Here is a 71,973-nt window from a genome sequence, read left to right as displayed (position 1 = left end):
TAAAGGGTGTGCACGTTTTTAGTCCTCTTGCAACAGTTAGCTGAGTAGCCCTTCAGAAATACTCTGACAGCTTATACTCTGGGGTGTTTTAAAGTTTATGCTCTTGCCTTCCTGTTCACTTCTGCGACGAGCCCAGGAGTTGGCTCGGTTGCCGGGGAACAGCTACTTTGGAGAGTGCACAGTGTTTGGCCCAGCAGGCCCTGAATTCCTTTTGGGGAATTGTCTCTGCTCTTTGTGCAGTTTGGTGGGACATCAGAGTCGGAAGGGTCCCCCGGGCGGGTGGAGAAGCCGGCGGCAGGAGCGCCGTCCCCAGGCTCCGCCCCCTCGCTACCAGTCCGAAGCGGAGCTCTGTGCTCCTGGGCTGGGGGCCTGGGGCCCCGTTTCCATAGAAGACTCACCCTCGGCCTGAGGGGACTCTTTGTGGTCCCAGTGCTGGAGCCTTTGGATAATATGTTGGCTCTTCCTTTCCTTTTGTTAATCCCACATCAGGCACAGAGAAGGCCCTTAATCCCACAATGCCAGGCTCAGGAAAGGTGCCCAGCACTTGTTTGTAGAAATGACCGTAGAGGGTGACTGAGAGAGCCTGAGAAAGGCTGAAGGGCTGTAAGATGCAGCATATAACTGTCTCCTGGAGACTTGTTCTCAAAGAAGGCCCCTGGAAAGATGGTTTTTTGGAGACTTTAGTCTGCCATCTTCTCGGTCTGCCGGCTTTCTGAATAAAGTTGTTATTCCTTGCCTCAAAAAAAAAAAAAAAAAGAAGAAGACCTCTGGAGAAATCCCGGTGGATGAGGTTGCAGCGACCCTTTCTCATGCTAGATGCTAGGCTCGTCCTGCCATCTAGTGGTAGGTAAAGGGAGATGGCAGGGACCAGACCCCCGGCAGAGGGCGAGATGAACCTGCCGTCCAGGAAGCCACGGGTGGGTGGCAGGTCAGGGGGAGACCCAGAGCATCTTGTGAGCACCTCAGAACTCAGGGTGCTATAAGAAGGAGGCGAAGGCAGGAGTTATTCTCAATAATAATTATAGCTACTGTTTATTGAGCACTTTCTATCTGCTAAAGACTGTCCAAAGTGCTTTTTACACTTTTACTCTTGTAGCCCTCCCAGCACACCTCGTGAGGATGAGGAAACTATAATCCAGAGAAGTCAAGACACTTGCCCAAATTCACACAACTAGTCAGTGGCACAGACAGGAATCAAATTCAGCATCCTCTGACTTCATAGCTAACATTTCTAGGAACATTTCTAGAATCAGAGAGAGATACCTCCTTCTGCATCCCTTCTGTTCCATCACCTCCACCCTCACCCCCACCCAACCCATTTCCTAGACCACAGAGGGTGATTGCATTCCCTGTGGCGCACAGTCCATTTCCACCTGCTGTGCTTCTTGTGGGTCCCCAAGTCTCTACTCTGAGCAACTCGGAAGGGAAGCTTTTCTCTCCCTAGGCCTGGAGATTGTAGGGAGAGAAAAGAGAGGGCAGTGGTGGAGTCCCTCGTCTTTTATTTTAAAATGTTAAAATGTTTTAGACCAACTTTAACAGCTCTTTTCCCCTTATTGGTTGTGTGAGTTGGAGATGCAAACTAGGCCCCTAAAATGCACTCTCATTTCAGATCGGCTGCTGTAAAGTTTGCTTCTAAACCCAGGAAGGGTTTCTTGTGCTTTCCAGGAACAATAGTGGGGCTGTCCCAGGGCTACCCCAGCCTTGTCCCAAAGGCTGAAAGAACCAACCTGCCACCCAGTGAACATACAAGGGGGCCAGGGGATGCGCAGGCCTACAGGCAGTCCCATTTAGGGGATGCTGAGGTTTATTTAGGAAACAGCAGCCATTCTTCCTGCCTGGCCCACCCAGAAGAGTAATAAACCACCTATTTTTAGTTTAGGGTTTTGTTTTTCTTTTCCCGTTTTAGAAATTTATCCAGACCCGTTTCCCAGGGTTGAGAGCTTGAGCCAGATAGAGTTGATTAGTCGGGGGATAAGGAGAGTGCCTTTTGGAAAGGAGTGTGGTCCTCAAATTGACAGTAATTTCCCCTCAAGGACCTTGTCTGCAATAACCTCAACATCATTCATTCAGCAAATACCACTTGATGCCTTAAGAGACAAAAAGGCTGATGTTTGGCATTGCTGAGCCTCCCCTCTGAGCCAGGTCCCAGGCCACTATGTCCTCTCACACAGGCTCTGCCACCCTGTCCTTGCTCAGCCACAGCCAGCCCCATCCGCTGCCTGCCCCAGAGTAGTAGGGATTCACCCCCTCTCCGGGAAGTGGACAGCCTCTTGCCCTTTCAGTATCAGTTGGTGGTTCTCACCACTCTCCAACCCATGCACCTGTTTATTTCCCTTTTCTTGAAACGGTATGATCAATAACTTTATTCACTCATTTAGTCAATCAACATTTATTTTTTTTATTTAACAAATTTAATCAGTTATACATATACATATGTTCCCATATCCCCTCCCTTTTGCATCTCCCTCCCGCCCTCCCTATAATCAACATTTATTGATCGCCTATCATATGCCAGGCACTGGGATAAAGAGGGGGGCAAGTCTCTCACAGCCAAGAGGAAAATAAGTAAACAAGGCAATTACAATATGGGGTAGAAAATGCTAAGCCAGAGATATACAAAGATACTATGGGAGCCCTTCCATCACCTTCTCTTTCCACTTCCCTACCTTTCCCCAGACGCTGCCTCAAGCTCCTGGCCTTTACCCACTGCAGAGCCTCTGGGCTTCCCTTGTAGCTAAGTAGCACATTAGCCCCTCTTGCCCTGGCATGACACAAAGCCGACCACAAACTGAAAAGGAGCCATGGCGGCCTTTGGAGAGTGGACCACTCCAATAAGAAAACACACAGAAGCAGAGGTGCTAAAAGGAAAGTTTGTGGAATGGATAAATGAGGGGTAAGTGAATGAAAAGATGAGCAATTGAATGGTGATTTAATGAATGAATCAGAAATGAGCTTCTAACTTTGAAGCAAAACTGAATTTCAGTTTCCAACACTCGTGCAGTTCATTGAACACCATGTTCCCCAGAAAACTCTACAAAGATTTTTATTTTAAGAAATTAAGATCACTTAAAACTTCACTGAGAATGTGACAATGCATTTGAAAAAGTCCTAGGAGTTGCCTAGGGGAGTTCCAGAGACAGGCCTCAGGATCACTTATGCAGGAGAAAGCTGAGTGCCCCCATCCCCACTGATTCATGTTAGGGAAGAAGCTCCAAGTTCCTCAGGCCAGAGCCTTCTGAGGCAATGGGCTGTTGGGGAGAGAGCTACAAAAGGTGACAGGCTGCAGGCTTCTCATTTAACCTAACAGGTGTACCATGCTTATCAGTAGCTGGAAAGCTATATGTGGGTCAAATTACTGTGTCAGATCAGCTCTGTAGTGTTCCCTGCCAGGGAAGCCTTTGGGGGTGTAAACCATTGTATTCTAACCTATCTGTTCAGTAAACATAGATGTTGTGCTATAAAGAGGACCAGGATCTGGGAGGAAGGACATTGTTTGTTCAGGGGCCTGTGTGAACAGCTTAAATGCCCTTCAAGGCTGACTGGTTCTTTGAGATGAACTGGCTGAAGCTTTTGACTTTGGGGTTCAGTCGGTGGGTGAGCTTGATATCACGATCTGGCTTCATTTGATAGAAATGACACATATTGGCCATTTCCTTCGCTGCAGGAAATTCTGGCTTCTCGTAAGCTTCCAGGGTGATCTTTTAAGAATAAGTAAAAAAAAAAAAAAGAAGAAGAAAACCTAGGAAATGTCATTGCCCTCATTTAAAACAGTTTGAGAAGAAATTATTCACTTTCATGATGGTACAGGTCCACAATTCTTTAGCCTAACTCCAAGACCCAAGAAACACGGAAGTTTTTTCATAAGCAATTTGGCAACATACTGACTTTTCTGAACTGATTTGGTGGCAAAACCTGATCTGAACTTATGGGAAGTTATTTATGGTCTTTAATGATCCCATTTAGTGGAAATAGTCATGTCTTTGTCTGCAGAGATAGTGATGTGTTTGATTATAGGGTCCTGCCCCAGCCCCTGATGTTGATGTTACATAATATACGTAGATATAACCTATCTAAAAGCTGAAAGATTCTGAAAGTGGAATTGTTTCTGACCCCAAGCACTTGGGATAAGGTATTGTGGATCCGTAGCCTCTTCATCTGACCAGCTTTCATGTACATTTTCTCCTGGGATTCCCTCAGCAGCCCTCTGAGATCTTCTACCCATCCAGCCCTGCATGCAGCATCAAAGCACCGGGCTCTCCATCCTTCCCTCCTGACCCACGTCCCTTCCATCACCACTCCCGGCCTAGACTGGAAATGAGCATCTCGACTTCAGCCATCCCAGCCTCGGCCAGGGCCGGACACAACAAACGCTGCCCATCACACACCCACCTTCTATCACCCTCCACAAAACCCACCCCTTGAGTCCCTTCTGACACTAAATAGATCAATAGATCAATAGTTCTGCTGCCTGAATCAATCAGCTAAGACCATTCCTTTTTTTTTTTTTTTTTTTGGCTGTACCATGTGGCATGCAGGATTTTAGTTCCCCAAAGGGATCGAACCCATGCCCCCTGCAGTGGAAGCGCAGAGCCCTAACCACTGGACAGCCAGGGAATTCCTGCTAAGACCTTTTCTAACTATTGGATCCAGTATAATCTGTCTTTAGCCCCCAGAGATAAACTCTAATCTCGCTATTCCACCTGGCCTTAGAAAAATGTGACAGAGGCAAACTCATATAAAACAATGATCGTCATATGCCATTTATAATAATGAAAAACCAAGACCAAACTGCAGGTCCAAAAACAGAGGAATGGTAAAATAAGTTATGGTACATCTACTCTAAAAATATTATGCAGTTACTAAAATTAATATTTTTGAAGAAGTTGAACAAAATAGAAAAGTGCTCATAATATAATGTCAAGTGAAAAAGCTGGTTACAAAATTGTACATATCATGTTGTTTTAATTTTATTACATACATACTGGAAAAAGACTGGAAGAAAATGTGTAAATCTTAACAGTTACTATCTCTGATAGATTAAACAATGTGATTTTTATATTCTTTTTTATAATTTTGTGTATTTTCTTCAATAAGCATTTGTAATTTTTGAAATCAGGAAAAAAACTTAAGTTTTAGTGAGTTTGGAAATAGAAGGCTATAAGCAAAGCATGGAAGATGACTTCTAAAATGTCTGTCTCCTTGAGTTACTCTCTCATCCTGTAACTTTGGTAACTAATATCCCTCAGTAAAATAAGGGATTCTTTTCTGCAGATTTTTGAAGGAAACAGATGTGTTCTGTTGTGTCTCACTTTCTGAGAGAACCGTGTTCCTTTTGGGGCTAGACAGGCAGTTTCAGCCAGATCAGAGCTTCTGGTGGGAGTTTGTTCTGGGGGAGAGGGGAGTAGTCACTGAAATAATTAGGCAAACAGCCTTCTGATCAGACTGGGGAAAAGTCAGACTGCCAAGGCTGGGGCGCCACCTTGTGGCCACATGCATCCTCCGCCAGAGTAGCATAGCCTGTAAGCATTTTCCTACTCCAGACCAGTGGGCAGCGGCTTCAAGTCAAACTAGTTACTAAGAACAGCATTAACCATTCTGTAGAACTTCCAGCCTCTAATCCCCTAAAACTTTAGGTGCCAGAGAAGTTTCTGCTGCATTGTGAAATAGCTTGATGTACCAAAATCAGTCAGAAACCAGGTATGTGACTGAGAGATGCTTGGACAGTCCTGAGCCTTCCCAAACAATGTCTACCGGGTCCTCTGAGAATGAACGCATACACACCATATGCCCACACTCTTCACCTTCCTCCCCTTCTTCTTTACAGAGTTCAGACTCCACAGACAAAAATGAATAGAAGACCCGAATTCAAAGGCACTGGGAGAAGGGTCAATCACTGAAAAGTAAATTTGCACCCGGGTATAAGAGACTTTGCAGACCTCATCAAGTCCATCTTTTGAGTGGGTGGTGCCTTCTTAGGAGCTCCCCAGATGTGTTTTTATGGCTGGATTAACACCTACAATAGTTTTCCCCCCAAAAGATCTCTCAGCCTCCTCACAGCTCCCGTCCCTGAGGTGAACTGAGAATATAGATACCCCCTCAAGACTCAGGGCCCAAGAGTTGCAGAAGAAAACAAAAACCAACCCTCTATCCCTAACCCTAGGAAACATTCTAGAGCAAGGGTCAACAACCTTTTTCTTGAAGAGCTAGATATAAATATTTTAGGCCTTCCGGCCATATGGTCTCTGTCACAACTACTCAGATCTACCACAGTATCCTGAAACCAGCCAGAGACATACATAAACAAAGGTATGGCTGTGTTCCAATAAATCTTAATTTACAAAAGCAGGCTGGAATCCTGTAAGGAAAAAGGGACTCTCTCTACTCTGGGGAGATGTTAGTGCTGGGTAGAGCCTTAGTAGTCATCCGAACCACCCTCCCCCTCCACAGATGGGACAACAGCAGCCGAGAGAGGCAAAGAGCCGTGTTAGTTAATGCCTGCTAGCTTGAGGGAAGGTATGGGTCTTCCTTTCAGCTGCGACGGTGTCTCTGCCTGGCAGACAGAAACACATACTTCCTTCTCAGAAACCCTGTTCTCTCTCCTTCCTCTTATCAACACCTGCTTGGAGAAATAGCTGGGAGTGCTCAGGATCATCCATTCCCCTCACTTCTCTACAAAAGGTCTCTTGTAGCCATTCCAGCCTGATCAGTTATTGCAGGCTTACTAAGTGCCAGACCCAGGGCCAGGTCCCTCCCATGTGGGTCTCATTGCATCCTCACAACAAGCCTATGGCAGGTGTAATAGCCTTTTTTTTTTTTTTTTTAAATTTTTGGCCACACCACGTGGCTTGTGGGCTCTTAGTTCCCTGACCAGGGATCGAACCTGTGCCCCCTGCAGTGGAAGCGAGGACCCCTAACCACTGGACTGCCAGGGAAGTCCCATAATAACCTTTTTAACATCTGAATAAAGGGAGGCTGGAGAGGTTAAGTAAATGCCAAGATTCCCCACATAGATAAGGGCAGAGCCAGGATTTGCTTACTTCCCCAGACTGCCTCTGGTTCATTCCTGTTGTTTCTAGAATTTAGCCAGGCCAGCTCTGTCGCTCCCTCCACCCATACACAGTCTTGCCCACCCTCAAGGACCACCTCAAGGCTACTTCTTCCATGAAGCCTTCTCCTACCCTCTCTGACCACCTATAGCGCAGAGAGTGTGGGTAACACAATTAAGCACACACAGTGTTCTGCTTTGGACTGATCCCTGTGACTTCATGTGCATTACCACTTTCACCCCAACTCTGTTGTAAACGCTTTAAAGATAGCACCAGGTACATAATAGGTCCTTGAGGTATACTTACTACGTGCCAAACACTAAGCTAACCCCCTTAAATATATCCTCTCTAATTTTCAGAAAACATCCCAAGGTAGATGCTTTCATCCCACTTTATGAATAAGGAAGTGGCAGCTCAGAGAGGCTAAGTGCCATGCCCCACGCAGACCAGCTCTGGCGGACTGGCCTGATTAGTGATGAGCTCCTGGGAGGAGAGGGTTGGTACAGCATATATGGAAACATTGTACCTCAGTCTTCAGAGTCTAAGTTCTTTCCACCCAAAAGGAATTTTACTTTAATAAACTGATTAACCTGAAGCCAAAGCGATAAAGTCATAAGGGTGGAATTCAGATACACCAACAGATGAAGACAGATTCGTGGAACAGGAATCCTCTTCAATTTTTTCCAACAGCCTAAGCTCAACCCTGCCCAAATCTGTCAAAAGTCTCCCAGAATTTGTAAGTTAGTGGGCTGTGACCATTTGCGATCACATTTATATCTCTTAAGAACTCACCTCTGCATCTCGGACTTCTTTCCCCAAACCCTTGGACAAAACATCAGTATATTGCTGTACTGCTAGTGCTTCTGCACTGAGACCCACGGCCTTGCCTACAAACTTCTCTGGCAAATTAAAAAATGCTGCAGATGACCTCTCCAACATCAGCAACAGAGATACCATCCATTGGTACATCCCCCATGGGCAGTGCTAGTTTTAAAAAGGAAAAAAAAAAGATAAAAATAGCTAATTACTTCACATTCTTGGTAGGTCCCACCACTTAAACAAGAGGTATGGGAACACTGAATAGCCACAATCTATGCACAGTTATAAGGTTTGCTGGAGAAAAATACCGTAATGCCTGGGTGTTGATTTAAGGAAAAAAAGAGAGCGACCATTTACTAAGCATATCCTGTGTGCAAAGTATGATTGCTATCTCTAACCCAGACATCTCTGCTCAACTCCAGGCTCATATGTCCAACTTCCTACTCAACATCCTTACTTGACTGTTTAATAGACATTTGAAACTCAAAGTGCTCCAAAGTGAGTTCCTGCACAACACGCTCCCCCTACGGACTTCCCCATCTCAGTTAATAGCAACTCTATCATTCCAGTTTCTCAAGTCAAAAATCTTGAAGTCAACCTTAAGGTGTCTCTCCTACCCCATATTCTTTCTTTCTTTCTTTCTTTCTTTCTTTTTTTAAGTCCTATTTATAGTATGTCCAGAATCTGACCACTTCTCGCCATCCTCACTGCTATCACCCTGGTCTAAGCCACCATCAACTCTGACTTGGATTATTGCAAATTTGGGCTCCTTGTTTCCACTCTTGCCCTTCCACAGTCTCTTTTCAACACAAAAGTCAGAGTGATTCTGTAAAAACTAAAGTTGGCTCACGTCATGTCTGCCCAGAACCCTCCAATGGCTCTCTGTGTCTCTCAGAAGAAAAACCAATGGCTTACAGGACCAGACCTTCTATTACCTCTGGCCTCACCTCCTACTACCCTCTCCCCAACCCCCCAACTTGCTCTGTTCCAGCCACACTGGCTGTTCTCTCTGCCTGAAAAGCTCTTCCCCTGAATATTCACAAAGCCCATTACTTACCTCCATCAGACATTGCTCAGATGTCACCTTCTCAAAGAAGCCCACCAATCACCTTATTTAAATTTCACACACAACTCCCTTACTGCTAGTACTCCACAAATACCTTACTCTGCCTTATTTTTTTTACTGCACTTATCACCTTCTAACATATTATATATTTTACTTATCTATTATGTTTATTATCTAACTCCTCCACCAGAATATGAGCTTAATGAGGGCTCAACTTTGTCCGTTTTGAGCTGTTTATTACTGATTCCCCAGTAAGTGACTGGAACATAGTAGGCCCTCAAATATTTATTGAATGAATGAATGAGAAAACATATTGGCTTGTTTAATCCTCAAAACAACCTTGAAATATAGGAATATCAGGTACTTGCCTGAGGTTACTCAGCCAGTAAGCAGCAGAAGGGGGTTCAAACCCTCATCCGTCACTCCAAAGCCTGTGCCCTTCCTGCAGTGTGATATAGCCTCTCATAGATTCCCAGACTCCTGAGGCTGGAACCCAATGTGGATGTAATCTAGCCCCAGCACTCTCATTTTTTGAACTGAAGAATCTAAGTCTATTGACTCACCCAGTGCCTCCCAGTTAGAAAACAGCAACCTAGGACAAGAATCAAGGTCTCTGAATTTCAGTCCAGTATAAAAGTGACTTCAGGCTTAGCAACCAGGGACTAAATATCATAGCTTGTCTTTTGCAGCAAAATTAACTTCCTGCCTGAATTTCTTGGTAGGCAAAATGTCTGCTCATTCCTCTGCTTAAATTATAATCGTAACTTTTATTTATAAAAAAGCAGTCTGAGTTTTTTGAGGCACTCAGAGTCAAGTCTATTCTGACTTTGAGGTTTGTTTTTACTTGAAGGTTGAGATTCTTGGGCTGAGTTTAAAAGCAGCTAAGGGACAGCGGTAAAGAATGTGGTTCTGGAATTCCCTTGCAGTTCAGTAGTTAGGACTCTGTGCTTCCACTGCAAGGGGGCACAGATTCCATCCCTGGTCGGGGAACTAAGATCCTGCATGCCTTGCAGCACAGCCAAGAAAATTAAAATAAAAAATAAAAAGATTATGGTTCTGGAGCCACACTGCCTGAGTTCAAGTTCTGTTTCTGCCTTATTAGTGACCTTGGCAAAGTTAATCTATCTGTGCCTCAGTTTCCCCATCTGTAAAACAGACACCAAACACCCAGTAAGTGCTTAGTAAATGTTAGCTATTCCTCTGGGGGGAGGCAGGTGGAGGGGATGAGGCTCCGGGATACCTGAGGCTGGGTTTTACAGATGTGAAGACCCCACATGGGACTGGGTACTACCAGAAATTTAAGGCATCACCTCTTCACCTAGGGCCAATCTAATCCATAGATTACAATGTCCTAGTTCAGGACCTGGGAAACGTCAGGTGAGCTGGCTTCTGAAACCTGGTAAGGGCATAGGAAGAAGGGCAGGTGAAGAGATATGTCACCTTTATACATTTATCTCGTCACTTGTTGAACTGTTACCCAAGTCGTCTGTGATGTGTGGCATGTGCTCCTTGTTCTAGCTCAGGTCTACTTTGCCACTAGTTATGACCCTGACAAGTCTTAATTATGTGCCAAGGAAGAAAGACTGACTTGCTGAAACTGATTCTCCCATATTCCTTCCACTCCACACAGCCACCCTTGGACTATGGGCAAAGAAAATGTCCCCAAAGGGCAGGGGAGTGCCAGCCAGGAGACTTGGCAGCATTGGAATTACCAGGAGTCCTTGTCAAAACTACAGTCTTCCAGGCCCCAGCCCAGACTTATGGAATCAGACTCTGCAGGCAGGGCTGGAAACCCATCCCCGGGAGTCAGGGTCCCCCTAGGGATTTCTGACCCTGGGACCCAGGTCAAGAGGAGAATGTTTTCCCTGTTGCCACAGAAGGGCAGAGAGATGAGCTAGTAGGAGAAATCATCTCGTCCAGCTTCCCCATTAGACATGAGGAAACTGAGGCTTGAGGCCACATGGTTCACTGCTTATATGAGGGGCATCAGCACGATAAGACTGCAAGTGTAATCCTCAGTGTTTCCAGCCCAAGATTCAGCTCTCTGGTAAGTCTAGGACAATGTGGGATCCCTCTCAGCACTTCACACAGAGCTGAGCACATGGTAGGCACTCAGATGGCATGCGTCCACTGAAGAGAGGAATGACGGGAGGACAGCAGGTGTCTGGTTAGCTTTCACAGCAACCTTCCACTTACCAGGGTGTAGTACTCTCCATCAGAGGCTTTCACTGGCTTCCATGGGCCAAGAGAGTTTTCAGAGTAAGCTGCCACAAGGACACTGGTCATGGGAACGCCAAATGAACCTAAAATGGTTCAACCCTGCTCTTAAGTTTTTGAATTGTACCATTTCTGAAAGAGTCTGATCCCATCCATTACATTTTTAAAATCTAATCTTCATATTTTTCTAGTTTATACATATGTATAATTTTCAAATAGTACTGTTTTGGGGGAAAAAGTAGATCTCATAATGACAAAGAAGTTCCCTGCACCTTCATGCTGATAACTACTCTCCAGAAATAACCATTTTCATCTCTTTCAGCTGCTTCTTTATTTCTAAATAATATGTTTATACTGTTAATCCTTGATTTTTCTCAGTTTAAGATATCGTCTACCAAATTTCTACTAAGACAGATGAGTCCTCATCTTCGGCTCTCTCTCTCAGTTTCTCTCTCTCTCTCTCTCTCTCTCTCTCTCTCTCTCACACACACACACACACACACACACACAGCCCACCATGACCATCACACACATACACAAACATGATTCCCTTTTTTTCATCCTCAGAATATCACAGTTTGGGACTACATCATTCATCAGTGCTTACACAGCTGAATCTGAGCCATGTGATATTCTATGGTTACATTTACTTTTTCTACAAGTGTTCATTTTCCCTGGAGTTAATCACTGTGGGCTTGTTTGCTTACTTCTTTTCCTAGGTACCCATTACTAATTCATCCCCAATTCTCTGCCAGAAGTGAACATATTCATTACATTTTTGTTCTTCCCATCCCACTCTCAGAGTAACCTTAATTTGTGGGGTGTTCTTGCTGCCATCCCTCATGTGCCATCTACAAACAAATGGTGAGAATCAGAGGCTCTGATGGCTGGCTCCACTACACGGTCACTGTCAGATCCTCAAGGTCACATTTGGACAGGTGTCACATAACACTGACTTTACAGTCACGTAACAATCCACCTCTAACAAGTACCTGAAGTACATATATTTCATAAATGCCAGAGAGATGTTCTGGGATGAGGCTTACATTTTTGCCCAGGCCGAAGGCCTACTGCCTTCCAAGGAGGGCAGAGTAGCCAGGGAGGAGAAAAAGAGAGGCCTCAAAGGTGGTTCCCACCTGACACACTTCTTTCTCTTTGCTGAAATGGTCCCAGAAGTTGGTCACCATGAAGGCTCCTTTCAAGGAGGCCTCCACTGATGTTTGTCATTCAGGTCGCCTTTTACCACCTCGGCCCCAAGGTCCCGGAGCACCTGTGCATTTGGTTGAGTCACATCCCTGGCCAGTGCCCTCACCTCATACTTTTTGCTCTCCAAAATGGCCCTGGCCACAGAGCCACCCTGCAGGATTGGGGAAGAAGAAATACAGGAAGGGTCAGGAAGAATGTTCACTAAAAGAGGTTGGTCAGGGAGTCCCCTTACTCAGAGTAAAGCTGCTGTTGTAACTACTTTGGGAGGCATCCGCATGGCCTTGCAAGAGTGGTTTTCAAGCTAGGTTTCTCACAGCCTCCTCAGTGGTAGCTTAGCAGAAGCCATGGCGGCGGGGGTGGGGGGGCAGAGAATGGGGGAGGCTGGAGGCAACAGGGATGCCAAGTGAGCAGGGCACCGGACTCCCCACCCCAGACTAAGCAATTCTACTTTTATCTGGTTATAGACTTCATTTTTAGGTTCTTCATACAATTTTACTTTCAAGACAGGTTCCTATTCTATATATATATATATTTTTTTTTAATAAATTTTATTTATTTACTTATTTATTAATGGCTGTGTTGGGTCTTCTTTTCTGTGTCAGGGCTTTTCTCTAGTTGCGGCTAGCGGGGGCCATTCTTCATCGCGGTGCGCGGGCCTTTCACTGTCGCGGCCTCTCTTGTTGTGGAGCACAGGCTCCAGACGCGCAGGCTCAGCAGTTGTGGCTCACGGGCCTAGTTGCTCCGCGGCATGTGGGATCTTCCCAAACCAGGGCTCGAACCCGTGTCCCCTGCATTGGCAGGCAGATTCTCAACCACTGCGCCACCAGGGAAGCCCCTATATATTTTTTAAAAGGTTGAAAACTTGCAGAAGTTTCTTTTTATGGAGTTCAAGGCCATTCATGATATGATCATTACTTGCCCAATTTATCCACTCTACAAGTATTTACTGATTGCCCTGTGATGTGTGCCAGGTACTGTGCAGGGTTACTGACATTTGGGATCCTCCATCAAATTGTTTAGATACCCGTCCTGAAATTTTTGTGTGTGTGTGCCTCGAAATCCACCTTCACCATCTCTGTCCTACCTAGTGCCCTGAGAGGCCAACCTGTATGGACTCTATCAGTGGACCCTCTTGCCCTCAGTTTGGGTCTGGCCAGAGGAAGGCACCAGAAGGGGACCCAAGGGTTAAAGGAGCAGTGACCCCTCCACGTATCTCTCTCTGTGTCAGAATTCCTTCTTCTTATGAGGACACCAGTCAAATTAGATTATGGCCTACTCTCATGGCCTTGCTTTAACTTAATCAACTCTTTTTTAAAAAATAAATTTATTTATTTATTTTTGGCTGCATTGGGTCTTCATTGCTGCACGCAGGTGTTCTCTAGCTGCAGTGAGCTGGAGCTACTCTTTGTTGTGGCCCGCAGGCTTCTCATTGCGGTGGCTTCTCTTGTTGCAGAGCATGGGCTGTAGGCACGTGGGCTTCAGTAGTTGTGGCACACAGACTCCATAGTTGTGGCTCACAGGCTCAGTAGTTGTGGTGCACGGGCTTAGCTGCTCCACGGCATGTGGGATCTTCCCAGACCAGGACTCAAACCCTTGTGCCCTGCACTGGCAGGCGGATTCTTAACCACTGCGCCACCAGGGAAGCCCCTGATTGACTCTTTAAAGGCCCTGTCTGTAAATACTGTCAATTCAGAGGTACTGGGGCTTAGGGCTTCAACATATGAATTTGGGAGGGGACACAATTCAACCCACAACACTGACTGTTGTAATTATTTCCTCATAACTGTACTGTAACCTAAATAACATTCTCCTTGAAGAGAGAAACTCTTCATCCCTGTTTACCAACCATGTTCTGAGACTAGTGCCTGGCACACTGCAAGTTTCCGATATCTATTTATTGAATGAATGAATGAATGAAGTAGAAAAAACGAAATCTCTCTGCTGTCCATTCTCAGCTCTGGGAGTGGATAGTCCTGCCTGGACCCGCCAGGAGATGGAGATGGAGAACCAAATGATATGGACCAGTATGAAAAAATAAGAGGAGTTGTACCAAAACCAGGACTGGCTCTCCTAACCACTCCCACATTAATATTTCATTAAGACCCAAACCAGGAGAGGAATTCATCCATCTTGGCCCTGTTCCTTTAAACTAGCAGGACACACCAATAAACCTATCAGCTTGAGAAAGCAACCCCCAAAGCATCCATTTTTGTTGTACTTAACTGTCCTAGACCCTCCTTGCTTTTTCTGGATTGTGCCCTCTTGGACCCAGTTCCCCTACAGGTGAGTCCATGTGGAGAGTAGCATTTGAATGGCAGGCACTGGAGATATTGTTCAAGAGTTTGACGTGTTTGCACGTCCCCTGTCAAATTTAATTAGGCATCTAGTATTTTTTGTTTTAAATTTTATTTTATTTATTTTTTATACAGCAGGTTCTTATTAGTTATCCATTGTATACATATTAGTGTAATACCATATTTAGAAAGTAGTAGCACTTCCTTTTATATCTCATCTTCTTTTTTTAATTTAATTTTATTTACTTTTTTATACAGCAGGTTCTTATTAGTCATCAATTTTATACACATCAGTGTATACATGTCAATCCCAATCGCCTAATTCATCACACCACCACCACCCCTGCCCCCGCCGCTTTCCCCCCTTGGTGTCCATACATTTGTTCTCTACATCTGTGTCTCAATTTCTGCCCTGCAAACCAGTTCATCTATACCATTTTTCTAGGTTCCACATATATGCGTTAATATACGATATTTGTTTTTCTCTTTCTGACTTACTTCACTCTATATGACAGTCTCTAGATCCATCCACATCTCAACAAATGACACAATTTTGTTCCTTTTAATGGATGAGTAATATTCCATTGTATATATGTACCACTTCTTCTTTATCCATTCGTCTGTCGATGGGCATTTATGTTGCTTCCATGACCTGGTTACTGTAAATAGCGTTGCAATGAACATTGGGGTGCATGTGTCTTTTTGAATTATGGTTTTCTCTGGGTAGATGCCCAGTAGTGGGATTGCTGGATCACATGGTAGTTCTATTTTTCGTTTTTTATGGAACCTCCATACTGTTCTCCATAGTGGCTGTATCAATTTACATTCCCACCAACAGGGCAAGAGGGTTCCCTTTTCTCCACACCCTCTCAAGCATTTGCTGTTTGTAGATTTTCTGATGATGCCCATTCTAACTGGTGTGAGGTAATACCTCATTGTAGTTTTTTTATTGTTGTTGTTGGTGGTGGTTTTTTGCGGTACACGGGCCTCTCACTGTTGTGGCCTCTCCCGTTGCAGAGCACAGGCTCCGGACGCACAGGCCCAGCGGCCATGGCTCATGGGCCCAGCCGCTCCGCGGCATGTGGGATCTTCCCGGACCGGGGCATGAACCTGTGTTCCCTGCATCGGCAGGCGGACTCTCAACCACTGCGCCACCAGGGAAGAACCTCATTGTAGTTTTGATTTGCATTTCTCTAATAATTAGTGATGTTGAGGAGCTTTTCATGTGCTTCTTGGCCATCTGTATGTCTTCTTTGGAGAAATGTCTATTTAGATCTTCTGCCCATTTTTGGATTGGGTTGTTTGTTTTTTTAATATTGAGCTGCAGGAGCTGTTTATATATTTTGGAGGTTAATCCTTTGTCCATTTATTCATTTGCAAATATTTTCTCCCATTCTGAGGGTTGTCTTTTCGTCTTGTTTGTAGTTTCCTTTGCTTTACAAAAGCTTTAAGTTTCATTAGGTCCCATTTGTTTATTTTTGTTTTTATTTCCATTACTCTAGGAGGTGGATCAAAAAAGATCTTGCTGTGATTTATGTCAAAGTGTGCTCTTCCTATGTTTTCCTCTAAGAGTTTTATAGTGTCCAGTATTACATTTAGGTCTCTAATCCATTAAAACTTTATTTTTGTGTATGGTGTTAGGAAGTGTTCTAATTTCATTCTTTTCCATGTAGCTGTCCAGTCTTCCCAGCACCACTTATTGAAGAGACTGCCTTTTCTCCATTGTATATCCTTGCCTCCTTTGTCATAGATTAGTTGACCATAGGTGCATGGGTTTATCTCTGGGCTTTCTATCCTGTTCCATTGATCTATATCTCTGTTTTTGTGCCAGTACCATATTGTCTTGATTACTGTAGCTTTGTAGTATAGTCTGAAGTCAGGGAATCTCATTCCTCCATCTCCATTTTTTTCCCTCAAGACTGTTTTGGCTATTAGGGTTCTTTTGTGTCTCCATACAAATTTTATGATTTTTTGTTCTAGTTCTGTAAAAAAGGCCACTGGTAATTTGATAGGGATGCATTGAATCTGTAGATTGCTTTGGGTAATATAGTCATTTTCACAATATTGAGTCTTCCAATCCAAGAACATGGTATATCTCTCCATCTGTTGGTATCATCTTTAATTTCTTTCATCAGTGTCTTATAGTTTTCTGCATACAGGTCTTTTGTCTCCCTAGGTAGGTTTATTCCTAGGTATTTTATTCTTTTTGTTGCAGTGGTAAATGGGAATGTTTCCTTAATTTCTCTTTCAGCTTTTTCATCATTAGTGTATAGGAATGCAAGAGATTTCTGTGCATTAATTTTGTATGCTGCAGCTTTACCAAATTCATTGATTAGTTCTAATAGTTTTCTGGTGGCATCTTTAGGATTCTCTACGTATAGTATCATGTCATCTGCAAACAGTGACAGCTTTACTTCTGCTTTTCCAATTTGTATTCCTTTTATTTCTTTTTCTTCTCTGATCGCCATGGTTAGGACTTCCAAAACTATGTTGAATAATAGTGATGAGAGTGGAAAACCTTGTCTTGTTCCTGCTCTTAGAGGAAATGCTTTCAGTTTTTCACCATTGAGAATGATGTTTGCTGTGCGTTTGTCATACATGGCCTTTAATATGTTGAGGTAGGTTCCCTCTATGCCCACTTTCTGGAGAGTTTTTATTATAAATGGGTGTCGAATTTTGTCAAAAGTTTTTTCTGCATCTATTGAGATGATCATATGGTTTTTATTCTTCAATGTGTTACTATGGTGTATCACATTGATTGATTTGCGTATATTGAAGAATCATTGCATCACTGGGATAAATCCCATTTGATCATTGTGTATGATCCTTTTAATATGTTGCTGGATTCTGTTTGCTAGTATTTTGTTGAGGATTTTTGCATCTATATTCATTAGTGATATTAGTCTCTAATTTTCTTTTTTGTAGTATCTTTGTCTGGTTTTGGTATCAGGGTGATGGTGGCCTCATAGAATGAGTTTGGGATTGTTCCTTCCTCTGCAATTTTTTGGAAGAGTTTGAGAAGGATAGGTGTTAGATCTTCTCTAAATGTTTGATAGAATTCACCTGTGAAGCCATCTGGTCCTGGACTTTTGATTGTTGGAAGATTTTTAACCACAGTTTCAATTTCATTACTTGTGATTGGTCTGTTCATATTTTCTATTTCTTCCTGGTTCAGTCTTGTAAGGTTATACCTTTCTAGGAATTTGTCCATTTCTTCCAGGTTGTCAATTTTATTGGCATAGAGTTGCTTTTAGTAGTCTCTTAGGATGCTTTGTATTTCTGTGGTGTCTGTTGTAACTTCTCCTTTTACATTTCTAATTTTATTGATTTGAGTCCTGTCCCTCTTTTTCTTGATGAATCTGGCTAATGGTTTATCAATTTTGTTAATCTTCTCAAAGAACCAGGTTTTAGTTTTATTGTTCTTTGTTATTGTTTTCTTTGTTTCTATTTCATTTATTTCTGTTCTGATTTTTATGATTTCTTTTCTTCTGCTAACTTTGGGTTTTGTTTCTTCTTCTTTCTCTCATTCCTTTAGATGTAAGGTTAGATTGTTTATTTGAAATTTCCCTTGTTTCTTGAGGTAGGCTTGTATTGCTATAAACTTCCATCCTAGAACTGCTTTTGCTGCCTCCCATAGGTTTTGGGTCGTCGTGTTTTCATTGTCATTTGTCTTTAGGTATTTTTTGATTTCCTCTTTGATTTCCTCAGTGATCTCTTGGTTATTTAGTAACGTATTGTTTAGGCTCCATGTGTTTGTGTTTTTTTCTCTGTAATTCATTTCTAATTTCATAGCGTGTGGTCAGAAAAGATGCTTGATATGATTTCAATTTTCTTAAATTTACTGAGGCTTGAATTGTGACCCAAGATGTGATCTATCCTGGGGAATGTTCCATGTGCACTTGAGAAGAAAGTGTAATCTGCTGTTTTTGGATGGAATGTCCTATAAATATCAATAAAATCTATCTGGTCTATTGTGTCATTTAAACTTTCTGTTTCCTTATTTATTTTCATTTTGGATGATCTGTCCATTGGTGTAACTGAGGTGTTAAAGTTCCCCACTATTATTGTGTTACTGTTGATTTCCTCTTTTATAGCTGTTAGCAGTTGCCTTATGTATAGAGGTGTTCCTATGTTGGGTGCATATATATTTATAATTGTTATATCTTCTTCTTGGATTGATCCCTTGATCATTATGTAGTGTCCTTCCTTGTCTCTTGTAACATTCTTTATTTTAAAGTCTATTTTATCTGATATGAGTATTGCTACTCCAGCTTTCTTTTGATTTCCACTTGCATGGAATATCTTTTTCCATCCCCTCACTTTCAGTCTGTATGTGTCCCTAGGTCTGAAGTGGGTCTGTTGTAGACAGCATATATATGGGTCTTGTTTTTGTATCCATTAAGCAAGCCTGAGTCTTTTGGTTGGAGCATTTAATCCATTCACGTTTAAGGTAATTATCGATATGTATGTTCCTATGACCATTTTCTTAATTGTTTTGTGTTTGTTTTTGTAGGTCCTTTTCTTCTCTTGTATTTCCCACCTAGAGAAGTTCCTTTAGCATTTGCTGTAGAGCTGGTTTGGTGGTGCTAAATTCTCTTAGCTTTTGCTTGTCTGTAAAGCTTTTGATTTCTCCATCGAATCTGAATGAGATCCTTGCTGGGTAGAGTCATCTTGGTTGTAGGTTCTTCCCTTTCATCACTTTAAGTATATCATGGCACTCCCTTCTGGCTTGTAGAGTTTCTGCTGAGAAATCAGCTCTTAACCTAATGGGAGTTCCCTTGTATGTTTCTTGTCATTTTTCCCTTGCTGCTTTCAATATTTTTTCTTTGTCTTTAATTTTTGTCAATTTGATAACTATGTGTCTTGGCGTGTTTCTCCTTGGATTTATCCTGCCTGGGATTTTCTGCACTTCCTGGACTTGGGTGGCTATTTCCTTTCCCATGTTAGGGAAGTTTTTGACTATAATCTCTTCAAATATTTTCTTGGGTCTTTTCTCTCTCTCATCCCCTTCTGGGACCCCTATAATGTGAATGTTGTTGCATTTAATGTTGTCCCAGAGGTCTCTTAGGCTGTCTTCATTTCTTTTCATTCTTTTTTCTTTATTCTGTTCTGTGGCAGTGAATTCCACCATTCTGTCTTCCAGGTCACTTATCTGTTCCTCTCCCTCAGTTATTCTGCTATTGATTCCTTATAGTGTATTTTTCATTTCAGTTATTGTATTGTTCATCTCTGTTTGTTTGTTCTTTAATTCTTCTAGGTGTTTGTTAAACATTTCTTGCATCTACTCGACCTTTGCCTCCGTTCTTTTTCTGAGGTCCTGGATCATCTTCACTACCATTATTCTGAATTCTTTTTCTGGAACGTTGCCTATCTCCACTTCATTTAGTTGTTTTTCTGGGATCTTATCTTGTTCCTTCATCTGGTACATAGCCCTCTGCCTTTTCATCTTGTCTCTCTGTGAATGTGGTTTTTGTTCCACAGGCTGCAGGATTGTAGTTCTTCTTGCTTCTACTGTCTGCCCTCTGGTGGATGAGGCTATCTAAGAGGCTTGAGCAAGTTTACTGATGGGAGGGACTGGTGGTGGGTAGAGCTGGGTGTTGCTCTGGTGGGCAGAGCTCAGTAAAACTTTAATCCGCTTGTCTTCTGATGGGTGGGGCTGGGTTCCCTCCCTGTTGGTTGTTTGGCCTGAGGCAACCCAACACTGGAGCCTACCGGGGCTCTTTGGTCAGGCTAATGGCTGACTCTGGGAGGGCTCACACCAAGGGGTACTTCCCAGAATCTCTGCTGCCAGTGTCCTTGTCCTTATGGTGAGACACAGCCACCCCCCACCTCTACAGGAGACCCTCCAACACTAGCAGGTAGGTCTGGTTCAGTCTCCTATGGGGTCACTTCTCCTTCCCCTGGGTCCTGATTTCACACACTACTTTGTGTGTGTCCTCCAAGAGTGGAGTCTCTGTTTCCCCCAGTACTGTCAGAGTCCTGCAATCAAATCCTGCTAGCCTTCAAAATCTGATTCTCTAGGAATTCCTCCTCCCATTGCCAGACCCCCAGGTTGGGAAGCCTGACGTGGGACTCAGAACCTTCACTCCAGTGGGTGGACTTCTGTGGTATAAGTGCTCTCCAGTTTGTGAGTCACCCACCCAGCAGTTATGGGATTTGATTTTATTGTGATTGCACCCCTCCTACCATCTCACTGTGGCTTCTCCTTTGTCTTTGGATGTGGGGTATCTTTTTTGGTGAATTCCAGTTTCTTCCTGTCGATGACTGTTCAGCAGTTAGTTGTGATTCCGGTGTTCTCACAAGAGCGAGTGAGAGCACATCCTTCTACTCCGCCATTTTCGTTCCTCAGTTAGGCATCTTGTATTTTTATCTGCTAAATCTGGCAACCCTTCCTCAAATGCCCAAACACACCCTGAGCTCCAAGGTTACTGAACTAAGGACAAGAACTGGGAAATAAAGCAATCAGTGCACTTCCTTAGCTAACTATGACTCAGCTTTCTTCAACTCTGACACATCTGACCTGATTCCTTTAGCAGCCACCCTCCTGCTCTTATACAGCCTCCTACTCTGGATGCTTAGCAGCAAGTCAGGATTAAGGAGACTAAAACAGAGCTCCTGACCTGCCTTGACCTGCTTCCCCCATGATCTTCCCCATTTCAGTGAATCACAACTTTATTCTTCTAAAAGGTTCAAAGTGAACCTTTTAACACCAGGTCTTATCATGTCACAACTCTGCTCAAAACCTTTCAATGGCTTCTCATCTCTTTCAGGAAAAACCAACAACTTCACTATCACCCTAATGCTGTATACAATCAACCCTCCTCACATTACCTTTTTTTTTTTTCCTTTTAAAGTTAATGTCTTACCTGGTTGTTGGTTTTTGAGATTTTACTTCTCTCTTCTCCCTGCTCTAGCCTCCCTTCAGACAAAATCCCTGTCCTCACAGAGCTTCTATCCTAGTGTGGAGAGACAGATGGTAACAGAAGAAATCAAGCAGGGAGGAGAGTCAGACAGTGGCAGGGTGGAGCAGAGTTGCAATTTTTTTATTTTTTATTTGCGGTACGCGGGCCTCTCACTGTTGTGGCCTCTCCCGTTGTGGAACACAGACTCCGGACGCGCAGGCTCAGCGGCCATGGCTCACGGGCCCAGACGTTCCGCGGCACGTGGGATCCTCCCGGACCGGGGCACGAACCCGCGTCCCCTGCATCGGCAGGCGGACTCCCAACCACTGCGCCACCAGGGAAGCCCCAGAGTTGCAATTTTTAAAATAAATTTATTTATTTATTTTTGGCTGCGTTGGGTCTTTGTTGCTGTGTGCAGGCTTTCTCTAGTTGCAGCGAGCAGGGGTTCCTCTTTGTTGCAGTGCGTGGGCTTCTCATTGCGGTGGCTTCTCTTGTAGTAGAGCACAAGCTCTAGGCGCGTGGGTTTCAGCACCTGTGGCACGCAGGCTCAGTAGTTGTGGCTTGCGGGCTCTAGAGCACAGGCTCAGTAGTTGTGGCTCATGGGCTTAGTTGCTCTGCAGCATGTGGAATCTTCCCAAACCAGGGCTCAAACTTGTGTCCTCTGCATTGGCAGGCAGATTCTTAACCACTGCGCCACCAGGGAAGTCCCCGGAGTTGCAATTTTAAATAAGTGTGTCTGGAAAGCACTCATGGAGAGGGCGACATCTGGCTTGGAAGACACGAGGGAGAAAGCAGCATGGGTAACTGGAGGAAGATTACTCTAGGTTGAGGGAGTAGCCAATGCAAAGGCCTTAAAGTGGGAGTGTGTTTGAGGAACACGCAGAGTGAGCGAGGGAGAATGGCAGACGACAAGGTCCGAGAAGGGTCTTGCAGGTCATAAGCTGGGCTTTGCATTTCAATTGGAGTGAGATTGGGGGGGAGGATTTTGAGCAGAGGCATGCCATGATCTGACAGTTTCAAACAGATCATTGAGAGGCAGAAATGAGAATAGATTGAAGGAGCGTGACCTGATTGGAACAACATTTTGCAAGGATAGGTCTGGCTGTCGGAGAACAGATTGTGAGGGAGGGAGAGGGGAAGTAGAGATGCCAGTTGAAAGGCCGGGGCAGCTCTCTGGTGAGAGAAGTCCCTCCACACGTCCTCCTAATCCCCACCCGCTCCACACTTTCAGAGTCGCTGGAGTACTGGTCAGGCATGTGGATATCTCCTACATACCCACGGGCCTCTCACACTTGCTCCCGGGCTTGTCAGGAAGCGAGTGGAGAAAAGCCTCTAGCATATAACTTATGCTGAAATGAAACGTACGCCAACAAATCAGCACATGATCAAGAACACGAGAATGTTTCAGTTGTCCTTGTCCCACTGAGATCATTTCTGACAAATCAAGTCAAATCACCCTGCCCCTTTACCACATCAGAAATTCAAGCAAATTATACTTTTCTCAGTTTCCTCCAAAGGGCTCTTTGTTCAGTCCATGCTTGCAGGCTCTGAAGTTAAAAACAGGAAGACAAGAAAGTAAGCAAAGTCAGCACGCACTTTAAAAGTGAGGAGTTTTTTACCTGTTGCTCCAAACACTGCACTTATTTTCTTACTGGTCATGTTACTGAACAAAGGAAGAGTCAGTGCAGTCGCAGGACTTTTCTCCCAGCAGCGACAGCAGCTGAAATGCAATTTCTTTTCGAGTGTGAGAATTATAAACCACGTCTGATTACCACACCCACCCCTAATTTTGCCTCTCCCTTATAAAACTTTTGTTCTCACCAGCTAGCTTACTCACTCTAACACTGCAATTTTCTACCAGAGGATTCATTTATTCACTTACTCATGTGTTCAGCAAATGTATATTGAGTGCCTCATAGGCATTGAATTAGTAAGTAAATAAGTAAAAGTACAGCAGAGAGAAATGCTGAGGGAGCATAGGTCCTGGAGTAAAGACACAAAACCCAGACTGGGGGTGTTAAGGAAGGCTTTTTAGAGGAGATGATGCTGGAGCTGGCCTGAAGACCCCATGAGTTGTTCAGTCAGGGAGAGGAGGAAGAGAGACCATCCCAGGCAAGAGGAACCACACGTAGTCAAGTTCAGAGGCAGGGCAATCATGACAAAGGGCTCAACGATGGCTGCAATAATGCTATATGAATGGTAGGAAGTAAGACTAGGAAGGATGGCAGAAGCCAGAACACAAAGAGCTGGTACGCATTGGCAAGAAGCTTGAATTTTCCTGGCAGCCACAGCAGGTTTTGTGTGGTCCTCTGGCAGCAGAGTGGAGGGTGGGTTGAAAAAAGATGATGCTGGAAACAGACTCTCCTAAGGAGACTAAAGAAATGATACAGGTGAGAAATGACAAAGGCTTGAACAAAGACAATGTTTTGGGTTGAATTGTGTCCCTCCAAAATTCCTAACTCCCAGTACCTCAGGATGTGACCTTATTTGGAAAGAGAGTATATACAGAGGTAATCAAGGTAAAGTGAGATCATTAGAGTGTGCCTAATCCAATATGCCTGGTGTCCTTATAAAAAGGGGAAATTTGAACACAGAGATAAGTACAGAGGGAAGATGATGTGGAGATACAAGGAGCACACCATGTGAACATGAAGCTGGACATCTACAAGCCAAGGAGAGAGGCCTGGAGCAGATCCTTCCCTCACAGCCCTCAGCAGGAATCAACCCTACCAAAATCTGGATTTCCAACCTCCGGAACTATGAGACAATAAATTTCTGTAGTTTAATCAACCCACTTTATGGTACTTTGGTATAGCAGCCCTAGCAAACCAATAGAGGCAGTGACAATGCGGGTGAAGTGAAAGATATTTAGGAGGTAAATTGAGGAGGTCTTCATGATTGATTGGAGGTGGAGAAAGGGAAAGTGAGAAAAGACTAAATATAATTCTGCCAACTGGAGGGGTTGGCAATGGAGGAGCAGGAATGGGATGCGGGGGCGGGGGGAATGAGCTCAGAACTAGAACTATTGGGTCTGAGGCTGCAGCTGGTTGAGAGATTGGGAGGTGAGGAAGTGACAAAAGCAAGTGTCAATGTCTCATTTAAGGAGACTCCCTATAAAGGAAGTGAGAGTGAACTATGGTTACAAGATGCAATAAAGTTTTATTTCATCAGGAAACACTTGAACACACTTGTGGATTAAAGATGGGTCTCTCCTTCCCTCATACTCTGCTTTATTTTTCTTCATAATGTTTATGACCTGACATGTTACAGGTGTGTTTATTTGCTCATGTGTTTATTTCTGCTCCCCGCCCCCCCCAGCTAGACTGTGTACTCAACAAGGGCACTGACTTTGTTTTATTCACTTGTGTATATATCCAATGCCTACAGCTATATCTGGCACATGGCAGGTGCACATTAAATATTTGTTGAATGAGTGAATGAATAATTGATGGAGTGAGGTTAATGGGAAAGATGTAGGGCACAGACTCTGCAGCACAGATGAAGAGGAGCTGAAAATAGCAGCTACCACAGGAATACCTGGGGCCCTCTGCCAAAAGGATATGAAGATGGATCCGAAACAGGGGGTAGATCATGGGTCTGCAGCCTGTCTGCCCCTTGCCTGTCCCTCCACCCTCCTACTCATATCACCTGCTCCTGCCTGATTATCCTTGCAAGAGGAAGCGATTCTCCCAACTGCCCCACTCTACTGCATAACCCATAAGGAAACTGAGGGTAAATTCTGGAGTTGTTACAGATTGGAAGAGTTGATCATGCACATCTGTCCATTTCATGTCACAGGAAAGATATATGGTACCTCTGCTACCCTAAGCTACATACAGCCATACCCTAGCCATATGGAGAGTTCTCGGTGCCATTCCAAACAGACGTGCAAAATGGACAAAGATTCATATTCAAGGAAGTTTATCCATAGCGTTATTCGTATTGGAAACAACTGGAGATGATCTAAATGTCTGTCACTAGGGAATTAATTAAATACATGATGGCAAAGCCGTAAGACAGAATGGTGTACCTCCATTAAAAATTACATTTTCTAAGAATGTTCACAATAGGGGAAAATGCTCACAATATAAAGTTATATGAAATCAGCAGAATAGAGAACCACATATATGTTGTGATTCCATGTTGTAAAGAAAAATATGTATACACACACACACACTCATACATATACAGCCTAAGAGTAGCTGAGTGATTTTATGCAATATGTTGGTGGTAGAGCCAGAGGACTTGGTGTGACAGTGATTGCTCTCACACTTTGATTACAGCATAGTACTATGACATGCACATCCTAAGAGTTGACTGCAAAGAAAATTAAAAATCTATGAGGAGGGGCTTCCCTGGTGGCGCAGTGGTTGAGAGTCCGCCTGCCGATGCAGGGGACACGGGTTCCGTGCCCCTGTCCGGGAGGATCCCACATGCCACAGAGCGGTGAGGCCCGTGAGCCATGGCCGCTGAGCCTGCGCGTCCGGAGCCTGTGCTCTGCAACGGGAGAGGCCACAACAGTGAGAGGCCCGTGTACCGCAAAAAAAAAAAAAAAAAAAAATCTATGAGGAGGGCTTCCCTTGTGGTTCAGTGGTTAAGAGTCCACCTGCCAATGCAGGGGACACGGGTTTGATCCCTCTTCTGGGAAGATCCCACATGCTGCAGGGCAACTAAGCCCGTGCGCCACAACTACTTAGCCCGCGCGCCTAGAGCCCATGCTCCATAACAAGAGAAGCCACCGCAATGAGAAGCCCACACACTGCAACGAAGAGTAGCCCCCGCTTGCTGCAACTAGAGAAAGCCTGCGCGCAGCAAAGAAGACCCAAAGCAGCCAAAAATAAAATAAATTTATTAAAAAATAAATTTAACAATAAATTTAAAAAAAATCTATGAGGACATAGAGCACAGTTCATGGTACCCAAAATTTGGAAACACCCCAAATGTCTATCAAGAGTGGGTTGGATAAAGTGTGACATATTCATACACTGGCATACCTTACAGGAACAAGAAAGAATGAACTATTGCAACATGCAACAATCTGGAAGAATCTCACAAATAAAATATTGTCAGACTCACAGACTTAGAGAAAGAACTTATGGTTACGGGGCGGGGGAAGTCTGGGGGGAGGGATAGATTGGGAGTTTGGGATTGACATGTATATACTGCTATATTTTAAATAGATAACCAGCAAGGACCTACTATATAGCACAGGGGGAAAAAAAAAAAAAGACAAGAGATAACAAGCACTGGCGACAAGGATGTGGAGAAAAGGGAACACTTGCGCACTGTTGGTGGGAATGTAAATTGATGCAGACATCACAGAAAACAGCATGGAGGTTCCTCAAAAAATTAAAAACAGAACTACAATACTACCCAGCAATTCCACTTCTGGGTGTATATCCGAAGAAAACAAAAACTATTTTGAGGAGACATTCATTCAGCATTATTTACAATAGCCAACCCATGGAAACAACCTAAGTGTAAATCGATGGATGAAAGGGTAAAGAAAATGTAGTATCTACACACAATGGAATGTTATTCAACCACAAAAAGGAAATCTTACCATTTGCAACACCATGACAGCAAGGATGGACCATGAGGGCATTATGGTAAGTGAAATGTCAGACAGAGAAAGACAAATACTGTGTGACCTTGTTTATATGTGGCATCTAAAAAAACTGAATTCATAGAAACAAAGAACAGATCCGTCAACAGGTACAAACTTTCATTTATAAGATAATAATTTCTGGGGATATATTGTACAACACGGTTAAAAAAAAGGTGAATGAACAGTGTTTGGGGACTTCCCTGGTGGTGAAGTGGTTAAGAATCCGCCTGCGAATGCAGGGGACACAGGTTAGATCCCTGGTCCAGGAAGATCCCACATGCCGCGGAGTAACTAAGCCCGTGCACCACAACTACTGAGCCTGCGCTCTAGAGCCCGCGAGCCACAACTACTGAGCCCACGTGCCACAACTACTGAAGCCCGCTCACCTAGAGCCCGTGCTCTGCAACAAGAGAAGCCACCGAATGAGAAGCACACACACCACAACGAAGACCCAACACAGTCAGAAAAAAAAAATCATCTTTAAAGAAACTTAAGAAGTTTAAAGTGACAGAACAGGAAAAACTAAAATGGGCATGTACCAGCCTGTAAACATTTATGATGGGTGGGAAAAACAAAACAAAAAAACACCCTGTGGCTTTTTAACTAGGCTAATCCCTACCAGGGCAAGTAGCAACCCGTTAAGAGACTCTGTGCTCGGGACTTCCCTGGTGGTGCAGTGGCTAAGAATCCGCCTGCCAATGCAGGGGACACGGGTTCAAGTCCTGGTCCAGGAAGAGCCCACATGCCTGGGAGCAACTAAGCCCGTGTACCACAACTACTGAGTCCACGTGCCACAGCTACTGAAGCCTGAACGCCTAGAGCCCACGCTCCGCAACAAGAGAAGCCACCACATTGAGAAGCCCATGCACCACAACGAAAGAGTAGCCCCCGCTCATTGCAACTAGAGAAAGCCTGTGCACAGCAATGAAGACCCAACGCAGCCAAAAATAAATAAATAAATAAATAAATTTTTTTAAAAAAAGAGAGAGACTGTGTGCTCGAAGAGTCAGTGATGTCTTTTTCTTTGTAGTTTGAAGGTGTCCTAAGCTGATGTCAAAGCATTCATTTAGGGTCCCCTTGATGGAAGGAGTCTGCTTTTTCCGTCCACCCAGCAAAGAGAATGGGCAGGACTCTCTGCTCCCAACATTCAGCTCTGCACGTCCTTGCCTAAGTTTGCCTCTTACTTCCAGGTGTAATTAACTTGACCCAGTAAAACCTCAACTAGAAAGCTGTTGCTGTGTTGCTACCACTTCCAGAATGTACTCTGTACAACCTCAGTTTCTTTGTATCACTAACTTCTTTTTTTTCTTCACACCTTTATTGGTGTATGCACTGAAATATTACTCAGCCATAAAAAGGAACGAAATTGAGTTATTTGTAGTGAAGTGGATAGACCTAGAATCTGTCATACAGAGTGAAGTAAGTCAGAAAGAGAAAAACAAATACTGTATGCTAACACATATATATGGACTCTAAAAAAGCGGTACTGATGTATCACTAACTTCTGATTCCAAGACTGGGGTGGTTGCTGGCTGCAAGGAAAGCAGAGATCTGAGATCCATGGCTTCTATAATGGGAGGCAGATGCTGCTGCGTGTGACGATTCCCCCAAACCTAGGGAAGGAATTCAGATGCTAAGCGAGAGACAAATTTCCACGACGGTCTACCCCTTTGGCTTCCCAAAATCAACATGTATGTTTATTCCCACACTTACACTTCTTTAAAGAAAATAACATCTAACATAATGCAACAACCTCTTATGTCTTTAGGCGCTCCTAAAAGTGCTTAAGCCAAAATCTCAATTATTGCACCCAGGATCCAGGATCTTGGAGTGATGCTTATCTGTCTTTTAAGTCTCTTAATTCTCTTCAATTGTTTAATTAAAGAATTTGACTAATTCTCTTGAAAATTTGTCCACTATTCTTTAAATTATAAAATAAACAGGCATCTTTTTCTATATAAAATATTGGGGGAAAGGGAGAACAAAGACAAAAACTATTCTAAAATATATAAATATGTACCTGAAAATGCCAGTAGATTTTTAAGTTCTCAATTTTGCAAGTGAATTCAAGGCCACAGTTGGTATTTATAACTTGACTTCTCAACTACCCATCCTTATCTTTGTCTATAGCCAGCAGAATCTCAGCTGATCAAACTTTTATTCCTCAGAGACTTGAAGTCTTAGTGGAATTAAATTACATCTTAGAATTACATCTGCCTAGGTAAGATTACTGAAGTTTTCCATGAACTTTTACCACTAATCTTAGAATTACATCTGCCTGTGTAAGATTACTGAAGTTTTCCACGAACTTTTACCACTAAACATGGCAGCTCTGGTCAACAGCCCACCAAGAATTATTCCTCTTTCTTAGTGGCACAACAATTAGTCCTTCCATTTAGAAAGAAACCATCTGGTCCCCAGAAACTTCACTGAGACAACAAACCATTGTAATTTCATGGAATTTTTCTCCCACCGTCTGGCATATATTTTTTTTCTTTTTTTTTTTTCCAAAAGCATCTAGGGTAACTGCTTACAGTTGTATAGGTCATTGCAGCCAAATGTCATCAATGTAATAGACTAGTGTGTACCAACCTGTGGATTGATGAAACAATAGTTTCCTGTAGCACACAGCCAGTTGACCTAACCTCAATGGGAGAAAATAAAGGTGTATTGCTGTCCCTTCTAGGTTAAAGGTATCCTCAGTTTATTGGAATAAAAAATAAATATAACTTGCTAGATCAATAGCTATATACCAGTCACCAGGACTTGTGTGATTTCCTCCCCAAAGAAGCTCCCGTCTCCATATCCTTGTCGCCAGTGCTTGTTATCTCTTGTCTTTTTTTTTTTCCCCTGTGCTATATAGTAGGTCCTTGCTGGTTATCTATTTAAAATATAGCAGTGTGTACATGTCAATCCCAAACTCCCAATCTATCTGATATTCATCTGCTAAGACTCATCTGCCTTTTCCACCATCAAACTGGTGCGTTAAACACGTCTAATATAGGAATTGCCATCTTTGTATCTCAGAAGCCTTTGGTATGGGCACTAATGCCTGTGATTCTACAAAATTCCACATTTTTTTTTTTTTTTTTCTTTTTGCGGTATGTGGGCCTCTCACTGCTGTGGCCTCTCCCGTTGCGGAGCACAGGCTCCGGACGCGCAGGCCCAGCGGCCATGGCTCACGGGCCCAGCCGCTCCGCGGCATGTGGGATCCTCCCAGACCGGGGCACGAACCCGCGTCCCCTGCATCGGCAGACGGACTCTCAACCACTGCGCCACCAGGGAGGCCCAAACTCCACATTTTGATAGGAAGCGAGAGTTTCTGGGGCTTCCACTGGCTCTTCTTCCCATAATAACTCTTAGGCTATAAGTCAGAAATCCAGTACAGGGTTCATGTCACTTGCTAAATATGGTAAAATTGCGATGGTAAAACTCCAACAAAACGCTGTAAGTGGAGTGCAAATTATCCATTGCCAAAAATGCAGAAACACATTACTGAGAAGCTAGTAAAATATCTGGGGTAAAATGAGCCGATATAAATCTAGGCATCTGGATCTTGTGCTTTCCAAGCATATCTGTTCTGGCTAAGGTTTGGCACCACGTGGTAGAAATGATCTATTCTGGTTTAAATGTTGATGGTGTGATTCTGAATCCTGTGAATGGCCAGTACCTCCAGAACAACTGTAGTAATTCCAGGAATATCTTGACTAGTTGGCATTCATTTTATTGGTCCATATTAGGAATATTGGGTCATCCTCTACCTTATATTATCCACAAAAGCTTTTACTGACAAAGAACAGTCACTATACCTCTATTTTTTGAAGTCAGTATTCATTTCATGAAAGTATTTCTCCTTTAGTGAGAGAACAATCTTCTGGGTTCTTTCAGGACATAGCTAGAAGGTAGGTGAACAGACTGAAAAAGAGAAATCCACTACAAGGTTCCCATTTCTTTAAATCTTTAGATCCTTCCTTCTACCTTATATCAAGTAATGACAAGATATAAGAGGCATAAAAACAGGAAAGGAAGAGATAAGACTACTGCTATTTGTAAATGAATATATCACCTATATAGAAAGAGCAATAGAATCTAGATATAAATTATTAGAACTAATAAGAAAGGTCAATAAGTTCTCTGCATATTAAAATCAATCTTTCAAAAACCCAACAGCATTTCTCACAGCATCAATAACCAACTAGAAAATATAATTTAAAATAAAATACTATTCACAATAAGCCCCCAAAATGTAAAGTATGTGGACATTAATGAAGACTGCATAAGATGTGAAAAAAATAAACTTTAAAACTTTTATGAAGGATATATAGAAGTTCAATAAATGCAAAGGCAGCCATCCTCTTGGAATGGATAACAATATTATAAAGATGTCAGTTCCCCCCAAGTTAACCAGTAAATCTGATGCAATCAAAATTTCACATGGATTTTTTTAGGAACTCAGTAAACATCTCTATGATTTGTTTAGAAGAATAAAGTTTGGGACTTCCCTGGTGGCACAGTGGTTAAGAATCTGCCTGCCAATGCAGGGGACACGGGTTCGAGCCCTGGTCCAGGAAGATTCCACATGCCGTGGAGCAACTAAGCCCATGTGCCACAACTACTGATCCTGTGATCTAGAGCCCACAGTGCCACAACTACTGAAGCCCTCGTGCCTAGAGCCCCTGCTCCGCAACAAGAGAAGCCACTGCAGTGAGAAGCCCGCGCATCACAACAAAGAGTAGCCTCCACTTGCCACAACTAGAGAAAGCCCCGCACAGCAACGAAGACCCAACACAGCCATAGATAAATAAATTTATAGAATAAAGCTTTACAAATAACTAAGTCAATCTTTGTTTAAAAAAAAAAAACATAAGAAATGAAGAGAGGGAAAAAAAAGAAAAAAAAGAAATTTAAAAGCATAAAGAGGATGTATCAGTCAGGCTTAAACCAGAGAAACAGAACCAGTCGGAGATATATATTAAGAAATTTATTGCAAGAAATTGGCTCACATAATTTTGGGTTTGCCTATACAAGTCTGAAATTCATAGGGCAGGCTGTCACAGAGGACAGTCTGGGACTCTCAGGTACAGCCTGAAGCTGCAGTCCAGAGGACAAATGTCTTCTTCTACAGAGAAGCCCCAGCTCTGCTCTCAGGGCCTTTAAACTGATTGGATCAGGCCTACCCAGTTTATCTAAGATTATTTTCCTTACTTAAAGTTAACAGATTAACGGGCTTTAATCACATCTACAAAATACCTTCACAACAACACCTAGATTAGTTTTGACTGAGTAAATAACCAGCCAAGGAAAGTGCATAGTGGTTAAAAAAATAAAAAATAAAAAACAGCCAAGGTGACACATCAAAAAGACCATCACAAAAGGGAGATTGTCTTACCAGTTTTAAAGATGTACTATGCAAAACAACAACAACAGCAACAAAAAGATGTATTATGAAGCCCAATTTTTTTTTTAAAAAGCAATATTGTTGTAAGCCCAGTCAGATAGACCCATGGAACAGAATAGATAGCTTCAAGATAAACATGTATGGGAATGTAATATACAATGAAAGCAGCACCACACAGGAAAAGACAAGTTATTCAAATATCCAATGTTGGGGGAACTGGTTATATCTATATGGGAAAAACAAAATGATCTATATCTCACATCACACACAAAAGTAGACTCCAGATGGAATTTAACCTAAATGTGACAGGTGAAAACAGTAAGTAGAAGAAAGTATAGATTATCTTTGTAAATTATGAGTAAGGAAAGACTTCATAAACAAAATCTCTCAGTACACTTGTAGCCAGTTTAGGACATTAATAGGGAGGGTGTCAAAAAAGCTATAGCACCAGAGTCTCCATAAGAAAACTGAGAGGCGGGACTTCCTTGGTGGTCCAGGGGTTACAACTTCACCCTTCCACTGCAGAAGGCGTGGGTTTGATCCCTGGTGGAGGAACTAAGATCCCCTCAAGCCACACAGTGTGGCCGGCCCCCCAAAAATATATCAGATTTGTCTGATATGTCATGTATCAGAAGACAAAGAGAGTTTTACTCTCACTTCTATCCAGTTCAGAAAATTTATTCCTGTATGTCAAACCTTGTTTGTGTTTTTTTCTACGTTTTCATCATGAGAACTGTCCGACTGCTATCAAATGTTTAAAGGAAACCATAAAAAGGAAATACCTAGAGGAAAACGTAAGGGTACATTAATTTTACTCAGGATGAGATAGAACCTTTTCAGCCTATATGTAATAAAGATTTTCCTAACAAAGAAAATCTGTAGTTCTGACTACAAGAAAATTTAGAATGTCTTGTGGTCAATACAAATTGGGACAGCTGCCCAGCTCACAGTAATTTCCCATTAACCTTATTTGTGCCACTGCTTCTTTTCTCAGTAATAGACCTGCCTCCCAGCACAGGGGTAGGCACGTGACCCAGGTTACCCAATTATAGTGCCTCTCTCTTCCCACTTCCTATTCATTTGTTTTGTCTATCAATTCATTCCACAACTGTTTATGGAGTGGGGATTCAATGATGAACAAAATATTCCTGCACTTTCTTGAAGCTTAGGATTTGGGGGAAAATAAGCATTAATCAAACACTTCTGCTAATAACTATATAATTACAAGCTGAAATAAGTTCTCTGAAGGAGAGGAACATGGGTCTATGAGAACATAAGTCAAAGAAAATAGACATACACAAGAGGCAGGAAGGAGGGCAGTCAGAACTGAAGGGGTGTCACTGGAGATGAAAGGTGAAGAATTGGGTAGGAATAAACCAGGTGAAAGGGATAATGAGGGCAGAGAGAAGACTGCATGCCAGGAGAATCACAGCCATCTGTCAGTGGTAAAAGCAATAGGAGATTAGCAGAGATAATCCTGTCACTGGTTGTTAAAGAAATGCAAATTAAACAACTACCAGATGTCATGTTTCACCTCTTAGTTTAACGAATATTTTAATTTTGATGAATGATATGGTGAACTTTCATAGATTGTGACTAGGAGTGTAAATTAGTACAACTTTTCTGGAAAGTAAGTTGACAATATGCTTCAAAAGGCCTAAAAAGAGAGATCTAATGCACAGTATAGTGAATATAGACAATAATATTGTACTACTAAAAAAAAAGAATACTAAAAAATATCACACTTGACATTATTATCCTACAAACCTATCCTAAGCAGAAAAAAAATTAAGATCTCAGATATAGATTTATGTACAAAAAATATTCATTGAAGCATTATTTCAAACGTCGAAAAATTAGAAAAAACAAGGAAATGATTAAATTATGTGCAGCCATATGGTAGAATATTATAGTCAATAGTATACATGCAAGATACATCACTTTTCTAATTAAAGAAAAGAATCCAATTAAAATGTTCCATTGCCAACAAAATATTTTAGTGGTCAATGCATAATTTGTTGCTTAATAGCTACTTGCAGAATAAAAATTCATGATTGACAACAAATATGATTTATGAAGTCCAGACATATTATAAGACTTTAATGTATATCCAATTTTGTATTTGTATATCAAACTGCCTACTTGACAACTTCCACTTTGATAGTTCATAACATCTCAAACTTACTGGGTTCAAAATCAAACACTAATCCCCCCCTCCCTCTCCCCCCTCCCCCTTTCCCGCCTTTAACTCTTTCCCTTTCAGGCTCCCGCATCTCAGTCTGGAGCACCCACAGCCTTTCTTGAGTGCTTCTTCATGTCTCCATCCCCTCACCCTCCTAAAAGTCTGCTCAATTCTGTCTCCAAAATAGATCTAAAATCTGTTTATTGCTCTCCGTCTCCTTTGCCACCACACTATTGCAATGGTCTCTTTCCTGGACCAATGCAATAGCTTCCTAACTGGTCTAGTTTTCATCTCCCTCCAGCCCATTTCCCATCCAATGGAGAGTGTGGTCCTGTAAAAATAAAAACTGAGTTCAGCCATTCCCCTGCTGAAAACATTTCAATGCTTTCCATTACATTTAAATAATATCCAGGGACTTCCTTGGTGGCTCAGCAGCTAAGAATCTGTCTGCCAGTGCTGGGGACATGGGTTCGATCCCTGGTCCGGGAGGATTCCACACGCCACAGAGCAACTAAGCCCATGCACCACAACTACTGAGCCTGCGTGCCACAACTACTGAAGCCTGCGCGCCTGGAGCCCGTGCTCTGCAACAAGAGAAGCCACCACAATGAGAAAGAAGCCTTCGCACCACAGCGAAGAGTAGCCTCCGCTGACCACAACTAGAGAAAGCCTGCGCGCAGTAACAAAGACCCAGTGCAGCCAAAAAATAAAATAAAATAATTAATTAATTTAAATTGCATATGTTAAAAAATAAATAAAATAACATCCAACACCCTTTCTATGACCTATATAATAATTGCTAACATTATCAGCTAGACAATTACTATAAATGTTTTATATTTACTAACTCAAGGAATCCTAACAAGAAGCCTATGAAGTAGGTATTCTTATAATTTCTAATTTACAGACAAGGCAAACAAGGCACAGGGTTTAAATTTGCCCAGCGTCTCTCAGTAATGGTGGAGGCAGTGTTTAACCCCAGACAGTCTAGACCCTGCTCTCAGCACCACCAGCCCCCTCCGGTACTCAGCTGTGCTCACAGGGATCCTGTGATCTGGTCTCTAGGCTCCTGGAAACTGACAAACGTTCTCACTTGAGTGCATTTGTGCCCTGGCTGATTTCCTCCCAGGAACACTGTTTTCACTGCTCTTTAAATAGCGGCTTCTCATCTTCATAAAAAGGGAATAGTAAAATAGATCATGGTACATGTTTACAATGGAATACCATGTAACTATTTTAAAAATTTGAGCTAAATCTGTATGTACTAATATGGAAAGATATTTAGCGTATTTTAGATTGTTAAGTGAAAAAAGCCAAGTTTCAGAATAGTATGTTAAAATAAAGGAATATGTATACCATGATATCATGTATTTTAAAAAAAAATAAATCTATTTATTTATTTATTTTTGGCTGCGTGGGGTCGTCATTGCTGTGCGTGGCTTTCTCTAATTGTGGTGAGCGAGGTCTACTCTTTATTACAGTGCCCGGGCTTCTCATTGCAGTGGCTTCTCTTGCTGCAGAGCACAGGCTCTAGGCATGCGGGCTTCAGTAGTTGTGGCACACGGGCTCTAGAGCGCAGGCTCAGTAGTCGTGGCACACAGGCTTAGTTGTTCCGCGCCATGTGGGATCTTCCCGGACCGGGCAGGGATCGAACCCATGTCCCCTGCATTGGCAGGCAGATTCTTAACCACTGCGCCACCAGGGAAGTCCAGATATCATGTGTTTTATTAAAATTAAAAAAATTTTTTTTTACCTATCAAAGGTCTAAAGGTTTATACACTAAATTTTTAACTGAGGTAAACTCTGAGGAGGGAGCTGGAAAGAAAGAAGAATAGGAAAAAGGATTTTCACTTTGTACATTGCACATTGTTTGAATTTTTTTATCCTCATCCTACATTAGTAATGTAATAATAATTCTAAGGCAAATGTTTTCTTTATATGCTAAATGTCTGATTGCTACATTTTGTTATTTTGGTATTCTAATTTTTGCTACTTTTATCCCTTTCCCAGGTTTCTCTTAGGTAGCTGGAGAAGGTGTCTAATTTAATTCTTTTATTTTTTCATGGGCTGAGTTTTTCTTTAGTGCTCAGGACTCTCCAAAATGATTGGTTGTTTCACCACAATTATTTACATTATACAGACATAGCCATCATTACTAACTAAATGTTTTCCTAGGGGCTTCCCTGGCGGGCCAGTGGTTAAGACTCTGTGCTTCCACTGCAGGGGGTGCCGGTTTGATCCCTGGTCGGGGAACTAAGCTCCCGCATGCCACGTGGTGTGGCCAAAAATAATAATAAAAATAATAAATGTTTTCCTAATTTCCTCTCAGTTCTAAGCTGGTTCATGGACTTCCCTGGTGGTGCAGTGGTTAAGAGTCCACCTGCCAATGCAGGAGACACGGGTTCGAGCGCTGGTCCAGGAAGATCCCACATGCTGCAGAGCAGCTAAGCCCATGTGCCACAGCTACTGAGCCTGTGCTCTAGAGCCCGCGTGCCACAACTACTGAAGCCTGCATGCCTAGACCCCATGTGCTCCACAACAAGAGAAGCCACCACAATGAGAAGCCCACTCACTGCAACGAAGAGTAGCCCCCGCACGCCACAACTAGAGAAAGCCCTCACAGCAATGAAGACCCAAAGCAGCCAAAAAAATAAATAAATACAAATAAATAAATACATAAATAAAAAATAAGCTGGTTCATGAAAACCAGCCTTAACTAAGTCTCCAACTTGTGATTTCCATATTCATGTTTCCAAGCAATGAATGAGCGTTCAGTCACTTTCTCTGTTATTAGTTCTCTGTTACTGAATCCAAGCTCGTACTGCTAGCTGCATGATAGGCCAATAAATAGAGAGATGAGGTGTTGGGGTAAGGAATAGCAACTTTATTCAGAAATCCAGTAGACCAATAAGACGGCAGACAAGTGTTCCAAAGAATCATCTTACCCAAGTTAGAATTCAGGCTTCTTTATGCTAAAAGAGAATGGGGTGTGACTGGTTGTTGCAGACTTCTTGGTGCCAGCCAGACCCCCAGAGGGGATGTGATAATCCTTTGATCTTGTAGCTGTCCATGTAGCTCCAGTCATTGTGTTCCTGAAAACCTCCAAGAAGACAAATGTTATTTTCTGTTCTACAACTTTTTTTTCTTTTTTTTGCGGTACGCGGGCCTCTCACTGTTGTGGCTTCTCCCGTTGCAGAGCACAGGCTCTGGACGTGCAGGCCCAGCGGCCATGGCTCACGGGCCCAGCCACGCTGCGGCACGTGGGGCCCTCCCGGACCGGGGCACGAACCCGTGTCCCCTGCATCAGCAGGCGGACTCTCAACCACTGCGCCACCAGGGAAGCCCTGTTCTACAACTTTTTATCTCTATATGAAAGATCTACAACTCTTTATCTTTATATGAATGAAAAGTGTTATGGCTTTAAAGGTCAAGCCTGGGAGACAGAGCCTTGAGACAGGGCTATTATGTATACTTCAGGCTATAGGCAACATTCTTTCAAAGGAAGGTACAGAGCCAGCATGACTAAGCACAGGCACCAGAGCACAAAGGTTAGAGCTGAAAGAATAGATCCAATATGGAGTCAGGTTTGTTCTTCTCTGTTACATGAGGACATCCTCACATCACTCCTTTGAGGATCTTGCTTATTCAGTGTAAGGTTTTCTTGACCATCTCTATACTGGTAATTCTAGTTCTGGTTGTATATTCCACCCAGATCTACCCTGAGCCCCAGACTCTTATAACCAGTACTCACTAGATATCTTCATTTGGATGTCTCAAATTGAACTCATCATTCTGCCCCACCTTCCCTTATTGTCCCTTAGTTAATGGTACCATTGTCCTTCCACCTGGTCACCCAAGCCAGAACCCAGAAGTTGGTCTAGATTTTCTCTCTCCTTCACTTCCATATTCCAGTAGTATCTTGGGGGACCCCTCCTGGGAGCAATTCTGAATCAGTCAGGGTCCAATCAGGAGAGATAAACCACATAGTAATATGAATAGAGAAAGTTTAATATAAAGGGACGTTGGGGGAGAGGGCCTAGATTCTATAAAGGGACATGATAATTAAATTTGGGGCCAGCCTCTGGCTTTCTCCTAAGTTGTAGGAGTAAGCCTCAGTTAGAGAGTACTCCCAAGTGGGCACATTATTTACTCCTGTATATATCTCCCCAACCAAGATATAAACTTTTTGTGGTCATTTTTTTACTATCTCTTTTCCTTTTCTCCTCATATTCCCATCATCTAGACCAGTCAAGCCCACCCTTTCAGAGTCTCCCCACCCACTGCTTAATCTCCATTCTTGCTGCCATGGCAGTCCAGTCCTCCTCACCTCATAGTTACTGTACAGGAACCATGTTCCACAAGGTCACTCATTCAACAGCCTGGCCCTGTGCAAGGTGCTGAAGATATAGACATGAAATGACACATGAACCCTCCAGCCTGACGACCATATCTTTGCCAGGACAATCTTCCCTCCTTTCAGCAAGTCAGTCCCCTCCTCAGGGACCTATAAAAGCATGCTGTTGCCTACCCAATAAATTTTAAATTCATACTTTGCTTTCTTTCATTCACTCAAGTGTTACTGAAGGGTTACTACGTGCCAGGCACTGGTATTAGGTATAAAGGTGGACAAACTAGGCATGGGCCCTGTCCTCAAGGAATTTAGTCTAGTGGGGAAGATGTAAAAGCCAAAATCACAAAAATAATTATATAATTACTATTGTTTAATTACAATTATTATGAACAATATGAGGGGTGCCTATAAGAGTATATAAACAAGAGATCTGATCTATTCTAAACCAGGAAGCAAGACAAGGCCTGAGATCTGAGTAGGAGCCCAGGTTTAGGTGTGTGTTGGGTGGAAGGTAGTTGTTAAGTGTCCCAGGAAGAGGGAGCAGCTCATTCAGAGGTCCAGCTTTGAGCATACATGGGGCATGAGAAACTGTATACCTATAGCATAGCAAACAAGGGAGAGAGTGGCAGATATGGAATGAATCATGCAGTGAATTGCAGACTGTATTAAGGTTTTTGGACTTTGTCCTTCCTAAAAGTTATGAGAAGCCATTGATGGTTCAAAGCATGTTATACCATGACCTGACTTACATTTTTTTCTCTCAACATTTTATTATGAAAATGTTCAAACAGTGAAGAGAATTGTACAATGAACACCCATATTGCTGACTCACACAGATTTTACAATTAATATTTTGCTCCTGACTTAATTTTTAAATTACATCACACTGACAAGTATGTAGGTGTTAAAAAGGAGGAAATAAATTTAATCTCTTCATCCCAGGGAGGATACAAAAAAGTTTAGAAATGGTACAGCCTAGCTGATAAAATGATTAGAAATTATTAAATGCACAAAAGCACAAGGGATCATTGCAAAATTCCAAACACAGTTATTGGGGAAAAGTGTACTAGAGTTGTTTTCTCAGATACACCCTTTATCATTTCATCTTTGTGAACTATGATTCCAGGTCCAGGGTTAAATTTTTATTTTTTTATAACCTGATTTCCTCTTATTAGAACTTGAAATACAGTGTTTAAAGAGGTAAAAACTCCACAAACACTTTAGTTTCTAAGATAATTTGCACTTCACCAGATAAGTGAGTTGATGAAGCCCTGACAAATGGTGACGAGAGGAATGGAGAAAAAAAAGATAAATTTTAAAAATGTATGGGAAGTGGAATTGATGAGAAGTGTTAACTAATTAAATTAGGGAGGGCGAGAAGAAAGTTTTAGCAGAGATGTTTCGAGGGCAAAGGAGGAATAGACTATTAAAATGCTTATTTTAATTTTGGATATGCTAATTTTTGTAAGCCTCTGAAATATCCAGGTAAATATTACAATAAGCAACTAGAATTTAAACATGGAACTGGAGGGGTGGGGGATGTTCAAGTCTAAAAATACAGATTTGGAAACCGTAATCATATAGGTCCCTGATTGAAACCATGAAAGCAGATGAGGTTGGCTCTGGAGAGTATGCAAAAAGAGAGGACAATTGTCACCTTGAGTCATCACGAAATCTCTGGGTCTCAGGTACCTTAAAAACCTGATACTGTTCCAGATGACTATTTATTTATTTATTTATTTATTTATGGCTGCATTGGGTCTTCATTGCTGTGCACGGGCTTTTCTCTAGTTGCAGCATGCAGGGGCCACTCTGTTGCAGTGCGCGAGCTTCTCATTGTGGTGGCTTCTCTTGTTGCAGAGCACAGGCTCTAGGCGTGCAGGCTTCAGTAGTTGTGGCATGCAGGCTCAGTAGTTGTGGCTCGCAGGGTCTAGAGCGCAGGCTCAGTAGTTGTGGCACATGGTCTTAGTTGCTCCATGGCATGTGGAATCTTCCCAGACCAGGGCTCGAACCAGTATCCCCTGAACTGGCAGGCAGATTCTTAACCACTGTGCCACCAAGAAGTCCCCAGATGACTATTTTAAACAAGCAAGAATCAAACTGCCACTTTTTACAACCCAATAATAAAAGTAATAATGGGCAAGGTATCTGAATACACATTTCCCTAAACAAGATCTACAAATGGGCAATAAACACATGAAATATGCTCAACATCATTATTAGGGATAGGCAAATCAAAACCGCAATGGCATATCACTTCACACCCACTAGGGTGGCTATAATTAAATGGCAGTTCCTCTAAAAGTTAAACATAGAGTTACCATACAACCCAGCAATTCCATTACTAGGTATATTCCCCAAAGAACTGAAAATATATGTTCATCCAAAAACTTGTACATGAATGTTCACAGCAGCATCATTCATAATAGCTAAAAAGTGGAAACCACCCAAAAGTCCACCAACTGATGAGTGGATTAATAAAATGTGATACATTTATACAATGAAATATTATTCAGCAATAAAAAGGACTGAAATAGTAATACATGCTACAGCACAGACGAACATTGAAATCTTTATACTGTTAAGCAAGCCAGTCACAAAGGATTTCATATTACATGTATGATTCCATTTTTATAGGAAATGTCCAGAATAGGCAAAACTATAGACAAAGCAGATTTTAGAGTCCTCAGAGCTGGGAGGGTTGTGTGTGTGTGTGTGGGGGGGAATGTGAGGGGGAAGATGTACCAGGACTATTAATGACAGGTTTCTTTTTGGGGGTGATTAAACTGTTCTGAAATTGTGATGGTTGCACAACTCCGTAAATACAAAAACCACTTGAATTGTACACTTTAAACAGGAGTATTGCGTGGTATGTGAATTATATCTCAAGAAGGCTGTTTTAAAAAAATCAAATGGCCCTTTACAGGTATCAAAGTGCCTCATCAGCTGGGTACCATACTTTGTTTTCTCTAAAGGGAAACAACAGGCCCAGAGGAATGTCTGAACTTCCAAGTTTGGACTCTTTCCACTATGTCATGTTGTTGGGTGATGGCATAATTAATCTTCACTCCTTGTGACACCGCTATAGCTGCACATGTCTCTAACGCAAAATCTTAGTTTGCAAATGTATGTTTAACAGTTCTCCCTTATTAGACCACTAACTTCAGATTAGAGATTGTGGCTGATTTCAGTACATCAATATCTGGTAAAGTGCTTTGGTATTTAACAGATGCTCAAATGAAGGGTTTTCAGGTAGGAAAGATCCACAACTGAAGCTACAGAAAACCAAAGTAAAGCACGGAACCCAGTATACGGACATCCTCCCTCTCCAACCAAATCAAGACACAAAAAAAGAGAAACGAATAAAGCGGAAGAACGGAGAGAAGGATGGGAGAAACGGCGGGCCTCTCCTCCCTCCCTTCCCCCACCCTCCACGACAGCTTCCCAGAAAGTTCCAGAAGAGAGTCAGGAGTGGCCGGTGACATCACGACGCCCCGTGGCGACCACCACTGAGGCCACTGGCGCGCTTTCTTTCCCGCCTCAAAAAGACGCGGAGATGGGGTTAGCGCGGCGCGAGGGGCGGGGCTTACGTCACGTACAGTTCGGGACGCGCCATTGCTGGAAAGGGAAAGCCGAGCGCGGAGGGGCGGAGCCAAGAAAGCGCGCCTTCTGGGAGGGGGTGGGGCCTGGTTAAAGAGCGCCGCGTCACATCCGGGAGACTTAGAGCCCGAGCGGAGGCGGTGCGGAGCGTTTCTCCTCAGCGGCTCGGGAACCAGTGCGTGTTGCGGGGCTGCGGCTGAGCCTCTAGGTAGAAGGCGCAAGAGGTTGGCAGCTTCGATTGAAGCACGTCGGGCGGCGAGAGCAGCTAGAAGTCATGAGCGACAGCGGCGAGCAGAACTACGGCGAGCGGGTACGTAGCGGTGGTGCAGGGGGCGGCTGTGTGGTCCCAGCTTCTTGCATCTCTTTCCAGGCCCGTCGGCCTCGGACCGGGAGACTGGGGCGATTTCGACTCCGAAGTCTGAGACCGGGAGGGATGGGAGTCAGAGGTTTTAAAAGCCCTAGTGGATAGTGTGTTTTTCCGTGAAGGAGGCCGCCGACGGGTTTAGGTGGCCCTTTACCCGGAACGGCGATTTTTTCCGTTATGGTGGTGGGGGGGAATTAAAAATGGCCGCTGCGTCCCCTCCGTGGTGGGGGAGGGGAGCGGTATCTCGTTTCGCCGTTGCTCTCCTGTGAAGCCTCGCCGCAGCCATCTTGGGCTGGCGGGCTGGGCGCGCTGCCAGAGGCACAAAATGGCGGAGGAGCCGCGCGACAACCTCTAGGCCGTGGGGGAGGGGGCGGGCAGAAACGCAGCGTTCTTTGGGATTTTTTTGCTCAGAATTTACGTCAAGACAGGATCATATTCTGGGCCCCGAAAGAATGGGAATCTAGGGTGTTCTTGGGGCCTCTTTTAAAATGGGGAAACTAGTCTGAGGTAGACTAAGTTCTGGACCCGTTAGTTTGAGGGGATTGCGCGCGAGCTTTGTGTTTGGCCTAAAAGGAGTGCTTTTCTTTGATACCGAAAGGGCTTTCAAACCCAAAATCGTTTCCGGTATCCAGAGTAGACCACGGGGTCGCTGAGATTTTCTTGTTTGAGGGAGTAGATTTTTTTCTGCGAGATGGTGGAGAAATTGGCGGGCAGCAATTTACGGCGCTGTTGTTTTCTTTGTTTTGAGGCATTCCTGTTCTGTGAAGCACAAGTTGTGTTGGTGCACTTTTTAAAGTTTCCATTCCAAAATGTGGAGTTTGGTGAGGGTTGGATAAACTGCAGAAATAAGAAAGTTTCCGGGCTTAGAAAGCATGATACAAAGCTTGGTTGCGGGTTCGTGAGTACTAAGATGCGGAAATGTCAGTCTTGCCAGAATCTTGCATATTTGGAGGTTAGAAAGAGGGTAATAAAAAGGACCATGGAACTTGGTTTGTTTTTTTTTTTTACTTGATGGGACTAGGTTGGGTGTTTTTTATAGTTTATATGTAATTGTCAGGTAAATCTACTTAAGTATCTTCTCAAACTCATGAAACAAATTTTAGTTGTTTCATTAGAAGGGCGTTTTTATAGAGAAACTCCTTAGCTCTTGGAGTCTTAGTGAATTTACTGTGTAACTTTGGAGCCAAGTCTGATTAATTTGGTTTGAACTAATCAGGCCCCGCCTTTACCTATGCAGATGAGTATTGGCTTTATATATTCTTCCGTAAGACGATTGATTGCCACTGTCACCAGTGTGTGTGCGATTATTTTTTAAGCTCGCTCTTAGGGTGAGAAAGCTTGGATCAAGTTCACAGGTTGTTAAAGCTGTGGGTTATGGTTTCTGCCGGTTGAATATACTGTCGAAACTAGGCGTCAGTGTTCGGACTGGAAAGCAAATGATAATTTTAGTTTTCAGCTATTAAAACAATTATAGGATACTTTTGCATTGTTTTGAGACTACAAAATGACTGGTCTCTGACTAGAGCTCTCAGCTGAATAAACCTGAGTAAGTTACTTGTGATGGTGTGCTTGAGAAGATGAAAAATTCCCCAAAGGAAAGTTAGGGTATTTTTTACCTAAGGGAGGAAACAATTTCAAGAATTAGGTCCTGGTTTGAGACATCTCAAGAGACATTGTCATCCCATTAATCAAGTTTTTGAATTGGTACTTTCTGTTAGTAGAATATACATCCTAGTTATATCACAATCCCGTTACATGGAATGGTTATTCAATAAATTCTTATGGAAGGAGACAAAGTAATAAAAAAAATTTAAAGGTACATGTTAAAAATTGATATTTTGTCTTACATAGAGTCTTGACTTCTTGGAAGAGTTTTTCTGAACTCTGACGTTGTGGAGTACTTCCACATTGTTTTCTTCAGCGTTTGTTTTGTATGTAGATTGCTTTCCAGTTGGTTTACTGGAACCTGAAATGGTTAGACTGTACCTAAAACAAATACGTTTGGGGCTCCCAAAGAACGTGTGGCAAAACCATAAAGCTCAGTGGGATGATTTAAATATAATGCCGTTAAAAACACTAGGTAAAACACTCAGGTCTGATTGGCTAGAAACTTCCTTTTGGAAGTGCCTGAAAACCGTGGGAAAACCGTTGCATTCGGGGTAATAATCTTGGACATGGCCTGCTATGAATAGCTTATCTGGAGCCTGAAAAATTACTTTCATTCCACTCTGAGTTTTCAAACATTACAAATTGTTGATGTAAATCACTAATACCTACCAGTCTAATCAGCTAATGTTAATGTAATCACTAAAATCTTACCAGCTGCAACCACCTCCTGCCCCACCATAGCCACCGGCCCCGCCGCTCTAGAAATGTTTCTTCTTCTCCTTTAGACTTTATTATAGGTTCGATTCCTATACAGATTGGGGTGGGGTGCGAGCAATAAATTATCCTCGACTTGGTTGCTGATAGCGTGTTTACTTTATTGCGTGAATATTGGCACTTAAGAGTTGTGGTTCCTTATGTTCCTTTGTCTTGTTTTAAATGTGCAGCTAGGGTGCGTTCCTGAATTTTTGTGGTTCGTTTCACACTTTCAGTTACGGCAGAATCTACCTTTTACCTGTATCTGGGATTTTTCATGTCAGAGTTGATAGATTTAAATTAAAACCTGTTTCTAATTAGAGCTGACTTCCCTGATGTGGCCAAATCCATGTTAAAGTAAGATGATATTCATTTTCAAGTTCTAGTTTCTTCCAGTCATTTCCCACAATTGCTCACATTTTTTGCAAAGCACCTTTGGAAAAAAGGTGCTTTTAGCAGATATGTCACAATTTGGGAGAATAAGAACATGATAGAGTCATGTAGCCAAGTTTAGAGGTGCATGGTAACGATGAGAGGGAGGTGGTAAATAAATCTTGTAAGGCCCAATTATGGTCACACTCTTTAGGGTGTGGTGACGTTTGTTCTTGGCACTGGTTTAATGTTCTACCCTCCCAATTTCTTTAGCTTGTACAAATGGGTCTTTACCTAGAGAAACCAGAAACTAAGGAAACGCAATTTGCATGGACCAAATCATTTTAATTTGCTATCAAGATTGCAATAAATACTCTTGATATTGTTGCCTATTTTTGTAGAAGTAATGTGTATACAACATAGGTATGTTATCTTTAGTCTTATTCTTTGTAGAGATGAATAGCATCTGGATACTATCCCATCAAACTGCCTTTCAGATTCTGCAGTTTTTTTCCTCTTCTGCTTAATCTTGCGTTGTCTTTTTGAATTGTTTTTAGCTACTAACTCTAAATCCAGATTTTCAAAACTAAAACATCAATCTGTTTCTTCCTAGAGGATTAAATTAATGTTGGTGGGAGGAAATAGTTTTGTTTCAGTATGAGTCTGGTTAGGCACAAGTCTCTTGAAACCAGGTTGAAGAATATTTTTCTTGGTCTTAACTAAGAATGATTTAATGTTACGGATATGGCCTGGAACTAGAAGGTGGCATGTTCATACTGAAATTACAAGTAATTATAAGGTAAGTACTACTGGTTTTGTGAAAAGATTGAACAGGAATTCAGAAGATGAGAGGTGTGTTAAATGGAATTTGCCTTGTACAGCTTTTTCTCATTCCTTATCTCCAATAAAATCCAAAGCCTGGTAAATATTAATACTTGCATAGTTGTTGACATTTTGCCCAAGAGGACAATGCTACAGTTGTGTATATCTTTTGAGCCTTAGCATTGCATGTTATGTTGATCGGTTTTTTGCTCATAATTGTATTATTTTCTTATGACCTACAGTGATGTGGTGATTGGGAATTTTAAGTGTTCACCCAATTTAGTTTTTGGGGGGAGGGTGTCACTTAGTCTTGTTTTTAAGCTGGGGTTGGGGAGTTCTTCATTATAGCAAATTAGTCTTCAGATTCCCCCAAAATCTTTGCTTTGAATTGGGTTTTGGAGGTTACATTCTGATTTTTATCACAAGATTGCTGAATATGACAGCATGGATGAGGACCCTTTTGGGTTGTTTTTTGTTTGTTTTTTTGCTTAGATATTAGATTAAAAAGTAGTCTTCTGAAACAGTAAAACATACTTGCGCTTCTGGAAATTACTGAATGTTTTATGAATGTAAATTCAGAGTCTGTACTGTTTTTGCAAGAGATCTTTTAAAAGCTTGGGCTTAGAGCTCATTTAGGCATGTCAGATGACAGTTTTTTCAGAAATTTTCAGTCTTTGAGGATTTTTCTATCCAACCAACCTTCCAGTAGAGTTTAGCTGCAGAAAGAAATAAATAGTACAGTCCTTACGTTGATATGAGCATTGATCTTTATAGCATATTCAATGAGTTTTTATTTCCTCCTAGTTTTTAAAATACTACCTTGTCGATCAACCTAATGAGTTTGCACGTTTTTAATGTTACATAAATTCCAGTTGTAGTCCCTAGAATTATTTTAACAAAAATTGTGTTGGTGATGGGACAAACTTCTGCTTATTTGTAAGTAGGATCTCTTAACCATATGTGTATAACATTAGCCCAGTAGTTCTTCCGGTTTTATGAAGTGGCCACTTGAACTTAGCTGAGGTTTGAATGAACCTAGTATTTATATTATCTAGCAGTGTGCTTTGTTCTTCAAATATAAAAAGAAGGGAGAATGTTGGGAAGGAGTAATGAAATAGCAGGAAGGTGTCCATATTGAAGACTTGTGGTATCTAGAGCTTTGGCCTCTTCCAGCATTTTCTGCACCTAAGCCCTATATTTAAACTTTAGGAGGCCTTAAGAGGAAACCTGCTTGGGCATTCTGATTCCACGATTACATTTGTGCTGGCAGTAAACATTTCCCATTACATTTTAGTGATGGATATTAAAACGAATTACTGTGACTCCCTTAAATAAAAAGTTATTTAAATTTTTTCCTGGATTAAATAAGCAATAATTAACATTGAAAAACTAGACTGAAGATTATGCTTACCCTCTTAGAAAAGACATCACAATACTTCCATCATAGCCATGCATGGTTGTCTTTTTGATCAGATAGGTATAAAGACTCATCTCTCACTCTCTCTCTCTGTTCCCCCCCCCCCCCCGCCCCAGAAAGTTTTATTTTCAGAAAAACTAGGAGAGGAAATTGTTAACAGTGAAAGATCATAAGGTGAAGTTCAGGGAAACTAGGATGTTTTATGAGGGCAGTTATTTTGATTAAGATGTTCAGTAGACACTATTATACTTTATTGATCTGTTAAGTGATATTGAATCTTTTTAATAATTTCAGGAGGTTAGCTGTAATTTTCTCCCAATATTGCCACCTTTGAAAGTAGGATTGCTCCTTTGGACTGCAGAAGATTTTAATACTTTGTTCATTGAGGGGGGAGATTTTACCAAAAATTCTTTGAAAACACCACTGTTGGATTCAAGTTTGTTCTGCTTTCTTCATAGCTACTCGCATGTAGTAGTTGGTTGACTTGATTTGGTCTTTTTAATGAGTTTAGTTCTAAATTCAGTAAGTTGGGCCATTCATATTATAAAGTCTCGCTAGAGCAGCTTTTCTAGGGGTGGGTTGAACACTATAGTCCAAATTTTCAAATTCCCTGATAATTGTTTTTTTACAGAGCTACTTTTGCAGTTAAAAAAATGTGTGACGTTGAATACATATCTTGCCCTTAGTCACAATTTGTAAACTTCTTCAACCCTCAGCCTTGTCATCATTGTGCAAATGAATTGTCCGTGCTTTCCTTTCTTGCACTTTTGTATTTACGTGTCACTTTTTGACTAGAGATGTGCTTTTGACACTGAACATACTTTCTATTGATGAATACGATAAGTGTGAAATGTAATTATAGTTCTTAAAATGTCAGTTGAACAGTAAATGTTCAGTCGTGCACTTCACATTCAGCTTAAGCATGATAAATCTACTTGGAGTAGACAAAAGAGATTGATTATATATTTTAGAGCCAACAGGAAACTAGTTTCAGTTTTTTGAGCTGCGTATTCTAGCTTTTCTAAAAATCCAAAACAAGAGGGATTTTTTTTTTCTAGTTTCAGTTTTGGCACTGGATTTTATCCTGGAGTTTTAAAATATTCTTCATCCTGTTCTTTTTCTATTAAGGTTAATGTTGAAGAAGGAAAATGCGGAAGTCGTCATTTGACAAGTTTTATAAATGAGTATTTGAAGCTCAGGAATAAGTGAAGCTGAAATTTGAAAAAATAAAAGAAAGAATGCATGCTAATTATCAGACCAGAAGTCCCACTTGTAGAATATTGAGCAATTTGTGTGAAGTGGGGAAGATGAAAGAAGTCAGAATTTGAAACGGAAGAATGAAGAAAAGAAATAAAAATGAAGTTAAGATAAGAAGTAATCTGGAATCAGAAAGCACTACGCTAAGTAATTACTAGTCTGTTTATGTGTCCCTGTATATTTTGCTAAACATGCATGCATTATTTGTTTAATAGAAGAAATATATACAGGGTAAAGAAGTGCCTTCCAGGGGAAACGTTTAAATTAGGTAATTCTAATTTTAAGTTCTTAGTCAAATGATTGAAATGCAACTTTAAAAAATAATAACAACTCTTTGTAGTCAAATAGGAGGCAGGAATGAGCTCTTCAGTTTGGGTAACAGCCAGCTTCATGTTGTCACATCCTGGATTTTTCATCTCTAAGTTTGCTGGTCCTGGGGCATGAGTGAGTACCTCCAGAGTTGGAGTTGGTGGTCTGTCTGTGCCACCCCCCTGGACTCTTAATGCACAGACCCCTGTCATTCAGTACAGAGTAGTATATAGTAGAATGTTTTCTTAAGTTTGTCAAAGTTTTCCTAAAGAATGTCACCAGGTTGGTTATAGAACCAAACCCCGAAAATCCAAGCAAAGCATTGGACAGGATAGTTCCTTTTGGCGTTTATGAAAACATTAATTTCTTTCTAGATGGCAGTAGTAGAAAGCTATGACCATTTAGGCCCTAACTTTAAGGTGCATGTGTGCTAAATTCATAAGATGATTCTTAATTCTTTTCTGTTTAATTCTTATTCCAGCTCAGTGACTGGGGTTACTGCTACAAAGTTATAGGGGCTTCCCTTAGAATGAGGTGGGTCACATAAGTGAACAGTATATGTAACTGAAAAGTGGCAAAAGTAGGTGCTTTTTTCCCTTTTCTCATTTTCTGTTATTAACACTTAACTGTTAAAATGATGTGAGAGATACAGATCATAAAGTAGCTCTATTCTGGTTCCCTACTCCCTCCACTTACTGGGAAAATAGACGCCAAAGTTCTGTCATTTTCCCTTCTGTGTGTTTGTTGTGTTTTAGCTGAATAGAAAAAAATGATTGGTGCAGTCTTGTTACTTTCAGTTGGATGGGACAAGTGCATATGTCAAAATAATACCCAGTAGTAGCCAACCAACAGATGGCTTCTACCCTGTTGGGAAAGCTAAGGCTGTGCTGTCGCCTCTCCCCGAAACGAAGATAGCCTAAAAAACTTGGAGAGTTGTCAGACCTTACAGCTTTTGGAAAAAGTGGTCCAAATGACATTCTAGAGGAATCCGTTTTCTGAGATTTTAGGGCCTGTTAGTGTCAGATTTGTGCTTTTTGTAATATTTCTGTATCTTGCAAGCAGAAGAAGCTTACTTCCCTTTATAGGCAGTAGTTTCCAGTATTTGCTTTGTCCCGATTTATTGCTTTGTAAAATTTGCCACATGTAAGCTAATAACATTAAATTGGTAATGTTGATTTTGCATTCTGAATTACAGTTTAGGCAGAGAGCTGAGGCAAGTGATGTGAATGGATGTTATATTTCTATTTAAGCTCATGGATTCTCTTATCAGGAGATCTAAAAGGTCTTTGGGGTCCAAAAGAGAAAAGACCTGTTAGTCATCTAAGGGGAAGAAGCAGTTTGGAATTCGATTATATGGCACAAGCTGGAAAGATGTAAAGCAAAAATAAACATTGATGCTAGTGGACCATCTCATCCATTCAGGTTCCTCTCCTGCCCTGGCCAAAGCATCTTTGAGTATGAGAGTGCATCCCTCTACCCCTTGTCGGGGGACTATGGGGGAGACAGGCCTCTTACGCTGGGGCAGGTGTAAGGTACATGCCCTCAGGAGGGCTGATTAATGCCAGGGGGCAGGTGGGGGCAGAGAAGGTGACAAAAAACAAGGTTTCAGGAAAATGACTTTGTTGGGGGGAAAAAAATCAGATAGGTAAGAAGTATAAAGCTTGAAATTGATTAAGTCAGTAAGACTTAACTCTAAGCATCATAAACACCTATGGTGTTTTTAAGAAATACAGATGCCCAACTGCAGATCTAAAATAAGCGCTAGTTAGGGATGTGTTTTTAAGTGCTAGGTACGTTTACTGCATACCTCTAAGAGCCACTGTTCAAAATGTAATTTAGTGCATTTAGTTTTTAAAATGTATGAGAAACCTAGTGATGATTGGATGGTTTTTCCCACTTCTTTCATTTCTTTCAGAAAGTTTTTCTAAGATACTGCCATTCTCAGAATAGGTAGACACTGGTTGGTATTTTGTTGGAGGGCTGAGTTTGTTTTTCCCTGATGTGTTGCGTGTAGATTGTATATTAGTATATGGTTAAGATCCAGTCTATAAGAACTTGATTCCCTGAGCAGTTTTCAGGGAATTTTGGCTTTGTTATTCATGCTAACTTTAAGTATATGACCCTTTTCCTTGAGATATTGATGTTCAGAGTAGTGCTTCTTTTGGTAGGATTTTAATGTGTTGACATTTATTGTTTTGACAGCCCTGAAAGTGGACTTGGAATTTTCCTTGTGTGTAGGGGCTTTTCCAGCTGGTTTTACAGATTTGACCATGGACCAAGGTTTAAAGCTAACTTTATGCTTTTAGATTTGGCTAATTTAGGTGTCATTTCTTCTAGACAGGCTAAATATCCTTGCACATAGTTCCAAACCAGCTAATGGCCAACATAACTGCAAAAAGGTTTAACTTGAAGACTACCCCTGACAAGAAAGGTAGGAGGTAGAGGCATTGTTTTCTGTGTTAGCCTAACAAGTGTCTGTACAGAAGGAAAAAAATCTTAGCATTCTGGTGGTTTCCCCTATTCCTGGTCTGAGAAGTGATTGCTCACAAAATGCATCTGCATGTAGCCAACTAGTTTTAGAGGTTGAGTGAAAAGTCTTATAATAATTTCACAAATACTGTATCTTTGATCCTTGATCTACTAGAATTTCATGGGGGAACCTCATTAAGGTTTATTCTGAGGCTAGAAGTACTTTCTTTTCCCTCTTGGTGGACAGACTGGTAAAGCATCTCAGCTTGGAATAAGGCTTTTCTGTTTACTGAAGCAAGAGGCTTAAAAGAGGATCTTGACTTTTTCTATTCTTTCTTCCTTTTTCAGATCCCTAGATTGATTTCTGTTAACTACAGTCTACTTGCTTGGTAATCTTTTAACTCTTATTGCGAGGCACACATATTCTCTTCTTGCCAGAGCGAATTGTTTTCGTTGGTTTCCATTAAAAGTCATAATCATTCCATGAAGTAATCTTTCTAGCACTGGAGTAAACAAAGTTATTTAGTAAATAGCTTTTGGGTCCCTATTTCTACCTTCTCTTCTAGATTAGCTTTTGCCTGTTGAAATGATGGCAGAAAGTGCATCCCCAATTTGAGAACTTCTTTGTTCGAGGAGGAGAACGTGGATTGTGCTTTAAAATGTCTCTTCAGAATATTTGCCTGAGAAAGCCAAGGGATTGTTGGTTGGGGTCCCCAAACCACTTCTAACCACTCCTTGATGGTAAAAGCAGCTGTTTTCACTAATAATTAGGGACCATCTTTGAATCTCTTTACTAACTCATGGCAGGAAGAAGAGGGGGCTGTCATGTTTCATGTCACTTCACACCATGTTTCATAATGACTTAGAAATCTTACTGTAAAAGTTTCTAGAGTTGTTTTGGGTGCAGAGACCAGAACTCATTTTGCCCACTGAGTTAACTCTTATGTTCCCTGTTCTAAACTTTAAGCTTTAATTTGTCTCTTCTGTGTTGCATCATAGGAGGATCTTCCAGATTTTCTCCACTATGCTCTTAAGTCACAGAACATTCTAAAATGTTTTGGGCTGTGATTTAAAAGAATTTCATATCTTCCTTTGAAGAATGGCCAGCGTATTCTGAGGGTCTCCCACGCAGGGAGGTCTCTTGTCATAACTTCTATGCAGCTTCAACATTGATGCTTACTTACCCCTACAGTGACTTACCTGTAATGTTGATTCCTTTTGAGTCTGGCTGTTTATCCTATGTTGGGCAGGAAGATCATTAGACTAATGCCTTTTAATTTGCTGAAGATGGATAACCTGGAATAAAGGCTGTCTTGGTTTGATGATACCTTGGTTAGCTATCAGACTGTGGATTCTCTTGTCCATTCCACTGTTCCTGTTTTGGTGTCTTGGCAGAACATTTCCCTAGGTCCAGTTCTTTCTATACATGTTTGCTTTTTCTACTGATTATATATGCCTTTGGTTCACTGATGAACTAGTTATCCTGTTTACCCATTTCTTTGCTAGTTTCTTTTAGAAATCTTTTTTGTATTACCTACGTACCAGCTAGTTGCAGTTATGATAGGGGAAAGCTTGGGTATACAGTATATACCTAGATTTCCTGAACTTCCCTTCCTAAACCTAGATTAGGAACCCATGATCTAAACTGTTTTAGTTTTAATATGTCCTTTACGTAACTTTTCTAACTGCTTATTCTCAGTTCCCCATCGGTTGGCACTGGCTCATCTACACTCAGCTGAGTAAGGTCTCTGGTACTCTCTTATCTTAATTCTTCTGCAGTTAATTCACTGCCTTTCTGCTATAGCTCCATCTGGTTGCTTTGAGATTTTTAAGGGCTTCCTACCACGGTTAGGTGAACAGGCTCTTCAGATCTAGTGTCCTTTAAGCTGGTCCTTGCTTTCCACTAGGTTTCTACTTTTCTCTAGGACTGGAAACAGTTACCATCCTTGTCTTTTTTCCCACTCAGCAGTAAATAAAACTTGGATATACAGTAAGTTTTAATGAATTTCATAGGGTGGTTTTTTTTGGTTGATGGCAACTTGATTGAAATAGGTGTGAGGTATAGGTGTGATAGTTAATAAGGTTCTTTCTCACCCTAGTCTTTATGGAGTAACATTCCCAAAACAATCCTTGGGCAGTTCCCTTAACTGCTTGGCTTTGGCACCCATTTATGAAGAGTGGGGTCAGTTAACTCTTATCCCTGCTCCCTAAAAAAAGGTGGAAGTTCAAGTTAATTGGCTTATGTCAATTGGAGCAACGTAACTATTATACCAGGTATATTCAGTTCCTGCCCTTACCTATGTTTTCTTATCTTGGAAGGGGATTGCTTTCCCTCACCATTTATCTCACCACAGCTTATTTGTTTTTAAAGTTGCCCAGAAAGTATACAAATTAAACTTTTGACATCTACGTGTAGGAATCCCGTTCTGCTTCCAGAAGTGGAAGTGCTCATGGATCTGGGAAATCTGCAAGGCATACCCCTGCAAGGTCTCGCTCCAAGGAAGATTCCAGGCGTTCCAGATCAAAGTCCAGGTCCAGATCTGAATCTAGGTAAGAAAGACTGTCTTGGGATTTTCTTGTTACTCTTAGCTTTCAAATTGGTGTGTGCTTTTGTAAACTAGGAAGATAGAGAGGGTCAGTTCATTTGTTGGCTTATTTAATATTGGTACTAGAAATGAACTTAATCGTTAAGATCTGGGAGATAGAAGACTGAGTGGTTAAGAGCCTGGGTTTTTGGCGTTAGGGTTCAAATCTTACCTCTATTTTTTTCTGGCTTGGGCAGATTACTTAACCTTTTTCAGTCTTAGCTTCCTTATCTATAAAAGGCGAATTAGTAATAGTACCAGTTCTTCAGAATTGTGAGGATTCACTATGAGTTTAAGTGAACTGCTTATTAGTATGGCAAATAGACTGCAGAACATTGGCTTTCAGTAACTGCAATTCTTGATAAATAGGTATAGTCTAGTATGACAAATGTATGTATAAAACAAAAACACCTTAATGCAGCGCCTTTTTTTTTTTTTTTAATGTTCGTCAAGAGTAAGCTATACATCTTGGTTTGCCCAGGTCAGCCCCAGTTTATGCCTATTGTCAGGCATAATTAACAGCGCCCCCTTTCTCTCTTACAATGTATCTTCCTTGGTTTAAATGACAGTTCATATGATCACTGTAGTTAAGAGCAACTGGTTTTAAAACACTGCTGGAGGAAACTGTGATGGTGATTTTATCTTAAGTGAATAGTGGGCATAATGCAAGAAGCAGCAAAATAGAGGGTGGTATTCTGAGGGGTAAAGGTGGGTGCAAATCAAGCTAGTATGAAATGCATGTTTTTCAAAAGATAATTGTGTTAAGTTTAATCTCTAAATTATTTTAAGATATGATGGAAGGGAGCTTTAGCTGGTAGTGGTTTTTTGGAACTCTTCCTAGCAGAGTAGAAATGACTATATACAGAAGAAAAGTATCGATCCCGCTATATGCCTGAATTGTGTGTTCCAACTTTTGTAGTTTAACTCTAGAATAGAGTATTGAAAGAATTGAAAGCCATATCTTACTGTCAGCTATTTAGTCATAACCTTGAAGCTTTTGTCTTTCAGGTCTAGATCCAGAAGAAGTTCTCGAAGGCATTATACAAGGTCACGATCTCGGTCCCGCTCCCATAGAAGATCCCGTAGCAGATCTTACAGTAGAGATTATCGAAGACGGCATAGCCACAGTCACTCTCCCATGTCTACTCGCAGGCGTCATGTTGGGAATCGGGTAAGATGAAAAAAAATGTTTTTAAAGCAGTGGACTGTTTAAAGCCACTTTATAATAATACATAATATGTTCCCTTCTTTTTTTCTTTTGTTTGATGTTAGAACTGATACTATTTGACAGTGGAGCTTTAGCATGAGTTACCTGTAGAACCTTTTTAGTGTTTTGAGATTCTCTTTTTAAAAGATATCACCCATGTAATTGTCTACATTTGTGCTATTGGTCACATTTAAGATATTGTCACATTAACAAGGTATTGTCATATTAACAACCCCTCAGATTAAAAAAAACTCCATTATACATTAGTATTATTATATTAGTACACTAGATCATAGGTCTTTATGTTTCATACTAATGTTATCCAGGTTTTCTGGGTTTGTTTTAATACACTTTACAGAATGCTGTCCTGATTTTCCCATTTACTTTTTTTTAAAATTTATTTATTCTTGGCTGTGTTGGGTCCTTCTTTCTGTGTGAGGGCTTTCTCTAGTTGCGGCAAGTGGGGGCCACTCTTCATGGCGGTGCACGGGCCTTTCACTGTTGCGGTCTCTCTTGTTACGGGGATAGGCTCCAGGCGCACAGGCTCAGTAGTTGTTGCTCATGGGCCTAGTTGCTCCGCAGCATGTGGAGATCTTCCCAGATCAGGGCTCGAACCCGTGTCCCCTGCATTGGCAGGCAGACTCTCAACCACTGCGCCACCAGGGAAGCTCTTCCATTTACTTTTAAGCAAGTTTCTTTCAGGTATTAAGTCTTTTTTATCTTCCATAAGAAGTTCCAAATGAGATGGCATTTAGTGTGTTCATATTGTGATTTCATTGTATAATATAATGCAAGTAGATCTAAAGGGAGTGTTTGTTTTCGAAAGTGGGATGGAATTTGACTGCAGTAAATGTATGTATGACATAAATGAAACCTTTAGGCAAATTCATTACGGCAACTGGAGTGTCAGCAACATTTGGTTCATTATTTTCCTTACGGTAATAATTGCAAGCTACTTAATACCTGTTAAAAACAGCTTGGTACTCATCTTTGGTTACATTTATGTGTATATATATAAACACTTTATGTATACAATGTTTTTTTATAGAAATAAAATCAGGCTGAACATGCACTTCTATATCTTTTTGGCAATTTAGAGCCTCCCATTGTGTGAGTGGTATATCTTAATTCAACATTTTAACAGTATGCCGTTTTTTCCCCCTCTGGCTTATAGAGACAGTGCTATTCTGATTATCCATATGTGTGCATATTGTTGAGTGTGTGGCCATTTCTTAGGATAAAGCCCTAGAAGGTGAATCCCTTGGGCAAATTGCCCTCCGATCTCCAAAAAAAAAAAAAAGGTGCTTTTCACTAGTATGAGCTGCTGTTTCCCGTCCACTTGATTCTGAGTTGAAATTAACCCTTTTGCGGTCTTCCCTGCATGTTCTTAAACATGCTTGTGGTATTGCTGTAACATTAATTTTAGAATAGCATTTTATTTCGTTTATTATCTTTTAGGGTTAGTGTGACATTTTTGGCTAATTTATGCATAGTTCCTTTTTTTTAACTTTGATTTATGACACGTTTTAAAGTTCAAAATCCATTTTTCTATTTCTAGGCAAATCCTGATCCCAACTGTTGTCTTGGAGTATTTGGATTGAGCTTATACACTACAGAAAGAGATCTAAGAGAAGTGTTCTCTAAATATGGCCCAATTGCTGATGTGTCTATTGTATATGACCAGCAGTCTAGACGTTCAAGAGGATTTGCCTTTGTATATTTTGAAAATGTAGATGATGCCAAGGAAGTAAGTAAAAGTCTTGTATCTTTGTAAAAATACCAGTCGTATTTTTAACTATTTTTACTCGGATAAGGACAGTTTTTGCTTGAGTAACTATATATAGGTTGAGGTAAAAGGAAATGCATTCATCTGGGAACATACACTGATCAATATTGAATTTTTTAAAAAACCTAATGTGGACATTTTCAAATATTTGTGGAGTAACAGAAAAGTATGACAGTTTGGTTCTATATTCCAACTCAGTTCTCTCCACCACATTATTTGAAGTAAATCCCAACATAGTCAACTATTTCCAGGTGTGATATGTGTCTAGATATAGATACTTCTAAAATATAAGAATATTAATATTCATTTGGAATATTTAATTACTGTTTATATCAAATTACTTTTAAAATTTATTTATTTTTGGCTGCGTTGGGTCTTCGTTGCTGTGTGTGGGCTTTCTCTAGTTGCGGCACGCGGGGGCTACTCTTCGTTGTGGTGTGCAGGCTTCTCATCCCGGTGGCTTCTCTTGTTGCGGAACACGGGCTCTAGGCACATGGAGTTCAGTAGTTGTGGCCCACAGGCTTAGTTGCTGTGCAGCATATGGGGTCTTCCTGGACCAGGGCTTGAACCCGTGTCCCCTGTATATAGGCAGACAGATTATTAACCACTGCACCACCAAGATAAGCCCCCAAATTCCTTTTTTTTAAATATATTTTTGGTTGCATTGGGTCTTTGTCTAGTTGTGTCAAGCAGGGGCTACTCTTCATTGTGGTGCACAGGCTTCTCATCGCAGTGGCTTCTCTTGTTGGCAGAGCACGGGCTCTAGGTGCACAAGCTTCAGTAGTTGTGGCGCATGGGCTAGTTGCTCCGTGGCACGTGAGATCTTCCTGGACCAGGGATCAAACCCATGCCCCTGCATTGGCAGGCGGATTCTAAACCACTGTGCCACCAGTGAAGTCCCCCCCAAATTACTTTCTAAAATGGAGGAAAACATTAAAAAGTGATAAAGCTATGACTATGACTCAGGAGAAAGGAACTGGTTTTGAATGTATACTAGCAAGCGATTTTATATTTAGAGTTAAGTTGACTTGAGCCAAAATATAGGAAGTAATTTTTTTTTTTTTTTTTTTTGGCTGTGCTGCATGGCTTACGGGATCTTAGTTCCCCAACCAGAGATTGAACCCAGGCCATAGCAGTGAAAGCACTGAGTCCTAACCACTGACTGGACTGCCAGTTAAAATTTTTTATTATGTAGACTAAAGTAAAAATTCAGTGTGAGAATCTAGGCCACATTTTAAAAATCTGGACTTTAGATACAGTATAAGGAAAAGCTTCAGAAACTTAAATGACAAGCTATCTGAGGTCAGTGTTGAGATGAGTAACTGAGTTCTAAATGAGATTATATGGTTATGTTTTCTTTTATATATATATATAACTTTGTCAAGATTATACTAATTTTTAAAAACCATAGATTTTAAAATAAATCTGATACTAAAGGAAGAATTGAAAGCTGAATGCAAATAATTATAATTTAAGAGATTTAAGGGATGCTTTAAGATGTCGTTCACTTCATTTTGGTAATAATTGAACAGTATAGGCTTCCTGGTTTCCCTAAGTTGTTTTTTTTGTTTTGTTTTGTTTTTTTTTTTTTTTCGTTTTTTGCTACAGGCCCAGAGTTCACTTTCTGAAAGATAGCATATTTTGTATCTGAATCAGTAGCGCCAGAAACTGTCTTGAGGCAGAAACGATCAAACTAGAAAATAACATACTTGGAATTAGAAGTTTAAGTTCTATTTAGGTGGAGGGGTGTTTCTTTAAATTGTGAACAAACTGCTAAGTCTTTGGAATGGGATATTTTTTCCTTAAGTACATACTGTTTTATTTAGTCTGTGTTCTAGATAAAAGAACTATATGTAATTCAAGCTTTCTTCATCCCAACCTTTTACTTCCATAGCAGGGAGACAAAAACTTGTGTAAAGGATTAGACAGTAAATATTTTGGGCTTTGTGCGCCCTAAGATTTTTTTTTTTTTTTTTTTTTTTTTTTGCGGTACGCGGGCCTCACAGCTGTGGCCTCTCGCGTTGCAGAGCGCAGGCTCAGCGGCCATGGCTCATGGTCCCAGCTCCTCCGCGGCATGTGGGATCTTACTGGACCGGGGCACGAACCCGTGTCCCCTGCATCGGCAGGCGGACTCTCAACCACTGCACCACCAGGGAAGCCCCCACCATAAGATCTTAATGACAACTTTTCAACCCTGTCAATGTAATGTAAAAGTAGCCATATAATATGCAAATTAATGAGTGGGGCTATCTTTCAGTAAAACATTTATGGTCACTGAATTTTGAATTCCATTTATGATGAAATACTATTGATTCCCCCCACACACAGCCATTTAAATTCTTAGCTCATGGGTCATAAGCTGCTAGCTATGTACTGCTTTAGAGCTACAAGCACTGTGTTACATAAAACATTTCATGGGTTAAATTGGCTTTTGTGGTTTTTTGGGTAAGCTTTTCTGGGCTAGCTTTTATAAATAAAGATTTAATAGGCGGAAAAGCCTATTAATAAGCTGTCAGGCATAATGTTCTGGCCTAGCTGAAACATCCAGTTGGACCCTGTTTATAGCTGTTGGATAATTTGGGGCTTTGTCCAGGGTGTATATAACAACTTACATATCTTTTGAAGGCGAAAGAGCGTGCCAATGGAATGGAGCTTGATGGACGTAGGATCAGAGTTGATTTCTCTATAACAAAGAGACCACATACCCCAACACCAGGAATTTACATGGGGAGACCTACCTAGTAAGTTTATTTTCAAGGCTGTTAAAAATACTGACAGTTCAGTTTGTTTAGTTCCTCCAAGAACTACACATAGTTAGGGGTGGGGGGATCTTTGGCATTTCAGACTGGCTAAAACTCAAAGTCAATACAGTATATTCAGTGGAAACATTCTGTTGGTACCACACATTTTTTTTTTTTTTTTTTTTTTTTTTTGCACTACGTGGGCTTCTCACTGCTGTGGCCTCTCCCGCTGCGGAGCACAGGCCGTGGACACGCAGGCCCAGCAGCCATGGCTCACAGGCCCGGCCGCCCCGCGGCATGTGGGATCCTCCCAGACCGGGGCACGAACCCGCGTCCCCTGCATCGGCAGGCGGACTCTCAACCACTGCGCCACCAGGGAAGCCCAAGTACCACACATTTTGATTGGTATCATTTAATAGATCACATCCCACTTTTTTTTTTTTTTTTTGCTGTACGCGGGCCTCTCACTGTTGTGGCCTCTCCCGTTGCGGAGCACAGGCTCCGTACGCGCAGGCTTAGCAGCCATGGCTCACAGGCCCAGCCACTCCGCAGCATGTGGGATCTTCCCGGACCGGGGCACGAACCCGTGTCCCCTGCATCGGCAGGCGGACTCTTAACCACTGCGCTACCAGGGAAGCCCCACATCCCACTTTTATCATAAAGAAATGCCATAGATTTGGCTTTGCTGGGTAATTGATTTTCACCAGACCATTTTTCCCATGCTGGAAACTTAACCATTATTATAGGTAAGATTTTAAGTTCGTACAAATCTTACTTACTGTTGTTCATAGTGGCAGCTCACGCCGTCGAGATTACTACGACAGGGGATATGATCGAGGCTACGATGATCGGGACTATTACAGCAGGTCATACAGGTAAGTTAAGCATAATACAAAGTTTAAGTTGCCAAAAAATTGAAGGACAAGCCAGCTCTTCTCTTGAATCAGTTGCAACATAATTTAAGGCAGCACTATACATACCTGAGTTTTAGCCTTTTGATACAAGTCATTACCTTTAATACTAAAATCCAGGCCCAGAGTTTACATTAGGTGTTTGTCTTGGCCACACCACGTGGCATCTTAGTTCCCTGACCAGGGATCGAACCTGAGTCCCCTGCATTGGCAGTATGGAGTCTTAACCACCGACTGCCAGGGAAGCCCCTAAACTAGATTTTATGGTTATGTGTCTTTTTAATTTATCTTCGTATGCATATTTTTTAAACACCAAGTTGTAAACCAACTGAAGTCCTTGGTTTCAAAACATGACAGTGAAAACAAAATTATAAGACCATACTTCAGTTTTTCCCCCTTTTTTGTTTTTAAAGTGAGTTTCATAAGCTGTATTTTGAAAGTCATTGCTTTATAAAGCAATTTTTGGTATCTAAGGAATCATGCACTGAAGGGCAGGGGGAATTGATTCTTGGAAAGAATCCAAAGAAGTAATTATTTAAGGACAATAATTTAGTGTAACAATGGTAAGAAGTTTATTACCAAAAATATTGATATATTTTTGGGGGGTAGGCAGGGAAATGTTCATGACACTGGGAATACTTTGAAAGGCAACAATGAAGTAAAGTTCTCTATTTTATTAAAACAGCAGGTAATTCAGACCCTTCCTTGCTTGTCAAAATGTAAATTGTGTAATAAGTATTGACCACAACAGTTAATCTTTGACACCTTATTTTAGTGTGGTGTTGAGGTATAGATGTCTTTTTTTGCACTATTTAGTAATGTTTTAAGAAGTTGACAGTCCTGACATTTAACACTGAGAAAAACTTTCTTAAAAGTGAAATTTCTGTACTGACACTTAAGGGATTGATTTATGGAGGCTGCAAAGATTAGGGTCTTAATATTTTATTTTTATTTTAATTCATATGAGCATTTACTTCTAATGATATTCATTTTAACCACCAGGGAGAGCTCTATGCCAATTTGTAAAGAGGTGGCAAAAGCAGCTAGCTTTCACTTCTGTGAGTTTTAATTTTATTGCATGAATTGTGTACTTTCAAAAATTTTAAAAATGAATATATTTGCTTTTCTGCCTTCACAGAGGAGGAGGTGGAGGAGGAGGAGGATGGAGAGCTGCTCAAGACAGGGATCAGATATACAGGTATGCCAGGAGAAGACTTAAAATCTGTACAATATTTTGGTAAATTATAGTTGGCATTACACAGAATTGGATTGCATGAAGTTTATGAATATACTGTAACTGAAGCCAAATGACAATGTGTACATGGCTTAATTTGTGTGTTCACAGAAATTAATTGTACTTACACTAGGTCATTTACTCAGTGGTACCATTTTGTACCTTAACATGAGATATGGCAGAAACTAAGATGGTATTTATTCCTGATAGTTTTATTAGCTTTTTATAAGTGTCTCAGAATAGCAAGTGAGTATTCAAGTTGATCTTTCTTACACAGAACTAAATCACTTTGAAGCACTATGAATGAAATTTTGTTTTGGGTGCTCATAGGGTATAGTTAAAATTAGTGGTAAAGATTTTTTTTTTCTTAGCCATTTTAAATTCTGTTAAGTATAATGTTAATTAGCAGATGATTAGTGGATCAAATATAGCAAGGAGTATTCAACCTCTGATAGTTGGAGGGGTTGTTTGGTACTGGGCCTGATAGTGTGCTTCATTCTCAGGACTAAAACAGACTTTGAAATCCTGTGACTAATGCAATATTTTTCAAGGTCAGTGAGGGTCTTTTAGTTTTGGAAGGTGACAAAGGGATCATATATAATCTCAGTAGTCTTAGATGGTGTTGACATTTGTTTACAGAAGACGGTCACCATCTCCCTACTATAGTCGTGGAGGATACAGATCACGTTCCAGATCTCGATCATACTCACCTCGTAAGTTTTTATTGATTTATATGATTTTTTATATATTGTAATAGCATGGCTTGCTGTGACTTACCAAACACAGCAGATAATGGGTTAATTCAATTAGTTGTATCTATATTTCTCTCCAACTTTTGGTTCAAGGAAGTATAGGAAAACAACCCTTGCATCTTACTCTTGTTGCTTATTAAAATAGTAAATATATTCTGTCACCATTTGTAGCTTTTCTTTTTAGGAGTCCTTGTAATGTTTGTACAGCTTGGAAACATTTGAGTGACTTAAAACCTTAGCTTTCAGGTTGAGCTGGTAAACCTTAGCTTACCAGCTATTTCTGTTTAAAACGTTGGTCGTCTTAGTGTAATCTCTATGTGAAGGTTTTCCTCTCTTTTCACAGGAGAGAATCTGGTATGTAGGAATTTCCTGATGGCAGAGTAGTTTAAAATTCTCAACATTAAAAGTACACACTTGAGTACTGAAGCATATTTCTTTTCTTCCTAGGTCGCTATTAAAGCATGAAGTTGAAGACTTTCTGAAACCTGCCCTAGAGTTGGGATATTGTTTGTGGACAATATTTTTTATTGTCTCCTGTTTAAAAAGTGAACAGTGCCTAGTGAAGTTAGGTGACTTTTACACCTTTTATGATGACTACTTTTGGTGGAGTTGAAATGCTGTTTTCATTCTGCATTTGTGTAGTTCGGTGCTTTGTTCAAAGTTAAGTGTTTTCAGAAAAGTATGTTTTGCATGTATTTTTTTACAGTCTAAATTTTGACTGCTGAGAAGTTTCTATTGTACAAAACTTCATTTAAATGGTTTTTCTACTGAATCCAGGGTATTCTGAAGATCGAAGCCTGTGTGTAAAATGAGCTACCAAATGGCAAAAAGCAACAATAAAGTTTGGTTTTTACTTTTCTTTCTAACATATCAATGGTTAGCAGAACTGTTCAGAATAGACTGTCAGTAGTAAATTCAAGACAAAAATGCCCGTTTTCCTCCAGTCCATAAAACATACCATACTTAATATACCTGCAATTAAGTGATAAAAATTATGCTCTGTAACTCTATACTGCTAGTATTAGGCCTAAAGATCTTTCAATACAGCAAATGCTTAATGCTTAATATAAATGTGAATTTGTCGGCGTTTATATAATCTGTATTATATATATAGCAGGGAATAAGATAAGAGTTACACAACGAATGCCTTTAAAAGGCTGTTTCTTAAAGCTGTTACAAGGGGATAATGGTATTTCAACTAGTTATCAGCAAGTGACAATACATTCCACCACAAATGTACTCTTGTTCTTCTAGCTTTTAGATTATATGGGAAAACTGGGTGCTTCAGAGTTTGAGAAAAAGAGAAGGGAACACTACACCTGTGTTGTGGATGAACTGAAGACTTTGCCTGTTCATTTTTTAAATATTATTTTCAGGTCCTTTGCTTACCAAAGGAGGCCCAATTTCACTCAAATGTTTTGAGAACTGTGTTTAAATAAACGCAAATGAAAAGAGTAAAAGGCTGGTACAACTCAGTTTATAAAGATTTTGTTTTAACCTTGCTACATATATAATTAAGAGTTCCTTTGGACTCATTTGTATTCTTTTTGTTATTTTTGGTGTTTTAAATAGATAAATTGTGTATTCCTGGCAGATAAATCGAAGTGAGTAACTAGGTATTGGAGTGATCATCTCCACTTGCAGATCGTGTTAATATTAAAATAACTCTAGTCTCCACACTTTCCCTGAAGGTGCCTGAAATGCATATTCTTCTTAGTTAATTTTCATGGTCAATTCTAGTGAAATTGCTATAGGCAGGTAATTAAAGTTTGTTAGCCTGCTGACCTTTGTATTATTACTTAAATACAGTATAGTGTGTCCCAGGTACTTTGTAAAGCACTTCCCATATATTAATATGTTCAGTCTGCATCAATCAAAATGGTGTAGTAATTTACCTTAGGTCAAACAGCTATTAAAACAGCAATGCTGGGATCTGAACTTGACCAGTCTCAATCCATACTCTGTACTCTTAATGATGATGTCATTCTGCCTCTAATCTGGGTAACCAGATGATTAAAAATACTGGTAATGGAGTGTAGGCATTATTTGTAGGCCTAAATTTGCCAAACTTACTGGACAGGTTGAGATAGGCTGAAGAGTGGTGAGACGCCATCCTGTTCTGGGATAAAAAAGCAAGTAGTAATCTGTTAGTGTGCTATGATGGTGGTCACCTGGTTTACAAAAGGTTTTTGTAAGCCATAAAACAGTATATAAGCATAAGAATTTTGAAGACCAAGCGTATGGAAGGTAAATGGTCACTCCCTCACAGTAGAATTTGGTACAAACAGGTCCCTTTAAGACTTACTGTGCACACTGTGGAACCTTTTGTTCCCATGATTAAAGCTTTCTTAGATTTAATTGCCAACCTTTTTTGTCACCTTTGGGGGGATCTCAGAATACTCTCTGAGTGTATCTGATCAACTGTTGCTGCATAATCAGTTATTAAAACTCAGGCACACAACAGGTACTTAGCTGCTGATCTCATCCAGGCTGTCACTCATCTGTAGGACAGCTGGGGTTGACTGATAGACTGCACGTGTGTGCATCTGTTCCACATGGCTCAGCCTCCTTGGGAGAGTGAGCAAAGCAGCACGTTTCTCACTGTGATGTGGAAACACAAGATCACGTTCAGTCATCCAAGTACATTTCAAGCCTCTGCTTGTAATAACATTACATCTTTTCTCATGGGCAAAAAGCAAGTTTTCCAAGCTGGTATTAGATAGGTGTCATTTTCTCAGCTTCCCAGCATGCAGACCTGCCATTGGGATATTCCCCAAACTGAGTCCTGCTGAGAGGCAGAGCCCACCTAACACCATAGATGCCCCAAATCCCAGATGCTTGTTTACCCATCCTTTGCATCTACAGCATATGCCTGTGAACTAGGCTTGGTCAGTCAGGTGTATGCAAACTTTAAACCTTAAACCCAAGAAGTAGGGATAGTAGAAAATTATTCAAGTGAGTAGAGTGGATGGTAAGTGCCTTAAAGATGTCAGCAATATGTGTGGGGGAGTGGAACTAGGGAATAGGGAGGTGGTTATATCTCTAGCTGGCAGATTCCTTATCTGGTGTCAGTGGCAGCAGGGGGACAGGCTGTGGTGTCCACAGTTTGGCAGTGGTGATGACCTCACTGGACTGACTGCATGGTGTGGCTATTAAACTTCCTTCCAAGCCGGATCCTCCTCTCCTGCAGTCTGCAAACTTAAAAAGACGCCAGAAATTTCCTGTATCTGCTTAAGTCAGCTGGCATTTTTTTTTATAATCAAGAATCTTGACTACTAAGTAACTCCTTGTCATTTGTGATGCTTAATTGGTAGCCATCTCTAGTCTCATTTTGTATTCCCTCTAATCCATTCTTCATTAAGCAGTCAATGTCTTAAGAGGTAAATCAGATCACATCATCCCTTTGTTTTAAAATCCTTCAATGGTTTCCTCTTGCATTTAGATATAAATCCAAATTTTTTTTTTAGTGACCTGCAAGGACCTTCACTAACCCCTCAACCCACCAGGTCTCTCCAAGCTCATCTTGCAACTTTTCTTTTGGATACTAGAAGCAGGAGCTTCCTCAGCTTTAGTAAACTGGAGTAGAAATTCCAGCAATAAGCCACTTGTGAAGAGGAGAGGAGCAAGGAGGAGGCAAGATGGAGACAGAAAACTTGGAACTCTTGAGTATCTATTATGGTACTTTTTAGGTTTGGGACCAATTCCCTAATGCTGATTCTTACTGCCTGCTTGACCTTTATAATTACAATTTTTTTTAAAACATAGTTTAAAATGTAAGCAGCTTAAAATTTTTTAACCTTCAGAATATTTTAAACTGAATTTCCTGAAGCTATTAAAAGCTGTCTCCTTAATTTAAGTTGATTTTATTTTTTCAATGTAATGGCTATATAGTTTATTTAAAGCTAAACATTATAAGACAAATACTGTATCTCTTTTCTCTCCCCATGCAAAAAGATTGTCCCATTAGGCAATATAAAGCAAATTATCTGATAATGATAATTCTCTCTAGTCTAAATGTGCTATTTGAATTTAAAGGTTGTCAAATTACTTCTGATTCCTAGTCCTGCATGTAAGGAAACTGGATTCCTAACAACAAGTAAAAGTTAAACTACAACAAAAAGTCAACAGTTCTTTTTCCATCCATAAGAGAGGTAAGGTCATAGGGCAAACTGCTGCCCCCCAAATTGGAGAGATGGACAAACACATTGGAATCTCAACTTAGTGGAGTTGAAACTCACAAGCAGAAATCTCTGCAAAAACCATTCACCAGAGCATTCTGTACCTCTTAAAGATCTGGCCCCAGGAGAAACTACTTAACCAGAGCCCAACATGCTGGGATTTTATCAGAGCCTAGCTGACATGGAAAAGGGAAATACCCAACTCCAGCTTGCTCTAGCTATTGTGTCCCACATAAGAGGTGGTGGTGTGTGGGGGCAGGGGGCTCAGAAGCACTTGTGAAGTTTACAGGCAGGGCAGAGGCAGAGGCACACTACAAGACTGACACTAGTCACGGGAGTATAGATGGTTTCCCCTCTACCCATACCTTACCACCACATTTCTAAAGGCTTACAGCAATTCCTTATAGCCACTACATTATGTCCAGCTAACGGGGAAAAAAAAATACAAGGCATATTAAAAGGCAAAAGCCACAGTTTGAAGAGACAGTAGGCATTAGAACCAGACTTAGATATGGCAGGGATGTTGGAATTAACAGACTGGGAACTTAATTAAAGCCACTGTTTAATATGCAAAGGACTGTAATGGATAAAGTAGCATGCAGGAACAGATGGGCAATGCAAGCAAAGAGATGCAAACTAAGAAGAAATCAAAAAGAAATGCTAGAGATCAAAAACACTGCAGAAATAAAGAAATGCCTTTACCAGATAATAAAGCAGGACATAGCTAAGGAAGGAATCACCAAGCTTAAGGAATTCTCAATAGAAACTGCCAAAACTGAAAAGAAAGAAAAAAACACCCAAAAAAACCACCAAAACCCCAAGAACTTAGACAACTGCAAAAGGTATAGCTCATAGGTAATGGTAGTACTAAAAGAACAGAAGAAATATTTTAAACAATAATGATTGAGAATTTAACCCAAGTTAATGTCTACTATAGACTGTGTTGCCCTCAGAATAATATGTTGAAACTTCATTTCTAATGTCATGTTATTTGGAGCTTTGGCCTTTGGGAGGTAATTAGGTCATGATGATGGGGCCCTCAAATGGGATTAGACATCAGAGAGCTCCCTTGCTCCTTCCACCATGCAAGCACAACAGTGAAAAAAGATAACTGAATCAGGAGGTGGATCTTCACCAGACGCTGAATCTGCCAGTGTCTCGATCTTGGGGTTCCCAGCCTCCAGAACTATAAGAAACTTCTGTTTATAAGCCAGTCCAGTTTATGGTACTTTGTTAGAGCAGCCTGAACAGACTGGATGCCAAAGCACAGGTCCAAAAAACTCAGACCACCAAACGGTAAATGCCCCAAAACCACAAGGCATGTCATTTTCAAACAACAAATTGAAGATTAAAAATCCTGGAAGAAGCCAGAGGAAAAACGCATTTTACCTATAGAAGAGCAAAGATAATTAAATCTGACTTCTCAGAAACCATGAAAGAAGAGAGTGGTGTGTGAACTTACAATGTTGAGAGAAAAAAACCCCCACCAACTTAGAATTTCTGTGCCTTGTGAAATTATCCTTCAAAAGTGAACAGTGGGGGGCCTCCCTGGTGGCGCAGTAGTTGAGAGTCCGCCTGCTGATGCAGGGGATACGGGTTCGTGCCCCGGTCTGGGAGGATCCCATATGCCGCGGAGCGGCTGGGCCCGTGAGCCATGGCCGCTGAGCCTGCGCGTCCGGAGCCTGTGCTCCACAACGGGAGAGGCCAGGGCAATGAGAGGCCCGCGTACGGCAAAAAAAAAAAAAAAAAAAAGTGAACAGTGGGGCTTCCCTGGTAGCGCAGTGGTTGAGAGTGCCTGCCGATGCAGGTTCATGCCCCAGTCCGGGAAGATCCCACATGCCGCAGAGCGGCTAGGCCCGTGAGCCATGGCCGCTGAGCCTGCGCGACCGGAGCCTGTGCTCCGCAACGGGAGAGGCCCCGACAGTGAGAGGCCCGTGTACCGCAAAAAAAAAAAACAAAACAGTGAAGACACTCAGACTATCAGAATTGAAGGAATTCGTTGCTAGTACACCTGCCTTGCAAGATAAGCTCTTGAGATAAAAGGAATATAGATTATAAACTGAGATCTACGTAAAGGAAGAGCATCAAAGAAGGATTAGTGAAGGTAAAATAAAAATTTTTTATTCTTAATTGACCTAACAATTATTTTGAACAAAATGTTAACAGTGTGTTTGATTATGTATGCTTACATATGTCATATATGTGTGTATTTGCATATTCTTATATGTAAATGAATAAGCAATGATACAAGGGATGCTAGGGAGGAACTATAATTTATTAAAAAGTACACTACTGGTGAAGCAGTGTAGTAGTATTTTAAAGTGGATTTGGATTAGCTGTATATTGCAAACTCTAGGATAACCACTTAAAAAAAGTAAAATAATTGATGTGCTAATAAAAGAAAATGGAAATATGCTCAAAATCACAAAAAGCAGAAAACAAAAACAGGAACAAAGAACAAGTGTAACAAAAATAGAATGAACATGGTAGATATTAATCTATATCAATAATCACTTTGAATGTCAATGGTATAAATACACAGAAGACAGATTACCAAAGTGGATCAAAAAAATAAAGTGGGTTTATTGTAGACAAGACATATAGATTAAAAGTAAATGGGTGAAGAAAGATGTGCCATGCTAATACTAATGAAAAGAAAGCAGGAGTACAATAAGTCCCCTACATACGAACCTTCAAGTTATGAACTTTCACAGATGCAAATATGCGTTCACATGTCCAATCACATATGTTAGTTCATGTGTCTAGTGTACGTTGTCATGTGTGTGCATCCTCTACAAGTGGTTGTGCTTTTGTGTACTTTACTGTGTAGAGCACAGTATCTTTATTTCAAGCCCATGATGTCTGAAAGCAAGCATAAAAGCAGCAGTGATATAGCTAGTACACTGCAGCCTATTGTGTTAGTTGGGTACCTAGGTTAACTTTGTTGGACTTATGAACAAACTGGACTTACAAATGTGCTCTCGGAACAGAACTTGTTCGTATGTAGAGGACTTACTGTACTCTTATTAATTTCAGACAGAGTAGACTTCAGAGCAAGGAAAATTACCAGGGTTAATAAAAAGAGTCATAATGATAAAGGAATCTTCAAGAAGTTATAAGAATCCTTATGCACCTAACAACAGAGCATCAAAATATGTGTAGCAAAAACTGATAGAACTGCAAGAAGAAATAGATAAATCCACTAGCTTGGATAGAGACTTCAACTCCCCTCTCAGAAATGAACAGATCCAACAGGCAGATCAGTAAGGACATAGCTGAACTCAGCACCACCAACAATCAACTGGATATAATGGACATCTATAGATAGCTTCATCACCACCAACAGCAGAATACACATTTTTCTCAAGTTCACCTAGATAACATTCTGGGCCGTAAAACTAAACAAATTAAAAAAAAAAAATACAGGGGCTTCCCTGGTGGCGCAGTGGTTGAGAGTCTGCCTGCCGATGCAGGGGACCACGGGTTCGTGCCCCGGTCCGGGAAGATCCCACATGCCGCGGAGCGGCTGGGCCCGTGAGCCATGGCCGCTGAGCCTGTGCGCCCGGAGCCTGTGCTCCACAACGGCAGAGGCCCACGTACCACAAAAAAAAAAAAAAAAAAAAAAATACAGTGCCTGCTCTCAGACCACAATGGAATTAAACTAGAAATCAATAACAGAGAACTGGAAAAATCCCCAAATAATTTGAGATTAAACAACACACTTCTAATTAACACATAGGTCATTGTGAAAATCTCAAGAGAAATTTTAAAATATTTTGAATTAAATGAAAATTGTGAGATGCAATGGAAATACTGCTTAGAGGGAAATTTATAGCATTGAATGTGAATATTAGAAGAAAGGTCTAAAATCAATTTCCTAAGCTTCCACCTTAGGAAGTTAGGAAAAGGAGAGCAAGTTATATCCAAAGTAATCAGAAAAAAGGAAATAATAAAAATTAGAGCAGAAACCAATGAAATTGAAAACAGGAAATCAATAGAGAAAAGCAAAACAAAAGCTGGTTCTTTGAAAAGTTCAATAAAATTGATAAGCTTCTAGCAAGGCTAACTTAAAAAAGAGGGAACACAAATTACTAATAAATAGAAAAAGGAACATAATCTCAGACCCATGGGCATTAAAAAGGATAATCAAGGAATAGTATGAACGACTCTATGCCCACAGATTTGATAACCTAGATGAAATGGAGCAATTTCTTAAAAGACACATCTGCCAAAACCCACAGAAGAGAAAAATAGAAGATATGGGCCCACAGATGGCTGTTCCACTTCTGGGGACTCTGTGTTGGATGCCAGCACACCAAGACCACAGGTCGCCATGGCCACACCATGGGTGTGTCCAAGAAGAAATTTGTGGGCATTGTCTGCTAATAAATAGTTTATACAGTAAAAATAATTTGCATAGGCCTATATCAAAGAAATTGAATCACTAATGAATAACCTTCCAAAACAGTACCAGACCCAGATGGATTCACTGATGAATTCTACCAAACATTTAAGGAAG

General features: G+C 41.1%; 1 protein-coding gene and 1 pseudogene across 4 annotated transcripts; one reads left to right on the top strand and one right to left on the bottom strand.

The window, feature by feature from the left end:
* Positions 1-3,480: 3,480 nt before the first annotated feature.
* LOC308617952 (nmrA-like family domain-containing protein 1) lies at positions 3,481-23,209 on the bottom strand (annotated as a pseudogene). Its single transcript has 5 exons — positions 23,147-23,209; positions 12,290-12,505; positions 11,124-11,234; positions 7,839-8,030; positions 3,481-3,698 (listed from the first exon to the last, which is right to left on the bottom strand). The product of its transcript is annotated as a nmrA-like family domain-containing protein 1 (transcript).
* Positions 23,210-42,827: 19,618 nt separating this feature from the next.
* On the top strand, positions 42,828-64,736 carry TRA2B (transformer 2 beta homolog). 3 transcript variants are annotated; one of them, XM_081236069.1, is made up of 9 exons: positions 42,828-42,999; positions 54,477-54,610; positions 55,654-55,816; positions 57,411-57,599; positions 60,264-60,379; positions 61,171-61,254; positions 62,429-62,488; positions 63,167-63,237; positions 63,724-64,736. In XM_081236069.1, the coding sequence occupies exons 1-9, from the start codon at positions 42,964-42,966 to the stop codon at positions 63,732-63,734; spliced, it is 864 nt and encodes a 287-aa protein (XP_081092195.1). In that variant the 5' UTR covers positions 42,828-42,963; the 3' UTR covers positions 63,735-64,736. The 3 variants fall into 3 exon arrangements, with proteins under 3 accessions (XP_081092195.1, XP_081092194.1, XP_081092196.1); XM_081236068.1 differs by having other exon boundaries at positions 42,830-42,999; positions 63,164-63,237; XM_081236070.1 differs by lacking the exon at positions 54,477-54,610 and having other exon boundaries at positions 42,887-42,999; positions 63,164-63,237.
* Positions 64,737-71,973: the final 7,237 nt, after the last annotated feature.

This window comes from Mesoplodon bidens (assembly GCF_964165515.1).
Source record: "Mesoplodon bidens genome assembly, chromosome: 5".
In the NCBI taxonomy this organism is placed as follows: Eukaryota; Metazoa; Chordata; class Mammalia; order Artiodactyla; family Ziphiidae; genus Mesoplodon; species Mesoplodon bidens.
The sequence above is the reverse complement of the archived record's forward strand: the minus strand, read 5'-3'. Positions and strand labels throughout refer to the sequence as shown.

Bases quoted from the DNA above. Each gene is read 5' to 3' on its own strand.
- TRA2B (XM_081236068.1), top strand. From the start codon at position 42,964: ATGAGCGACAGCGGCGAGCAGAACTACGGCGAGCGG. The intron at 55,817-57,410 runs GTAAGATGAAAA...TTCTATTTCTAG, and splicing joins GGCGTCATGTTGGGAATCGG to GCAAATCCTGATCCCAACTG. The intron at 57,600-60,263 runs GTAAGTAAAAGT...TATCTTTTGAAG, and splicing joins ATGTAGATGATGCCAAGGAA to GCGAAAGAGCGTGCCAATGG.